The sequence below is a fragment of the Microcaecilia unicolor genome, chromosome 3, assembly GCF_901765095.1.
Source record: "Microcaecilia unicolor chromosome 3, aMicUni1.1, whole genome shotgun sequence".
Lineage (NCBI taxonomy): Eukaryota > Metazoa > Chordata > Amphibia > Gymnophiona > Siphonopidae > Microcaecilia > Microcaecilia unicolor.
In genome coordinates, this window is record NC_044033.1 from 200,992,958 (window position 1) to 201,065,046 (window position 72,089).

Genomic DNA, 72,089 nt, shown 5'->3' on the forward strand with positions numbered 1-72,089 from the left:
CTCTGATTATATACTCAAAAATTACAGGGGAAAGGGAAAGGGAAATGGGACTTGATATACCGTCTTTCTGTGGTATTTTGTAACTACATTCAAAGCGGTTTACATATATACAGGTACTTATTTTGTACTTGGGGCAACGGATAGTGCTCAGAAGTGGTGCCTGTCATTGAGCTGATGAATGGCTCTTTAAATAGCACAGTAGTCCACCATCATAGCACTATTGTGTTCCTACCTCCCTACCAGTTGTTATTGTGTTGATCAGAGTCCTATCCACTTTTCTATAACATTACAGTTCGTTATATGATATTATACTCTCTGAAAATTTGACTTATCTGTAGGAGCGTGTCTCCAAAGTTCTCCTTATGATGTCTAGCAGTGAGTTGTGGTTCTCAAATTGTCATTCTTTTTTTCTTTGCTATTAGGCGCTCCCCGGTTCCATCTGTGAATTATATGGTGCAAAAACCTGTGCTCTCTATCCCTTGATTCTCCCTTTCCCGTTCTCTACATGCTCGCATGTTTCGCCATGAGCGTCTTCAGGGGAACGATTTAACTAGAGTAAAAAATAAAACATAACATTCATAATTCACTTCTGTGGCTTATTTTCTAACCTCATATATTTACTTCCATATTCTAATAACATTTTCTAGTAGACCTGTGGTGTGGACTGCTTGTCAGCAGTCTCCAGCTTGGGTAGTCGCTGACACATGCACTCTACGAGATCTGTGGCCCCACCCTCTGTTTAAATAGCTTCAGAGGTGTGTTACAGAATTCCGGGGATCCGTGCCCATGATTTACACCAGGTTTCAGCTGGCTTAAAGTCATCCCTGCCCAAAGTCGGGAATCCCCGCTAGGCACTAGCTATTGGATTGTCTATAGCACGCCTAGAGGTCCGCGCTGAAATCTAGGCATATTCTATAACAAGGTGCTTAGCTTAATTGGCTTAACAAGCTCATCAGCATTGACAACAGCACTTAACAAGCAATAATGAGCATAATTGGCAATAATTAGAATTCACGTACACAACTTGCTAAGCGTATTCTGTAATGAACTGCACCTAAATTCTAATGCAATTCAAATGGGGTACGGCTATGAGTGGGGAAATGGGCATTCCAAAATTTATGCACGTAGTTATAGAATATGACCCAGTGCGTATAAATCGAACGCACAAGGATTTACGCCCCATTTTCATTGGTCTAAATGGATGCACATAGTTATAGGTGCTGGGATATCAACTAAGTGCATTCTATATTCTGCGCTTAAATCTAGGTGCGGCTTATAGAATACTCCTAGGCGGAAATGTTTACTGCGCAGATATTTTAGGCGAGGTGCTCATCCTTCATGGAATATTGTTTTTCAGCACCGTTTACTGACTCCGACCCTTTGTGTTTTTTAGTTCATGGATAATAGTGCGCACAGATGGGAGAGAGGGCGCATGATTTCAGAAGGAGTGTGAGTTTGGCCCCTAATAGTGGGCTCTTTGCAAATTCAGGTGCTCTCTTTCTACCTACTTTGCACTCCTTGCGAAAGACATCGTTCCCGTAATGACAACACGGGCAAAACTGTTATGATTGGGGTCTGAACCCCTCTCAAACTTACCTCTTTCCTGGGGGTCAGCTTCTTAGCTGGCTTCTGTTTCTTTTCTCTGTCCTTTCTGAGCTGGCTCTGTCTCTCTGTGCTGGCAGCTTCCAGCAGCATGGCTCTAATTGTTTCACTACACTGCACCTGTGGGTATGTTGCCTGAGTTGCTCTACCTCTCTTTGGGTGTACTGGCTTCAAGTGTTTCACAGTTTTGCATTGGTGTGGGTTGGGCCTCTCTGGGTCAGTGTGCTTTTGCCTAGGTCTAGGGAGTGTGACATCATCAGGGAGGGCCTTGATAAGGAAGTGGTCTTGTTTCCTTCAGGGCCTTTGCAACAGTTGTGTTTGCTTTAGGTAGGGTGGTGCAGTGGCAGTGTGCACTTCTGACATTGTGTCTAGGGTCCCTGCTTGCTTTTGCTAAGGTCCAGGTTAGTGTTAGTGCAGTGTGCACTGGTGTCTATGTGTTTAGCTTTCCTGCTTTTCCCTTTGGTTCCCCTGCTTTTCCCTCTTGGTTTTGGAAGCATTGCTATGTGTAGGGCTTTGGAAGCTCTGTTGCTATTAGAAGTACTCCTGGGTTTGGTGTTGTTAGGAACACTGCAGAGTTTGCTGTTAGAAGTACTTCTGGTGTTTGTGCTATTGGGAGCTGTTGGTGTTTGGTGATTTAGAATCACTTTTGGCTTATGTGTTAGCTTCACTGCTTTTTCCTTGTGGCTCCCCTGTCTTCCCTTTTAGTGCTAGGAGCTCTTCTGGTTGCTTGCCAGAGTAGTGCTTAGGAAGCACCTTGTTAGTTGTATCTAGCTTGCTAGAGCAGTGCTTAGGTAGCTGGTTAGTTCTGTGTTTAGCTTATTTGTGTAAAGCTCTGCTTGTAGCTTGGTGCTTAGTAGCACCTGTGTTAGCTTTGTGTTTAGTTCCCTGCTCTGTTAGTTTAGGGCTTAGGAAGTCCCTTTCTTGAGCAGGGCTTAGGAGCTCCTGTTTAGTATAGGGCTTAGGAAGTCCTTTTGTCAGTTTTCTGTTAGGAACACTCCTGCTGGTTTAGGGCTTGGGAGCACGTAGATCAGTTTAGGGTTAGGAGCACTTCTGTTTCCAGTCCTGGTCCCTATGTCACCCGGTATCCAGTAAGTCCTGTCGGCTACTCGAACCCAGAAGCTCAACTCCTGGGGGGCTTAGTAGCTAAGCACAGGTGAAGCTGTGCGGACCAGTCCAGTGTGCTCCAGTCCAGTGTGTTCCGGTCCGGTGTGTGTTCCAGTCTGGTGTGCTCCAGTCCAGTGTGTTCCGGTCCGGTGTGTGTTCCAGTCCTGTGTCCTCCAGTCCGGGGGATTCCAGTCCATGTGTTCCGGTTCGCTGGGCAGTGCCTGCAGTCCCTGCTGGTGTGCTTACCCAGTGTTGGTTGGTGGGTTTTGCCTGCTGCTGTCGCTCCTCGGCAGCAGCCCAAGGGCTCACGTTTGCTCCAGAGCCCGGCCCCGCGGGCTCTGAACCTGAGAACCTGACAAAAACACCAACTAACCAACCCAAAAAAATGGATAAAACAAAAATCCCTGTAGAAGACCTGGGAAACGATACGAAACACAACTTTTCCGGCTGTCCACCCCTAACACATAGAAAGACACAGAGGAGGAGGAGCAGAGCAGATTCCCAAATGTCCTTTGAAGAAGTACCAAGGATCTCTCAGGGAGAAGAAGGGATTGTCCAGCTGAGTGGGAGACTGAATTGGTCTGCGATCTTTATTGGTCAGAATTTTCTCTGGTTTTTTTTAGGAGAAGGGTCTGCAGGAGCTTCTCCAGAGGAATTACTGCCCTTGGGGGTAAGGAGGAGAGCTCACAGAAGTGCAAAGAAATCACCCTTGTCTAGGGGAGCCAAACTGTCTCATGCAGAAGAAATCAGAAGAGAAGGTGTATCAACAGGTACCAACGTGGGAGTTTTGAAAAATGCAGTAACCCGCACTGTGTATTTTGGAATTGCCTATGTGTGAACTGTTTCAGTGACTAAGCTTTCATTTATGGATTTCACCAGACGGCAATGTGTTTTCTGACAACTCAGCAATATTCAGCCACTTTCCCAGTAAACGCCTTTATTTTTGGAACCACAAAATCTGAAGTGTAGGTGTCTTTGTTCAACTCCAGCAGATTATCCCCAGGCCTGGAAGCAGGAGCTCCCCCTGCTGGAGAGAATCCCCAGGAGCAGCAGTGGTGAGGTGAAGACCCAGCAGCGCCCCCCCCCCCCGACCCCCACCCAGCCCTGATTTGTAAAGGGAGGGGAGCACCCAGACAGTTTTTGTTTCATGTTTATTTTCGTGTTCGGAAATGAGCATCATTAAGAGTGTGAGCTATTTGCACGTACTGCTCATTCTTTCTCAGTGTTCTGCACATGCGCAAACTAGTGTGCAGGCATGAATCATCCAACGTGCACTCACAAGTGTGAACTATTGGAAAAGAGTGTTCACTACAGGCAAATAGTTCTGCTCTTGAAGAAAAGTGTACACCTTTACCAAATGACTGCCTGTCCCTAATGTGTACATCTGTGTCTGTGTGTGTATGTGCATCTGCATTCATGTATGTGCATGTGTGTTCGCTTATGTGTGTGCATGTGCGTGTATGGGTTCCTGTGTGTATGTATGCATGCAGGTAACACACAGTGAAGGTGACACAAAAGATGATGCAAAAAAATCCAATGGACTTGAAAAGTTCACATCAGAAATTTTATTCAAAATATCCAATGATACGAATTGTGTTTCGGCCACAAAGGCCTGCCTCAGGAGTCCTTTAGTGTAGATATATATTCAGCTCTTACGTACAAGAAAGCTCACTCAGATCAATACACCTAATAGCAGAAAACAAACCACTAGAGATCTCAGTCGCAAACACAAAAGCAGAACTTGGATTTTTGTTTTGCATCATTTTTTGTGTCACCTTGCCTGTGTGTTGCTTGCTTGCCTACTTGTGTGAGGGTTTGGTTCTTCTGTCCTCTTATGTGTGTTTGCTTATATGTTTGTGTGTGTATACACACTGCTGTGCTGTACCTGTCCTGTAGTGAGGAAGGATGTGATGTGACATTTTTCCCTCTGTCTTTCACTAGCCCTCAGCACTGCTTCCTGGCCCACTCTCCTATGTGCTTTTGAGAAACTGATTGCCACATTCAATTTAGTAAATCTGTCAAGGGAGGGCATCAAGGTCTCCTGTCTGCTCTGTGTTTACTTGGGCAGAGCCCCAGTATGGCACCCTCAGCCTAGCCTGGATCTCACCACTCCCTGCCAGTGTGCTCCACAGACCAGGATACTCCTCATCCCTCCTCCCTCTATGCCCCTACCCTTTTATTCCATGGGTGGGGGGGGGGGGGGGGGATCAGATCTCTCTTAGGTGAGAAACACTTGTAAGGTTAGAGAGCTGGCCATTGCTTGTGAGGGATAGCGTTCAAACAATGTACATATGTTCATTCAAAAATGATAACTAATCCGGGGCACTTGAGTTTTCCTCGATGAGTGTGGTGGGATTTGAACCAGAAGCTTCTTTGCGTGCTTAGGGAAGATCTGGTATGAGGGGAATTGTGGAGATTGATGACTCTGGGTGCTCTTTGGCCTCTCACTTTTCAGACTCTGGCATGGGAAGTCTGCCCGATTTACTGGCATCGGAAGTCTTTAAGCAGCCAGCTCACATAGGCTATGTGCATCATGGCACCCTCCCTCCCCCAGGGCTTCCATAGGCAGGTAATCCCTGGCTCTGCTTTGCTCAGCTTGAAGTAGGGCTCCTGAGATCTGGGATGAAATGGTGCTGGAATTGTGAGGGTTAGAGTGCAAATCCCCTCTGAGCTCACAGGGTTACCTCTCTGCATGACTGCTTTAGCGTCTACGAGCACAAGGATACCCAATGCATAGGAAAGACCTCAGAAGCACAGGGAAACCCATCTGTAGGATCCCAACCACATGTATGGGGGAGACTCTGATCCCAATGATGAACACAGAGAGACCCCCAGATCCATGCCCGGAGCCTAAGGGAACCCCAATCCCTCAGCTTCAGTCCCATTGAGACCCCCCCTCCCCTGACATACATCATACCATGGAAAAAACATTTAAAAGTGATATGACCTAGTAAAGAGCTGGCCAGGAGATAATTAAAACCCCAGGGAGTCCTAATACTGACTGGAAAATCATTCTTGGGGAGATAATGTGTCAGCATAATCCTTAGAACTTCCTGGCCCAGCAGAGAAATATGTCCCACAGCCAGCACTTAGAGTGCCTCTTCCCCCATGCAGGAATTCAAGTGTTTGGTTTACCCATCACTCTTGTTACATAGTAACATAGTAGATGATGGCAGATAAAGACCTGTATGATCCATCCAGTCTGCCTAATATGATAAACTCATTACATATGGTAATGAAGTGATACATCATATGTATATCTGATCTTGATTTATCCTTGCCATTTTTAAGGCACAGACTGTAGAAGTCTGCCCAGACCTGGCCTTGTTCTAAAACTTCTGAACTTGTTGTTATAGCCCCTGAATAGCTCCACTCTAGCCCATCCAAATCTACTCAGCCTGAATCAGGGCACAGACCGTTGAAGTCTGCCCAGCACCAGCTTTCCTACCTAATCTCCGCTAAGACTCTTTGGATCTGATCCTTCTAAAAAGGCTTCCTTTGTGTTTGTCCCACATATTTTTGAATTCTGTTACTATTTTCATCTCTACCACCTCCCGCAGAAGAACATTCCAGGTATCTACCACCCTCTCAGTGAAAAAAATACTTCCTGACATTATTCCTGAGTCGGCCCCCTTTCGATCTCAATTCATGCCCTCTGGTTCCACCACCTTCCCGTCTCTGGAAAAGGTTTGTTCTCTCTTTTCCTTACCTGGGTGTTATTATAGACTCTTGCCTTTGCTTTCAGCAACCCATCTCACAAGTCTTAAAGAAAGGATTGCATATTTTAGGCAGAGAGGATCCAGCAGGTGGCGCCAGTGCACCTGGGCTCTGGAGCTCTCAGGTCTAGCTGCACCTGGGGTGCTGCAGTGAGGGGGGTTAATATGAAAATCAACCCCCCAAAGGCTTTACAAAAAAACCCTTGGCTTCAAATTAACTCTTTCCTTACTCTCCTGTCAAAGCTGAGACAGGCACAGAGGGTCTCTAGATGCAAGGAAGTGAGGAAGAGCCAGCAGCAGGAGTGACATGGAGGGACTGCTATCTGCTGGTCTCCGGATTAGCAAAGCCTTGTGGTTCTCTGTCTAGGAAATATTCAGTCCTCTGTGGATGGTATTTGCCCTCCTCCACTGCTAACTCTCCGAAATCTCTGGTCCTCTCCCTCCTTCCACTTCCTGCACCTCTGTCCTAAACAATGGCATAGGATTTGGTTTTCATCACTTCTGCTGGTGGTGATTCCAGGCACCCCCTTCCCCCCCCCCCAGTAAAAAAAAAAATCACCTCTTTACCTTACAGTCAGACTCACCTTCCCTCCCTTCAGCTTCATCTTTTGACCCCTTGTCTTTAAGCTCAGACATTAATGAAACCTACTCCATATTTTGAATATTTGATCAGACCTCTCCACTCACCGTCTCTTCTTCTATCAAGTTTCTGAAGTCTCTCAAAGGAGCCAAAGCACCTTAAAAGAAGGATGGGGGAAGATATTCCTGAGCTTCGATGGGCAGCTTGGAGGCATTCTTTGAGTAGAAGGGATGTGCTTGGTTGGGAAGAGCATTGCCCATCATGGAGGTCTTGATGGAGGATGGGGGCCCTGGTAGGTGACAGACAGGGTGACAAGATTCTTGGTGCATTTTGGGCAAAGAAGGGCAGGAGAAAAGCGTGCTTGAGTAGAAAGAGTTGGGGAAAAACATTCTTGAGAAGGAATGAGGTGAACATACATAACATACAGTAGATGATGGCAGAAAAAGACCTGCACGGTCCATCTAGTCTGCCCAACAAGATAAACTCATATGTGCTACTTCTTGTGTATACCTTACCTTGATTTGTATCTGCCATTTTCAGGACACAGACCGTAGAAGTCTTGCCCAGAACTAGCCCCATTTTCAGGACACAGACCGTAGAAGTCTGTGAGAATGGGTAGGATGAATTCTGTTCTTAAGTAGGCTGGATTAGGATCAGGCAGAATGTCACGTCTGTGGCCGTGACCACCCTCATACTTACCCTGTTTCTGGGAGTCAGTGTCTGTGCTGGCTTCTGCTTGTCTCTGTGTCTGTCTCTGTCTTAGTTTCTCTCTGGCTCTGTGTGCTGATTGCCCTACTGAATCTCACCTGTGTGGGCTTTGCCTCTTCCAAGATGGCTGCCGCTTCCTCCTCCTTGCCAGTATCCAAGATGGCTCCCGCTGTTCCTTCCTATGGGTTGACTGCTTTGTGTGTCAAGCCTCTGTTTGGTGGCAAGGTAATTGCTGCACCTGTGGCTCTGGTGTTGAAGGGCTTTATTAGTGACTTGGAAACTACAGTGCTGGCCTTTGCATTGCCATTCCCTCCGCAGTGCCTTAGGTCCCGAGGTTAGTGTGCTGTTAGCACCGTTTTGCTTTCCTTGTCTTTTGCTCTGTGGGCTTCTTACCCTTCTGTAGTTATTTGTTCTGTGGGTCTCCTACCCTTCTGTGGGTTTTCAGCCCTTCTGTGTTTATCGCTTTGTGGGTTTCCAGCCCTTCTGTATTTATTTGTTCTGTGGGTCTCCTACCCTTCTGTGGGTTTTCAGCCCTTCTGTGTTTATCGCTTTGTGGGTTTCCAGCCCTTCTGTATTTATTGCGCTGTGGGTTTTCTGCCCTTCTGTGTTCTTGCTCTGTGGGCTTCCAGCCCTTCTGTGACCATTGCTTTGAACTTACCTACTGCCAGAACCCGGACATTCCCTGCCTGTCTGCCTTGCCATCGCTTAGGTGCCAGGGGGCACCCCTGGATCTTCATTCCTGCTGCTCCTGTAAGTCCTACCGGCTGCCAGAACCTGAAGGCTCAACCCGAGGGGGAGGGCAGTCAAGTGTAGGTGAAGCCTGGGGCCAGTCCGGGTTCCAGTCCAGCGGGTTTCTCTCCTGTATGTTCCAGTCCGGTGGGGCCACTCCAGTGTGTCCAGTCCAGCGGGCCCCACTCCAGTGCGCACCCGTCCGGTGCATTCCAGTTCTGAGTATTCCTGTGTAGAACTCCAGTCCGGGGTTCCTATCCAGTCTTGTCTCATCTCTACCTTGTAGGTGATCTTGCCTGCCACTGCCGCTCCACGGTAGTGGCCCAAGGACTCACGAAACCAGTGCTCCCGGGGAAGAAGCCTGACAGTGTGCCAAGGTCCCCGTGCACGCGACAGAATGCAAAGGCCATGAGTCCGGCAAGATCATCCGCCCAGCGGGGACTACCGTCCATGTCCGAGTTCCTCACGAACCATCCGGAGGTAGTCCTTAATTTGTGGTCCGATCCCTATATCAACCCAATTTTTTCTGTGAATCGTTTTTTGACCCTCCGCGACTACCGGAAGAAACTTTTTTCTGATCCAACCCTGAGAGATACTTTGGAAGCGGCAGCTGAGCGAAAGCGTCTCCAGAGGTGTAGGGTCCGCCATAGCCCAGTTTCGGATATTGATCCTTTGACTCAGCTTTATGAATACCGCTACAGACTCCTCGAGGAGCCAGCCCTGCGGGATACTCCAGAAGCGGAGGCTGAACGAATACGCTGTGGAAGGCCCATGCTCGGGGCTTCCCAGCGGGTGGTACAGAACAATCGGGGTGCCCCTCGCAGTTCAGCTCCTGTTCGGGATGTCAAGTCCAGCCAAGCTCCTAAGCCGGTCCGAGGGGTACTTCCTACCAAGCCCCTGACCCCAGTTCAAGTAGCGCGGCCGCTTAAGAGCCTGAGTCCAGTCCAGGGGATGCTTCATACTGAACCTCCAATTCAAGTCCAAGTAACGATGCCACTTAAGGCTCCGAGTCCAGTCCGAGGGAGGCTTTCGATGGAGCCTCGGATTCCTGTTCGAGTGGTGCTCCAGGTCGAGCCTCCAGTCCTCGTTCAACTGGCACGCCCTCTGAAACCTCTGAGTCCAGTCCGTGGGGTGCTTCTGACGGAGCCTCAGATTCCTATGCAAGTGGCGCTCCAGGTCGAGCCTCCAGTCCTCGTTCAAGTGGCACGCCCTTTGAAGTCTCCAAGTCCAGTCCGAGGGAAGCCTTCGATGGAGCCTCAGATTCCTGTGCAAGTGGCGCTTCGGGTCAAGTCTCCGGTTCTTGTTCAAGTGACCCGTCCAGTCAAGCCACTGAGTCCAGTTCGAGGGGGGCTTCTAACCAAGCCTCCGATGCCAGTCCACAGGGTGGTTCAGGTGGCACCTCCGCTTCCAGTCTGGAGGGCACCTCCTATCAAGCTCCTAAGGCCAGTTCGAGTGGTGCTTCAGACCGAGCCTCAGTTAAAGTCCAGTTCGCGGGGCGCTCCCAGCCAAGCTCCTGAGTCCAGTTTGAGGGGCCCTGCCAGTCAAGCTTCTGATTCCAGTCCGGGTTCCAGTCCCGGTTCAACTTCTGTTCCAAGTTCCAGTTCCAGCCAAGATGCTGACCCTGCTCCTAGCTCCAGTTCCAGCCGAGATGCTGAGTCTGTTCCAAGTTCCAGTTGCAGCCAAGATGCTGACCCTGCTCCGAGCTCCAGTTCCAGCCAAAATGCTGAGCCAGTTCCAAGTTCCAGTTCCAGCCAAGATGCTGACCCTGCTCCGAGCTCCAGTTCCAGCCAAGATGCTGAGTCCGTTCCAAGTTCCACTTCCAGCCAAGATGCTGACCCTGCTCCGAGCTCCAGTTCCAGCCAAGATGCTGAGTCTGCTCCAAGTTCCAGTTCCAGCCAAGATGCTGACCCTGCTCCGAGCTCCAGTTCCAGCCAAGATGCTGAGCCAGTTCCAAGTTCCAGTTCCGGCCAAGATGCTGACCCTGCTCCGAGCTCCAGTTCCAGCCAAGATGCTGAGTCCGTTCCAAGTTCCACTTCCAGCCAAGATGCTGACCCTGCTCCGAGCTCCAGTTCCAGCCAAGATGCTGACCCTGCTCCGAGCTCCAGTTCCAGCCAAGATGCTGAGTCCGTTCCTAGTTCCACTTCCAGCCAAGATGCTGAGCCTGCTCTGAGTTCCAGTTCCAGTCAAGCTTCTGACGCCCGCCTGGGTCCCAGGCCCGGTTTGCTTCTTGACTCTAGTCCGGGTCCCAGTCCCGGTTTGCTTCCTGAGTTCAGTCTGGGTTCCCTCAGAGAAGGGTTCCTTTTGAACATGGTTCCTCTTGATGCATCCAAGTTCCTGAGTTGGCCCAGCGGTGATTGGAAGGAGCCTCCTGTTGACAAGTTCCGCTCCTGTCTGCCAGTTTTGAACTTCTTTGTGACTTCCAGTCCAGTGATCCATGTCTGGGGGTTGACACCGATCAGAAGGTTTCACCACAGTTACCCCTGGACACCTGACCTCCTCAGGGAGACCGAGAGGGGGGTCTTGAGGAGGGGGTACTGTCACGTCTGTGGCCGTGACCACCCTCATACTTACCCTGTTTCTGGGAGTCAGTGTCTGTGCTGGCTTCTGCTTGTCTCTGTGTCTGTCTCTGTCTTAGTTTCTCTCTGGCTCTGTGTGCTGATTGCCCTACTGAATCTCACCTGTGTGGGCTTTGCCTCTTCCAAGATGGCTGCCGCTTCCTCCTCCTTGCCAGTATCCAAGATGGCTCCCGCTGTTCCTTCCTATGGGTTGACTGCTTTGTGTGTCAAGCCTCTGTTTGGTGGCAAGGTAATTGCTGCACCTGTGGCTCTGGTGTTGAAGGGCTTTATTAGTGACTTGGAAACTACAGTGCTGGCCTTTGCATTGCCATTCCCTCCGCAGTGCCTTAGGTCCCGAGGTTAGTGTGCTGTTAGCACCGTTTTGCTTTCCTTGTCTTTTGCTCTGTGGGCTTCTTACCCTTCTGTAGTTATTTGTTCTGTGGGTCTCCTACCCTTCTGTGGGTTTTCAGCCCTTCTGTGTTTATCGCTTTGTGGGTTTCCAGCCCTTCTGTATTTATTTGTTCTGTGGGTCTCCTACCCTTCTGTGGGTTTTCAGCCCTTCTGTGTTTATCGCTTTGTGGGTTTCCAGCCCTTCTGTATTTATTGCGCTGTGGGTTTTCTGCCCTTCTGTGTTCTTGCTCTGTGGGCTTCCAGCCCTTCTGTGACCATTGCTTTGAACTTACCTACTGCCAGAACCCGGACATTCCCTGCCTGTCTGCCTTGCCATCGCTTAGGTGCCAGGGGGCACCCCTGGATCTTCATTCCTGCTGCTCCTGTAAGTCCTACCGGCTGCCAGAACCTGAAGGCTCAACCCGAGGGGGAGGGCAGTCAAGTGTAGGTGAAGCCTGGGGCCAGTCCGGGTTCCAGTCCAGCGGGTTTCTCTCCTGTATGTTCCAGTCCGGTGGGGCCACTCCAGTGTGTCCAGTCCAGCGGGCCCCACTCCAGTGCGCACCCGTCCGGTGCATTCCAGTTCTGAGTATTCCTGTGTAGAACTCCAGTCCGGGGTTCCTATCCAGTCTTGTCTCATCTCTACCTTGTAGGTGATCTTGCCTGCCACTGCCGCTCCACGGTAGTGGCCCAAGGACTCACGAAACCAGTGCTCCCGGGGAAGAAGCCTGACAGTGTGCCAAGGTCCCCGTGCACGCGACACAGAATGAGGCCTTCTTGGACTGGAAAGGGTTGTTGAAGGTATTCTTAGGTTAAAAATGGTAGGGTGGAGACATTTTGGAGGTCCTGAGGGTTAGGCTAGGCAGGGATTACCAACCCAGTCCTTGGGACACAGTCACTTGGGTTTTCAGGATATCCACAATGAATCACATGAGATAAATTTGCATGCACTTCCTCCGTTATATGACAATGTATCTCTTGCATATTCATGGAGGTATCCTGAAACCCTAAGTCAGGATGGGGTTTGGGGTAGGATGAGGGCAATCCATGGGGATGGTACGTCGTAAGAGTGAGCGCAGTTCTCAAACCTGTCCTAGGGGACTACTATCTAGTTGGGGTTTTCAGGATATCCCTAATGAATATGCTTGAGAGCGATTTGCATATAATGGAGGAGACAGGCATGCATATTCATTAGGGACATCCTGAAAACCTGACTGGCTGGTGATCCCCCAGGACAGGTTTGAGAACAGTTAGTCTAAGGTACCTGATTTTCTGCTTTCCCTGCCCCTTTCCTCCTCACTTTCTTCCTAGATTCTGATTTCTAAACTCCCCCTCTCCCTATTTGAGTTTCATCACCAGTTAGGTCTTGCAGGTCACCCCTATTCCCCTTCCTTGCTCAGTCCATTTGCTACACAGAACAGATGTAAATAACTTTCCATTCCCGGCCACCCTCCCTACTTGCCATCTTTCAACTTTTCACCACTACACATGGCACCATCTCTTTATAATTAGAGTCAATAACAGCAAAGGCAAGTCTTCGGGGGATGGCTCCCTTCTGCTCCCAGCTGCGCTCTGTGGACTCTGCGCTGTTTAACAAGCTTGCAAATTGTGTGACGGCCTTTGGTTCCACAAGGCTCAAATTGCTGAATTCCCTTCCATTTGCACCACCAGAGAGTTTGCAGGAATTCTGTTGCGTGCTGGCCACCCTCAGAGGAGATTCAGGTTCTGGTATCCACCCAAAAAATGCCGCAATCTGCCCATCCACCTTTTCTTTCCTCTTTCCATTGCCTCCATCCCTAGTTTTCCTACCTCTCGCTTTATCTCATCTCCCCTCTTTCCCCTTTGCCCTTTCCCTCTCCCTCTCCCTCTCCTCCTCTCTCCCCTCATTCTTTCCCTTTCTTCATCACATCACTCTCTCCCCTCCCTTTCCTGTTTCCTTCCCTCTCTTCATTCTCCCTCCTTTCCCCATCCCTTCTCTCTCCCCCCTCTCTCCCTCCTCCTCATATCTGCTGTGGCTGGATAATTCAATAGCCCGAGCAGCTCCATTGTAACTGATTCTGCCGGCGTGAGCGACACGGGAAGTCTTTTCAGCCTTCAGGGATAATGAACACATAAAAGAACCTGCACCTCTCATTTATCAAATCATTTGGTAATGAAACGCTGCTCAGTGCCTAATTAACAAAGATCTGGTCAATACAAGTCCTCCATCCCTACTACGGAGCGCAAACCATGAGAGGGAGGAGGGGAGGAAGACTGTGGTATGGAAAAGTAGGAACTATTTATAGAGCAAACTGGATTGCTCATACGTTAAGCGCTGGGGAATTTGAATGATGCTATAGATCGCCTGCTGCTGGCAGAGGCTGGCACTGCAGGATCTGTGACCTAACCCCCAGTGCTCCTGCACCATTCCCTACAGCTCCTCCTGCTGGCAGAGGCTAGGACTGCGGGAGTTGTGAGTTGCCCCATGCCCAGTGCTTCTGCACTGTTCCTTGCAGCTCCTCCTGCTGGAAGAGACTGGGACTGCAGGGCTGTGATCTCATACAGTATAGACTTGATTATCCGACCTTTGCTAATCCAACCATCCAGCATATCCGACAGACCCCCTCCCCCCCTCAGTGATACTGGTTAGTTTTAATAAGCAATACTGCATTTTAAATACAGATACCCTATGATTGTTCTTTATGCCTGAAGTATGTTTTCTATGCATTTTTTAAAGGGTTACCATTGTTTTCTATATTATCAAACTTTTCATTTTATTTGACAATGGCCTGGTCCCGTTTACTGTCCTGTATATCAAAGATATGAGCCCGGAGTGGTCTCTAAGGCTCTTGTGCCATGTCATCTCAATAGAAATCTGCAGCCATTCCCAGATGGACAAATATTGCACCCGGGTCTGGTGAGAATCCAGTTTTCCCTAATACCCAGGCAGCTTCTCAAAGTCTTCCCTTTAGGACTGGATTATTCTGGCTCATTGTGATATTAACCCCTCCAAGCCCCCCCTCCCCCTCTGCCTCCGGGTTAAGGGCCTCTTTAACCTCCCCAAAATGCATCCTTCTACATTTTTAATGCTTGCTCAGAACAGCTGAGAAACCTTAACTCAACCTCTTCCAGAATTACCTTTTTCCACCATGACTTGCCCCTCCCTCCCAAACCCATCACATTTCAAAGCTTATTGTGAACAAATTGCAGGACAGCAGTGACTGAAGGAGAATCTGGGGCTGTGCTACTGGGGAGCGAGTGGAGTTGCTGCTGAGATAGGGGTGCGGAGGACAGATTCCATTTTTGCAATGGTGTGTGATGCATCTTTGCACAGAAACGGAGGAACTGCGAATACCCCGGGGAAACACGTTGCTGTTTCAATGAGCTGCAGAGTGGTAGAGGGTACCATGGCATGCCTAAGTAAAAACATGGCCCCTGGAAGTAGCAGGCGATTTTCAGTTCAGTTTACCTTTGCCTGCATTGATTCCAGGATATGCCCTGAGGTTGCCTCATACCCCCTCCCCGCCTTATGTGTGCTGTGTGGAGACATGTCAAGGACCTCATGCCTGTGGGCTTCTGTGTATACCAATAATATAAGGAAGATTTTGCTCCCCGTCTGTGTGTGCAGGGAAAGGGAATGGGACTTATATACTGCCTTTCAGTGGTTTTTCCAACTACATTCAAAGCGGTTTACATATTATATACAGGTACTTATTTGTACCTGGGACAATGGAGGGTTAAGTGACTTGCCCAGAGTCACAAGGAGCTGTAGTTGGAATTGAACCCAGTTCCCCAGGATCAGAGTCCACTGCACTAGGCTACTCCTCCACTCCATGGAGACATAAATACCCACTGTAGGGTTATGCGTGTGTTTCTATATATGATTCATCTCTTCCTCCTCTTCCCAAGTGGCGCTTGCATGGGATAGATCCAGCCACCACAGAGTTTGCCCATGAGAACATTTTTTCTTTACCCCACCAGACACATTCGTCACCAGAAAAATGTCATTAATTAATCAGAGGAATGCTGGAATGTGTTATAAGCAGTGAGTTGCTGCTTCCCTGCCGTCCCTCTGAGTTCCTACAGCCTTGGGTGCACAGATTCTTTCTGTCAAAGACAAAGAGGGGGTAGGAAGGGGAGATGGGGAGGAGAGGAAGGGAGAGCATGGCGCAGAGATAAGCAATGAGTAGAATCCCCTACCGCTGCCACAACTGACTGCATGACCTGGAGAGAGATTTGTAAGCTCCCTGGGATGAGGACAGGCTGAGGGTCTGACTGCGAGATCCTGAGGGGTTATATGGGGACATTTTTTTGCTGCAGTGGTCACAGTTTCACAGATATAGACTGATTCTTGTTCCTGGTTAACTGTTTCTTTATGTCCATATTTTTTCAAGGGGTTTACTCCTGTTTTCTCTTCCCCATCACCTCTCCCTTTTGGCTAAGGGGCGGGCACGGAAAGAGAAATTGTCCATCCTGGTGTTTCGCCTGCTCCTTCATACCAGATTCTCAATCCCAAGTCTCCCATACACAGAGTTACCAATAGCTGAAGGTGACTTAGGGACAGGCTAAGCCCCACCTATTTTAACCAGGCCTTCTCCAGTTGCATGCTGGGACCTTTAGTTCTCTAAGCCTGGAACTTAACAGGGGCATAGAGATGGCCAAATCTGGGGTGGGCCTGAGCCCAAGTTGGATGAGCATGGAATTTGTCTCCCTCCTCTCCCCTCCCCTCCCTGGCTCCACTCTCCACCCCTTCCCACCCATCCGCCTGTCAACCCAAAATATTAAATACCTGAGATGGTGGGGATCCCCAAACCCCACCAGCTGAAGATTTCCTCTTCGGGCACTTGTCTTGAGCTGCCACTGCCACCAGCAGGCCGTGCATGAACGAACACTGAGCATATGCAGCAGGGCCAATGTAAGCGTCAGCTCGAGGCAAGTTTCTGCCCAAGGAGGAGGAAATCTTCAGCTGGCAAGGTTTAGGGATCTCGGTTAGCCACAGTAACAGTGCCACAATTTTGGGTGGGCCCGAGTCAAAGATGGATGGGCTTCAGCGTACCCAGGCCCACTTGTAGCTTCGCCACTGGTCCCATAACTGGCAGCTGCCAGTGTATGTGTAGAGTGGGGTTTGTGTGTAGGGGTGTGTGTGTATGGTGGTGTGAGTGTGTAGAGGGTTCTGTGCATGTGTGTTTGTGTTTGTGAATGTCACAGCTTTATTGTTTACTGCAGGAAAGGGAAAAACAAACCGCCAGCTGTTGACAGCTGTGACCGATTTCCTTCCCATCGGCTGTGATATTTTGACAAATGGCCAACGAAGTGGAACTAGGAGGCAGAGGGGAGGAGATGGAGGAGGAAATCAGATCCGGGCCGGACTGGGGCTTCCAGCGCCACTAGCGGAGTTCTTAAGAGATGAAGGTGGTACTGTGGCGAGCAGACACTGAGCAGACCGGTACCAGTGTGACCAGCTGGCTCCCCCACTCTGTGACCTACACCCCTCTAACATCAGCTGTATCCGAGCCACCTGACCTCGCAGACCCTCACTCCAGTAACTCCTAGTTTGTGCACACGGCTTTCTCCAACCACCCTGATCTATGACTCATCCACTTCAATTTCCCCCCCCCCCCCTTGCCATCTCTCTGTTCCCCTCATTGGTGACCCCTGGTTTTCTGCAACTCCCTGGCAGATAACATGGGCCTTCTCTGACCCCGGCTCTCTGCATACGTCTGATGTCTGACCTCCAGTGCTCCCTGAGCCCTAATCCCACCCACCCTGACTATCCTCAGCAATCTCTTCTGCTTTGTGCAGACAGGAAATTGCAGGATATGTACAGAAGTGGACAGACAGCTGATGTGGCTGAATGGTGAATAAGATTCCAGCTTTTATGATAACCAGGTGATGACACACCAGCCCCTCACTGCAGCTACACTGCAAACAGCGCCTTGGGCAGGGGTGGGTAGGAGCTGCACTGGGCCTGTGGGTGCCATTACTGCCATGCCAGCGGCAGAAGGGAGCTCCCAAGCATTGCAAGAGATCTTTCTTTTCCAACCGACCAGCCCTCCTCCAGCGATGCAGTCATTACTGCATAGAAGACTGGGCCGGTTGTGTTTTTGGAAGGAAGGACCAGAGATACCAAGTTACCCAGTTCCAGGCTGGAAGTTTTGGGCCAATTCTGGTTTTGAATTTACATCCCAAAGCAGTGTGGGATCTGAAGTGCCTGATTCTGCCCATTGAAATCAGTGCTGCACGTCCCGTAATGCACCAGGATGGGGGTTGTCTGAAATCCAGGACTGCCAAACATCTCCTGCCTGGACCTGGGTAACTTGGCATCTCTGGAGCAAATGCATCCTGGCGCATTACAGGACAGGGGTTGCACCCCCGATTCCCCTCCCCTGTCACCTCTGCCTGTGGTGCCCTGTAGCCCTGGGACAGACCTGCAAGGAAACACACTGCAGAGGGAGAGGGCAGTTTCCTGAGTACATGAATGAAACCCTCCTCTCTTGTATCTGGCTAAAATCATGTGTGGGCCTGCAGCCTGCGCAGTCTCTGTTGGGTTGAAAAGAGACCCTGAGGGGTATGCGTGTGTTTACGCTGCAGGAGGAAAACTGTGTCCAGAGCTGTCAAGTTACCCATTCCAGGAGGGAGACATTTTGTCCGGTTCTGGTTTTAAGCTTACATCCCAAAGCAGTGTAGTATTTGTAGTCCATGATTCTATCCATTGAGGTCAGAGCTGCAGGTGCCATAATGCACCACGATGAGTTTGGCAGAAATCCAGGACTGGCCAAAAAGTCTCCCTCCTGGAATGGGCAACTTAGCAGCTCTGTGTGTCAGTGTGCCAGATGTTCAGATATGCATGCACTGTTTGAGAGCTTCCCCCCTCTCTTGGCTGCCCCCCCCCCCCCAAATGTGAGGGGGAAAGAGTGGGGACGCTTTGTACATCCCTATCTGTCCACTTGCTAGGTTTGAAGAGAAACTACCTATCCACAGCAGAGATGCCAAGTTATCCACTTCCAGGCTGGAGAGTTTGGACCAGTTTTGAAATTACACAGTGTGGGAAATCCAGGACTGCCAAAAATCTCCAGCCTTGAACTGGGTAACTTGGCATCTCTACCATCCTGGCCAGCTTGTTGTTGGACTAAGATTGAGAAAGGACAAGATTTATTATTTTGGTTGCATGGGATAATTTTGAATCGGAAAACAGTGATCCCATATGTGGTGGTGGGGGAGGGGTTCTGAAATCTGAGGTTCTGGACTATGTGGGTGGGGATGGTCTGAGACCCTCCCAGCCCCTCAAATGCATAGAAATTAAATCGTATCACAAATGATACCTCCTCTGGGATACGAAACATCATTATCCTAGTGGGATCACCAGAGCTGCAGAGTTACCCAGCCCTAGGAAGGAACTGTAGTCCGGTCCTGGATTTCTGACTTTTTTTTTCTATGTTTAGTTCAAGTGGTCTTTATTAAAGAGTTTTATAATAACAAACAGGAAACAAAACAGAGCAGACACATTACAATAATATTAATGATGGGGGTGGCTCTGCAGCTCTGCTTTCCATGGGTACAATCAGGGACTACAAATCCCACACTGCTTTGGGATGTCAGCTGAAAACTAGAACTCTGGAATTCATTGCCAGAGAATGTGGTAAAGGTGGTTAGCTTAGCAGAGTTTTAAAAAAGGGTTGGGTGGCTTCCTAAACGAAAAGTCCATAGACGATTATTAAATTGGACTTGGAGAAAATCCACTATTTCTGGGATAAGCAGTATAAAATGGTTTGTGCTTTTTTGGGATCTTGCCAGGTATTTGTGACCTGGATTGCCCACAAACAGGATACTGGGCTTGATGGACCTTTGGTCTCGCCCAGTATGGCAATACTTATGTACGTTTGTACGACCAGCCCAAAAGTCTCTCTCTCCTGGAACTAGTTAACATGCTAGTTCTGGGGTTGGTGGGAGCGACTGCTGAGCCTGGCTGGATGCCTGCGACTGCCGCAGACAGAATGAAATGATGCATCTAGAACCATAAAAGATGTTGCCCTTGTTACTGGTCATGGGGGGGGGGGGGGGGGGACTGCAGCTTTATGAGGCTGGTCTCCATCTTCTGGTAAACACTTTGCAAGCCATAAAACAGACACACGCATATATATATTGTTTTAAATCTAATAAAACCTGGCAGTACGACTTCTATTACAGGATTTTTATGGGCCCCTACCTGGACATTGCATCATTTGAGCAGTCCTCCAGCCTCCTAACCCTATGACATGCTCTTTGTCCCCCATCCCCAGCCTCCCCGGAGATTAGCTATAATAAGCAAGCACTGCACAGTCTGTTCTGTCCTGCTGTGCCTCTATATTAAGCTGTAGCCCAGGCTTGGAAAAAGTTCCAGACGTCTCGAAATGGCTCTTCAGGGTGGGCAGCGCTCCCTCGATCTCAGCTTTCTGCTGCCTGCGTTGTCACACACGCTCCCTTTGGAAAGTGGGCAATGAGTGGAAGTCCCACAGGGGTCTGCGCCACAGACATTCTTGTCCATAGCAATGATAGAGGTGGCCCTGTTTAACAGACAACCCCCCCAACAAGCGCCAGAGCTTCCAAGTTACTCATTCCAGGAGGGAGACTTTTTGGCCAGTCCTGGATGTCTGCCAACCTCATCAAGGTGCATTATGGGACCTGCAGCACTGTTTTCAGTGGAGACAAACCATGGACTACAAATCACAGACCGCTTTCGGATGTAAGTTTAAAACCAGGACTGGCCAAAGAGTCTCCCTCCTGGAATGGTAACTCAGAAGCACGGAGCGGGACTAACAGCAGAGACACCAACCAGCTCATTTTCGAGTGATCGCCGGCCATTTCCCGACATAAATCAGGAGATGGCCGGCGATCTCTCAAAAGCTGCCAAATTGGTATAATCAAAAGCGGCTTTTTTGACAGCATCGCTGCTTTCCCGTCGCCTCGCCAGCGAAAGTTCAAGGGGGCGTGTCGGCGGCATAGTGAAGGCGGGACATGGGCGGGCATGGGCGTGGCTACCAGATGGCTGGCTTTCGCGGATAATGGAAAAAAAAGTGGCGTTAAGCAGTATTTCGCCGGGTTTACTTGGTCCTTTTATTTTCACGACCAAGCCTCAAAAAGGTGCCCCAACTGACCAGATGACCACCAGAAGGAATCAGGGATGACCTCCCCGTACTCCCCCAGTGGTCACCAACCCCCTCCCACACTAAAACAATAAAACTAAAAACCTTTTTTGCCAGCCTGTATGCCAGCCTCAAATGCTCTACCCACCTCCATGACAGCAGAATGTGTTCTATCCTTTGACAGCCGTTCCCTGGTTGTGATGTGGCTCTCGGGTAAGTGTGACACCTTTTCTGTTAGGTGCACTGCAGAGTCACATCAGCAATGCATTGTGGTGGGTGTAGGGTAGTGGGCTCTACTCCTATGGTGCTTTTCCCCCTGCTAACTGGGTCAGAGTGTGTCCAGTTTTGTTTCCGGTAATCCATGAGGTAGTGGCCATTTTTGTAAGCCACTTTTAGATCCCTTTCATGTGTTACCCACGTTAGAGAACTTTGTTATTACCTTGAATGTTGCTGAAAGAGGGCATTGTACACCATTCTGCCAGCTCTGACATACTGCTCATCTCAGTACCAGGGAGACTCTTTGCCAGTGGGGCACAACCTCTGATCTGCAGTTAACTGTGAGTAAACGTGATCCTATAAAGGATTTTTTCAAAGAGATTAGTCTTCAGGTGTCAGCTGGTGTGCCAAGGTTATACAGCAGCAACAAGTCCTAGAGGCCTGTGTGTATGCAGGTCCCTGGAGCACTTTTAGTGGGTACCGCAGTGCACTTAAGGCAGGCGGACCCAGGCCCATCCCCCCCTACCTGTAACACTTGTGCTGGTAAATGGGAGCCCTGCAAAACCCACTGTACCCACATGTAGTTGCCCCCTTCACCCCTAAGAGCTATGGTAGTGTTCTACATTTGTGGGTAGTGGGTTTGGGGGGCTCAGCACCCAAAGTAAGGGAGCTATGCATGTGGGAGCTTTTTCTGAAGTCCACCACACTGATCCCTAGGGTGCCCAGTTGGTGTCCTGGCATGTGAGGGGGACCAGTGCACTACAAATGCTGGCTCCTCCCACGACCAAATGCCTTGGATGTCGCCGGGTTTGAGATCGCCGGCATTTTTTTCCATTATCGCTGAAAAACAAAACTGGCCATCTCAAACCCGGCGAACTCTGGCATTTGGCCAGGTTAAACCGTATTATCGAAAAAAGAGATGGCCGGCCATCTTTTTCGATAATACGGTTCCGGCCAGCTGTAGCACCGCCACCAAAATAGATCGCCGGCGATCTATTTCGCCAGCGACGTTCGATTATGCCCCTCCAAGTTACCCAGTTCCAGGCTTTGGGACAGTTCTGGATTTCTGACCCTCCCATCCTGTTGCATTATGGGACTTGCGGCACTGATTTCAATTTTGGCAGGATCAGGCACTACAAATCTCACACTGCTTTGGGATAGAAGTTCAAAACCAGGACTGACCAAACATCACCAGCCTAGAACTGGATAACTTGGCACTTCTGAAATTAGGCATTCACTCTGGGCTCTTCACACCTGCCTTGCTACACATTAGGCAATTACTATGTGTCCGGCCAGTTCTCACCTCTTCTCTGGGTGAGCAAAGAATGGATCCAAAGGAAAACTGCTCCTTGTTGGGACTGGAAGCAGTGGTAGAGGAGACCTGCCCATTCCACACATTGATATCCAGGGGTCGATCCTTAAAGGAGACCTGCTCACTCTAAATCTTGTAACTATTTCCTTCTTATCACCTGTCTCTGTGGTCATCTAAGAGAAGAAAGGAAAGTGAAGCTCTTCTGTATCCCTGTGTCCATCCCCTGAACCCTCAAGTCCTAGAGATGACAGGCTGTGTGTCCCTGTGTCCAGTGGCTTACCAAGGGGGGGGGGCGGTGGGGGCGGTCCGTCCCAGGTGCATACAGCATTACTTCCTGTTCTGGGGCAGAGGAGGGAGCATAGAAACGAACGAAGCTGACCGGTGCGCGGCACCCCCCCCCCCCAGCGGCGTGCACCCGAGGGGGGGTTCTTTTGCCAGGGTGGGGGATGTCCTTTCACCGGGGGTGGGGGGTGCTACACCTGGGGGGTGGGGCGCATCGGCGATCTGCCCCAGGTGTCAGCACCCCTAGGAATGCCATTGCCTGTGTCCATCCCCTGAACCCTCCAGTCCTAGAGGTGACAGGCTCTGTGTCCCCATGTCCATCCCTGGACCCTCCAGTTCTAGAGGTGACAGGCTCTGTGTCCCCGTGTCCATCCCCTGAACCCTCCAGTCCTAGAGGTGACAGGCTCTGTGTCCCCGTGTCCATCCCCTGAGTCCTCTCTTTGTAAGAGTGAGACAGTTATTTCAGAGAACCATCACAGGCTATGGCATGTCTGTGCCTGTGGCTATGTTAGTGACCGGGGGGGGGGGGGGGGGGGGGTTTACTCTGCCTCACTGAGATATTCACTGTCTAACTGGTGATGTATTTGTTCTGCCCCTGGTTCTGAAGAGCGTGTGTTGCGGATGTGGCTTGCTGCATTCCTTGTAAAAGGAGACCAGTCCTGTGGGTCCCATCCACTCAGAATTAAATGCTTGGGTCAGTTCTTGTTATGTGTCTGGATAATACCCCGTAAATCACCGGCCTTCCCAAGACACACATAAAACCTGCCTGGGTGGAAAGCATCAGAGGCTGAGAGAGAAGATGTGGAGCTGAGCCGAGGACTGGCAAAAGTTCTCACAGCTGTGACTCTCCCTCCTCTCTGCTGCCTTTTCCTCCATTATTGCCCTGATTATCCCCTCCTTCTGCAAGATTCTCCCTTCCCCCTCCAGGGATTTCTCCTTCCTCTCTGTCCTCCTTGCACCACCTTCTTTTCTACCCATGTCTCTTCCCCCAACCATCCCCATGTTCCCTCCACTCTTTCCCCTCCTGTTTTTCCTCGCCGTCCATCCATTACCTTTACTCTCCTCCCTCTGCTTCCCTCTCCTCACCCTTCTCCCCCTTTCTTCAAGTCTTTGCTCCTTTTTTACTCTCATAATTATCCCTCCGCTCCAACCTTTCCTGCCTCTGGAGTGGCATCTTTCTTTTCACCGTCAGAGCCACGTAGTGACATAATGCCACTTATGGAAGGTGCTGTCATTTCTAAAGGAAGGGGAAATGATGACACTTGAAATGACATGAACCACCAAACACAAAATGTTTCATTTCTTTTTCTCATCTGATGGAACAAAATAAAAATGAAAATATTTGGTGAGAAGACAATTACTAAGAACTTTTCTATGGATGGAACAAGTTGGAAAGCGTGGATAAATTCATATAGCTTGGATGTAATGTTACATATGAGTGGAAACCCGTTAACCAAATGTCGAACCAAAGAAACAAAAGAGAAATTCATTTCAAATGAGATGGAAATCCAGTGAAGCAAGGTTTTTCCCACACAAACCATGTGCGTCCAGACTCCTGTCGTTCCCAAACCAGATGCTATGGTTTACGCTCTGCTCAGTTGAAGTGTCTGAGAGAAATCCACTGGTGCTCACCACCCTGGAGAAAATGGTGGTTTGCAGGTCAAGACCTACATCTGGAACTGGCAATGCTGACCTTGGTAAAAGAAGAGCCCAGATATCCAGGACTGCAAACCAATAGGGTTGACTCTGTTCAACTTCCATGTTGCCTTTGAAAGATGGCTCCTTTGTCACGCCAATCCTTTCTTTGACTGTTGCAACCAAGCAAAGTTTGTCCATTCTGGCTTATGGTAGGGGTTCTCAACCCAGTTCTCAAGACACGCCCAGCCAGTCAGGTTTTCAGGATATCCACAATGAATATGGAGGAGGATAGTTTGCATACAAAGGAGGTAGTGCATGCAAAATTATATCATGCATATTCATTGTGGCTATCTCGAAATCCCGATTGGCTAGGTGTGGCTGAGGACCAGGCTGAGAGAAATTTATAAGGGAAAGGAAGAGTCAATGAGGGGTGAGAAGGAGGAATCCAAGGAAAGGATGGAGAAGGGAGAACGTTAGAAAACCAAGGAGAATGGGAGAAGAAGGACTGGGGCAGGGTGGAGGAGAAGACAGGAGATAGGACAGAAGGAAAAAGGCAAAGAGATTGGGAAAGGGAGTGAAAAATTCAAGGAAGGAGAACCCCCTGATATCAGGAGGGAGTGGACTCCTCTTCCAACCTGGATGGCTCTGTGTTGCACTATATCAACGTGAAGAACTGTAATTTGTTACAGGGGAATAACTACACTGGGGAAGGGATAAGAGGTGACCCCCCAGCAAAGAGGGGTGTGTACAGTGGTACAAGAGCCAGATAAGCTGGGGAGAGGGCGAACTTTGCTTAGCTTGACAGGAGAGTAGTTAAACCATAGTCACATGGAGAACGCAGTTAACAAACATGGAAATTGTAATTGGGCTGGGTGGTGTGGTGGGAAAGGCGGCTGTGGATCCATTCATGGTTTAATTATTGTTTTTGTGTCGTCTGATTACCGACCTCGCTGTGCTTTGGCAGAGAGATGCCTGCTCCAAGGGAAGTCTTGGTCTGCTTATTCCTCTCTCTTTCCCTCTCTGTCTCTTTCACAATGCCTTTTTTAAGCAACTCAGGATATGAGAAGAGACACTCAGCATCTTTTTCTCCTGCTTCTTAGGTTTATGCTCATTATAGAGCAGAGTTTTGCTGTTTGCATTCTGATTTTTCTTTGCAACTGGTGAGAACATTATTGGTTTAATAGCAAAACTTTCCCAGCTGCCTGTGTTCAATCTCATAGCCTCTGACCAATAGTAGAGCTCTCCTAGCTGCCTGCGCTCTCTCTCCCACAGCTTCTGACCAATAGCAGAGCTCTCCCAGTTGCCTGTACTCTCTCCCACAGCCTCTGACCAATTCCAGAGCTCTCTTTGCTGCCTATGCTCACCTCCATTTCTTGGGCATCTATAGCAGATGTCGGAGATAGTTCTCACCCTTCATTTGGTTTGGCATGCCTCTGCTCTTGGTTGCAGGCACTTGCAGAAGGCAGTGCTGGCTTTGAGAATAGGCAGTAGGATGTGGCGAGAAGACATCTGACAAGGACAAAGTGTGGTTGTTTATACCTGAGGCCTCAGAAACATCAATAATCTGGTTAGGTCTTGGTGGACGCTCCTGGTGTTTCTCTGTCTCCAACTCAAGCACAGTTGCATTTGCTGAGGAGCTGCTCAAAAGGCTGAGACGGGCCTTGTTACTCTGAGGAGTGGGTGGGCAACAGCGGCTGGAGGAATCAGTCATCCTCCTTATGACTGCTGGAGCAAAGCTAGGCCTGGTCGCCAAGCCCCTGGGTGGATGCAAGTCAACTATTCACAACGCCAACTGAGTATTCATCCTAGGCTCGTTGGCTGGGTTGACTCATAGCTCTGACTAGGTAGAGGGAAGAATGTTCCAGCTTATTTTTTGGCAGTGGTGGGACCCTCATGTCCTTACATATTAGCTGTTTCTTCATCTGTGGGACGGTGTCCTGTTCTCTGTCTACAGGTGAAATGCAGTTGTATTAAGGAGACTGGACTGACTTGGGGTTTTGATGGGGTGGGGGGAAGGACATACCAGGATGGGCAGAAGGTCTTCTTTTTGTTTCCACCACCGTCCTATTTTGTGAATATCCTCGACTGGCCATTCGATCTTCCCTCTAGAACTGGTTTCTGAGAGTGGTATGTTTTTGGTGAAGAAGAATGGAAATAGATTCTGGTGCTAAAATGAAAAGAGTCTAGATGCAGGCCTCCGGGGAGGAGGATAAACCCAAAGGCTGATTCCACGGGCCGTCCAAAATGTGCCTGGCCTTTGGGTCAGCACATGAAGCGAATTTATTGGCCTGTAAGAATATAGTTTGACTGACACCCTGCATGCCCCTGAATAATCAAAAAATGAGCCCCTCCCAACACCATGCTTCCTGCTTACAAATGTCAACTTGCCCCAGGCCAGTCCCGTCCTAACTGCCTTGTTGAATGAGTTTGTAGCTTCAGATTCTTAAGAAAATGGGAACAACCAGAGTCACAATTCCAGAACTATTAAATTCATCTGTAATGAGGTAGTAGCTCCCCCAGGAAAGAGGGGCATGAAGAACCACTATGAATATCCTGTTCCTGTGTTTCTACAACTTTGGCATAGCCGCCAACATTTCAAAATGATTTGGGCTGCCAAAACACAATACATATTACCCCTTCTTGAACACAGTGAAGGAGCTTGCTTAATTTGGGGGGTTCTCAGCACCCACGGAGCTGGCTCCTGTGAACTCTGGGTCAAGAGGGGAAGAGGTGGGAAAGAGAGAAGGGCAATCGTGAAGTGCATTCTTGCCACCTGGAATGGAAACTTTCACTGCATGTCCCCACATGTTGGACACCCTGAAATTGAAAGGGAATCAGAGGCCCTACCTACCCCCTATCTCCTACTCCCCACCTCAAGGGTAAGCAGAACAGAAGGGGGTCCCCTAGCAGAAAAAGGAAAATCGAGCTTCCAAAATTAGGCAGGAAACAATCTGAGTGTGTATAATTTCTTAACAATCTGCAAATCATGGCTTTTGTTAAAGGACCACGGGCAGGTGTTGAGGAAGAACAGATGTTCTCTGGTTGGATGTGAGACACAAGTCCCAAGCTTTGCCAACCAAAACTCTAAGAAAAGCTCTCTTGGCAGGCTTGACTCAAGCTGCTGTGGTTTGAGCTGGTCCTTGGTCTTTGTGCATCCCAGGCAGCAAGAAAGCAGGTGAAAGAAGACTTCACCTCACCAGACCCCCCTTTTCACTTCTCATTTCAGAGCTTCCTTTCAATCGAAAGAGACTCACCACCTGTGCATTTAGGCCATGGAGCAGAGCCGTAGCGAGGGGAGCTGACACCCGGGGCGGGTCGCCGCTGCGCACCCCCCCAGGTGCAGCACGGCGCACCCTCCTCCCGCTGGAGCGCACCCCCCCGGAGCGCATACCTGCGGCGAGGGATGGGCGTGAGGGCCGATCCGCCCCGACTGCACGTTGCTGGGGTGTGTCGGCTCCGCGCTGGTTCACTGCTCTCTCTGTCCCGGAACAGGAACCTGTTCCGGGGCAGAGAGGGCAGTGCACCAGCGCGGAGCTGACACCCCCCAGCGGCGTGCACCCGGGGTGGACCGCCCCCCCGCCCCCCTTCCTACGCCACTGCCATGGAGATATTTAAACTTCTCTGTTGTATCTCTCCTCTCCCGTCTTTCTTCCAGAGTATACATATTGAGATTTGTAAGTCTGTCCTCATACGCTTTATGATGAAGACCACTGACCATTTTAGTAGTCGCCCTCTGGACTGACTCCATCCTGTTTATATATTTTTGAAGGTTCGGTCTCCAGAATTGTACACAATACTCTAAATGAGGTCTCATCAGAGACTTATACAGAGGCATGATCACCTCCTTTTTCCTTCTGGCCGTACCTTGGATTTGTCATTCAGATATTTCTCACTGATTTCATCCTGAACTACAATTCCCAGCATTCAATAGGGGAGCGAAGCCAGGATGGTCAGTCTGTTTTTTTAATGATACGGATATGAAGCAGAGAGCATTCACTGGTCCCTTCCCCTGGAACTGTCTCACTCTCTCCCCCCCAACCCAGGGGCCTGGAGTTCAGGGCCAGTGGCTCAGTGTGTGAGCCATCTCTCTCCCTGGCCTGGAAGGGATCAGCATGCAGGGATATGCTGGAATCGGGCACCCCCATGCTGGGCAGTGATGGAGACAGACAGTCTGCTATTGATTGCTGTTCAGCCTGCTGGACTGGCAGGCTTTTAAGATCTGGGTATTTCCACTCAGAGCTGGAGAGATGCAGGTGTGGGGAGGAGGAGAGAGGGCACAGAGATGACTGAATGGGAAAGGGATGGAAAGGGGGAATGGAGATGACAAAAGAAAGGCAAGTGGAAGGAAAGGGAGGGACAGAAAAGCAGTGAGAAAGAAGTCTCAGGTGCAGCCTGAGAAGGAAGACAGAGGGTGTACAAAGACCTGTATGCCTATCCCTTAGTGTGGGTCCTCACCCCCTTCCCATCCTGTGCAGATACTTCTACTTCCCTTCCTTGGTGTGATCCCTCACCCCCTCCAGTCCTGAGCAAGGACCTGCACTCCTCACTCCCCTCCTGTGCAAGGACCTCTACTCCCCTCCCTTACTGTAATCTCTCACCCCTCCCCATCCAATGCAGGAACCTCCACTCCTCTACCTAGGTGTGATCCCTCAGCACCTTCACTCCTGTGCAAGAACCTACAATCCCCTCAATTACTGTGATCCCTCACCCCTCTCCTCCTGTGCAAGGACCTCCACTCCCCTCCCATAAGAAGATCTCTCACCCCTTCCCCTCCTGTGCAAGAACCTCCACTCCCCTCTTGTGCTTAAACCTCTCCTCTCCTCCCTGTGATCCCTTACCCCTTCCCCTCTCATCCCGTGCAAGACCTCCACTCCCCTCCCTTACTGTGATCCTTCACCCCATTCCCTCCTATGCAAGAACTTACAATCCCCTGCCGTAATATGATCTCTCACACCCTCCCCTCCTGTGCAAAACCTACAATCCCCTCCCTTACTGTGATCCCTCATCCCCTCCCCTCCTGTGCAAGAACCTCCACTCCCCTCGTGCATGGACCTCTACTCTCCTCCCTAATGTGATCCCTCATCCCCTCCCCTGCAAGGACCTCCCTTTCCTTACTGTGATCCTTTACCCCCTCCCTTCCTTGACAAGGACCTACAATTCCCTCCCTTAAAGTGATCCTTCACTTAGGAGGAGTAGCCTAGTGGTTAGTGCAGCGGACTTTGATCCTGGGGAACTGGGCTCAATTCTCACTGCAGCTCCCTGTGACCGTGGACAAGTCACTTAACCCTCCATTGCCCCAGGTACAAAATAAGTACCTGTATATATGTAAACCACTTTGAACGTAGCTGCAAAATACCACAGAAAGGCAGTATATCAAGTCCCATATTCCTTTCCCTTTGCCTCTCCATCCCAGGCAGGAATCTCCACTCCTTTCCCTAGGTGTGATCCCCTCCCCTCCCATTATATGATCTCCCACCCCCTCCACTTCAATGCAAGAACCTACAATCACCTCCCTTACTGTGATCTGTTACCCTTCCCCACTCCTGTTCAAGCATTTCAATCCAGTCCTTTACTTCACAGAAACAGACAGGAGAAGAGTGGGTGGGAACACTTTTCCTACGCAATCCTTCCCAAGTATTTTTTTAGCACTCATTTTTCTGTGTCGTTATTTTTATCCCTGGATAACCGACCCCAGCTGTTTTCGTAAGGAGCTCAAACAAAGCGGAAAACTGCTCTCCACCATCAGAATAAACAGCCCTTGTTCTGCATTAAATATTTTTCTTTTTAAAGGTTTTTTTTTCTGTGTGTGTAAAATCAGTTTTCATTGTCTTCCAGTTCGTAAACATGCCTATTTTAATTTAGGAAGTTTTTGGGAGAAGGAGGAGGAGGAGAAGGATAGCAGCACAGTGTCAGCTGCCTGAGGTGGGAGCAGGTGTCTCATTTTAGACACCTATAAAAGAGTAGAAAAAAAATCACACTAAGGGAAGAAGTGAAAATAGACCTCTTTCTTAAAAAGCAGCAAAGCAGAGGGTTGGATTTCTTCCTGCCCTAGGTACAAATTCCAGGGGTAGAGTGTTTCACATTAAATGTTCCTTCACCTTATCTGCCTTTCACAAAGCTGGGGAGGAGCTGTATTTTCAGCTTACTGCCCTTTCTGAATTTTCCTGGAGGCTCTGCATTTTGTCAAAGCCTCCTCTGATATTTTCAGCCCTTGCATGTCCGCTGGTATTTTCAGTCCATGTGCTCTCTGTACTTTTATTTTATTTTTTTGTTACATTTGTACCCTGCACTTTCCCACTCATGGCAGGCTCAATGTGGCAATGGAGAGTTAAGTGATTTGCCCAGAGTCACAAGGAGCTGCCTGTGCCTGAAGTGGGAATCAAACTCAGTTCCTCAGGACCAAAGTCCACCACCCTAACCACTAGGCCACTCCTCCACTCCAAAGGCTTCTGATTTAGTCCTACTCTGCTCCACATCAAACCTTTTGCTTTATACTTTCCCGGACAATCAACCACAGGATAAATCATGAGACCTCTCCCAACTGCTCTTTTAACCCCCCAAATTCTGTGATGTACCATGACCCCCAAATGGGAAGGAAAATGCAGGAGGCACAGAGTAACGAAGAAGGCCTTCCAGGACTTGGGGAAATTCACGGCTTATTTCTGGGGTAAGCAGCATAAAATATTGAACTTTTTCGGGATCTTGCCAGGTATTTGTGACCTGGATTGGCCACTGCTGGAAACAGGATGCTGGGCTTGATGGACCTTTGGTCTGTCCCAGTATGGCAATACTTATGTACTTGGGATTCTGAATGGAATCTTGCTGCTCTTTGAGGTTCCACATGGAATGTTGCTACACTTTGAAATTCTGCATGGAATCTTGTTATTCTTTAGAATTCTAGTATCTTTGACACTCTTCAGGATTCCAGAATATCGATATTCTTTGGTGTTCTACATGGAATGTTGCTACTCTTTGGGTTTCTGCCAGGTATTTGTGACCTGGATTGGCCACTGCTGGAAACAGGATGCTGGGCTTGATGGACCTTTGGTCTGTCCCAGTATGGCAATACTTATGTACTTGGGATTCTGAATGGAATCTTGCTGCTCTTTGAGGTTCCACATGGAATGTTGCTACACTTTGAAATTCTGCATGGAATCTTGTTATTCTTTAGAATTCTAGTATCTTTGACACTCTTCAGGATTCCAGAATATCGATATTCTTTGGTGTTCTACATGGAATGTTGCTACTCTTTGGGTTTCTGCCAGGTATTTGTGACCTGGATTGGCCACTGCTGGAAACAGGATGCTGGGCTTGATGGACCTTTGGTCTGTCCCAGTATGGCAATACTTATTTACTTGGGATTCTGAATGGAATCTTGCTGCTCTTTGAGGTTCCACATGGAATGTTGCTACACTTTGAAATTCTGCATGGAATCTTGTTATTCTTTAGAATTCTAGTATCTTTGACACTCTTCAGGATTCCAGAATATCGATATTCTTTGGTGTTCTACATGGAATGTTGCTACTCTTTGGGTTTCTGCCAGGTATTTGTGACCTGGATTGGCCACTGTTGGAAACAGGATGCTGGGCTTGATGGACCTGCGGTCTGTCCCAGTACGGCAATACTTATGTACTTACCTCCTGGTACCCATAATGTTAATAGAAGGTATCTGCTTGTCCTTGGAAAGTACAGCGTCCAATCTTCCGGACAGAGTCAGGTACATTTGTTTCCCTAACCTTCAAAGGAAAGAATTCATTCCTCAACCAGCGATAAAGATAAGGGGACAGTTTCAACAATGGAAGACAGCAGCGCTGAGAAAGTAACAGCATGCATTGAGGGGGAGGGGGGAGTGGGATTGATAGATTGGGTTACCACCTTGTTCCAGGTCAACCAGATAGATTCAGTCCTGATTCTTTTTTCCCCTCTGCATGCCAAAAGGTGTAGTTCTAAGAAAGTTTGAACTACAGGTCCATCTGTGTGAGGCGGAGGAGTAGCCTAATGGTTAGAGCGGTCAACTGAAAACCAGAAAAGCCAGGGTTCAAATCCCTCTGTGGCTCACTGTGATCTTGGGCAAATCACTTCATCCTTCATTGCCTCCAGTTCAAACTGAGGGGCTCTTTTACCCACAAGCAGTGAAAAGTGGCCGTAGTGCGTGGCCTTGCAGGTTGGGATGTAGCCAGACCTCATGGTGGGAGGGGGCACAGAGCCCGAGGTTGGGGGCACATTTTGAGTGCCGCCTCGCCTTGCCTCCTTATCCCCCCCACCGACTCGCCTTGTCTCGCTTCGCCTCACCCCCTCACAAACAAATACCTTTGCTGGCGGGGGTCCCCAATCTCTGCCAGCCAAAGCCTTTTTCAGCGCGGTCTCCGGCGCAGCCGTGTTCGCTGCCTGCCCCCTGCTCTTTTTTCTTCTTGCTCCTCCTGTGCACCTTGACGCTGAGCATCAGCGTGCACAGGAGGAGCAAGAAGAAAGAAGAGCAGGGGACAGGCAGCGAATGTGGCTGTGCTGGAGACCGCTGAGCGTCAGCGTGCATAGGAGGAGCAAGGTAAAAGATGAGCATGGGGCAGGCAGCGAACGTGGCTGCGCCAGAGACCGCGCTGAAGAAGGCTTTGGCTGGCAGGGGTTGGGGACTCCTGCCAGCCAAATCAGTGGCCCAGATGAAATTTGCAGGGGCCCAGGCCGCAGTGGCCCCCCGTAGCTACGCCCCTGCTTGCAGGGGTCATTCCTGCGCAAAAGGCCATTTTCATCACTGGGTTAAAATGGCGGACATTCCTATTTTTGGTATTAATGGCCTCTTACTAACTTTAAACCCTAAAGGAGTAGTGTGTAGTGAACAAGCACTTCCAAAAAGGACAGGATTAATGCTCTAGATTTTACTCCGTTATTGGAAGATTGATCTTTTTTGGAAGTCACGTCTTTGTAAAGATCCGATGTCACAAGCTGCAGCTCTAGTGCATCGGCCAAAAAGTCTCCCTTCTGGAACTGGGTGACAAGTGACTCCACCTTCTTGGTGCTGGTTTTATCCCATCCTCCAAACTTCTGGTACCTCAGTTCCATAGAGAAACTGGAATATGACGACCCACAGAGACATCAGTGGGGGCCAGGGATAGGGCGCGTTAAAACTGGCCCTGGTTCAATCTGTACTGATAATCCAGAGTCACACTGACAGTAGACACACTCTGGAACTGGTGATACTGGGATTTTCTATCTCAGTTCCTCAACCCCCCCCCCCCCTTCTGAATTCTCTCTCTCTTTTGCTGCTCTTCAGTTTCCCCGTGTAGTTGATAAATCTCTCTGATTATCTCTCCTGGCCATGTAATTAGCTGTAATGAAAGTTTAATGTAACTATTCGTCTGCGGAATAGTTTGCTGGGGGTGGGGTGGGGGGAACCAATGTTCAGCTTGCCCCTAAAGTTCTTTGGATGTTGCTGCAGGAGACTCCATATTTCAGCAAGCTTGAGGTGGCTTTGTTTTCATGGAAGGGTTTCTACCTCACCCCAGGTCCACCGAGCAGGTTGAGTCAGGTCTTATTTGCCCCACATTGCATGTAGGGAATTGTAGTTCCCATTGATTGTCTCTGAAACAAATCACAGCTATAATTCCCTGCATGCAATGAGACATAACCAGGGCTAAGGATCAGCATGTTTGATGGCCCTGGGAGTTTGTGAGGTGTCAATCCTACTTTATGGATGTCCTGATATACACTTGAGGATGGGGGCTCCTTTCCTACTTCTTGACCCCCCCCCCCCCCCCCCGCTCAAATTGTGGCTTGGGCATCCAAATAGTCAATAATGCCTTTTTGCCCCTTTATGCATCTCAAAGGGGGGGGGGGGGGGGGAGAAGGTAGCTGAAAGCAAGGAATAAATGCCAAAAGGGAAGGGTGCATATGATAACTTCCCTGATGAGATTCAGATAGGGAGCCGCAAGGAGAGCATTTATGTGCCAGGGTATGTATTGTGATCCTGTGAGGGTGATGAACACACACCTCCTGTACTTCACCTGCCAGTGCCACTCTGCAGTGTAACTGAAGGGATCATTCATGGATTTTAGATTTAATCAAGCACCTTTCCCAAGATGAGCTCAGAAGAAGCAGAGGAAACAGGGGATCTCTTTGCTTTACCCTTCCTACAGTGCCCCCCCCCCCCCCGAGGACCTGCAGGATGAGCACAGATTTGGCGCAATGCCCCCACACCACAAACAGCAGTAGTGGTGGCAGTAAGGGTAGCTATTCTCTATCTTCTGCATGGTGGCGCAGGGGTTCAGGCCTGTGATGGATCCCAAGGTGCCTGCTGCCTCCTCCGTCTCCCCCCAGCCTGTGCCACGTGGAAGTAAATTATGTGCTCTACATCTTTTGTTTTGCCAGCAAGGAGGCAGAATTTATCAAAGAGGAAATTTTCCTGCAGAAATGATAACCGGCAACGCATCTAATTAATACCTAATTACTGAATTCTGTTCAAGCTTTTTATCCCTCTTCCCCGTTTGCCATCCTAATGTTCCAAAGCATAATTTTGACAGAGGAGGAGAGGGAGGTTGGGGTGGAGGGAAGGCTGGAAGGGAAGAGAAAACTTCTAAAGGCAGCAGGAAAAAAGATAAACCTCTCTCTCTCCCCCCTCCCCATTTTCTGTATTTAGCACTTGTAAAGACATAGTTCACCGATAAATACCAACCTCCTAATTAGCGCTTTATCTGTTGCATTGAGATGACTGCAGATAGAGCATTCCGAGGTTGCTGATCCAGTTCTGGTTTTACCCATTTGCATGCTGGAACTTGTAGTTCTGATTTTCTCTAGACTAGAAGATGGTACAAGAGAATTGCAGTAGCTCAGAGATGAAGATAAGGAGTGAGGTGCACTGGTAGAGATCTGTGTGTGAGGGTCTCAGTACTGGAATAACAGGAGTGCTGCAGGGCAGGATTGAGGTGCTTTGGCAGAGCTGAGGGTTGGAGGATGATGTTTACACAGTACCCATTCTGACCCTCTTCCTTCTCCTGCGTAATATTATGCTTCTTCCCCTCTTCCATTCACACCATGAACAGTACACGGTAATTAATCCAATCTCCGGCACCACAGGAAATGTTCTACCAACATCTCCAGAAACTTGTTAAGCATTACAGAGAGGCTGTTGGTTTACTACTCCCTGACCCTGTCTGTGATGTATGGGCCAGCTGGTGGTTTCCAGCCAGCTCCCAATTCAGTCTTTGCTAATTCTGAAGATCCGGTAGCAGAGAAATGTGGAAGCAACATCCTACACTGGACCAGACCTTCTTTCTTTTTGCATTCAGTGCTCACGCTAGATCTCACCGACACACTCGGTACTTCATGAAGTCCAAGTCTTAGTGACATACTCAATACCACTTAAGGTCTAAATCTCACTGACACCCTCAGTGTTTCATAAGGTCCAAGTTTCATTGTCACACTCAATCTCCTTTATGAGGTCAGAGTCTCACTGGTGCGCCCAATGCTTCTGCCATAAATTCAAAGTCTCATATTTGCTGTACTGGATATGGGCCGCATACTGGCAAATCTGATCTATGCCCCTCCCCATCTGCCTGCTGGATCCTTACTGTGTGAGAACAGGGTTTATAACCCTTTATGCCAGGGCAAGCAAGTAAGGTCGATCTGACCTTTTCCCCCGTACTCTTCTTGTGCACTGGACATCATTGGGAGAAGCATCAGCCAGTCTCATGTCTTGATCTGTCTTACTGCGGGGCCCTTCCTTAGTTTTATTAGAGGTTATAGTATGGATTTACTGCTGGTGGGGAACAGAGAAGAGACCCCAACTTTCTCCCCTGGGTTGGTGGATAACCAACCCAATATACAGCCTGCAAAAGGGGAAAAGGACTCAACTGTTGTCTTTACACCCATCAAAGAAGCAAAATTCATTAAGGACAATCAGAGCAGGCCATTTAAAAAAATTACCACCTGCTCTCCCCCAATTCTCAGTGGGGCGCATCCCTAATGTTTATTTGCTGTAATATTACTGCAGCTAGACCATCAGTAATTAGTCATTTTCCCACTGAATAAGCTCTTTTTCCACCCTAGTGTGGGTGGAGTGAATGAGGTTTGTTAGGATGATTGATATGACTGTATCCCCCCCCCCCTCCCCTTCTCATTGTCCATTGCTATTAATGATTCTGGTTTAAGAAGCCCTGAACTCCAGGGCCAGTGCAAGGGTTTTGCACCCTCCTTACCTAGCTTTTATGCCTTATGTGCCTGTCTCCCCCCCCACCTCCCTCCCCATATCCAAGATTCTGTTTGTTAAACTCAGCAATTACTATAGTTTGGCTTTGACTGAAGCTGCTCTTTGCTGCCTCTAGAGGCCACTGCCTGAGGCGATTTCCTAGTTAGCCCAATGATTAAGCCTGCCCTTCTGAGCCCCAGCTCAAATCTAGCCCAGAGCAGTAAATATTTCTTAATTGCAGCTGGAGTTTCCCTTTCAGTGACTTCTCACACCTGCCCTGCCTAGGTACACATGAGCTGAACACTGGACCACTGTTTGTTTTTGTGTGCATAGTGACATGTGTTTTCTTAGCTCACCAGTGCAGAGATGCCAAGTTACCCAGTTCCAAGCTGGAGATTTTGGCCCAGTACTGGATTTCTAACCATCCCCATTCTGGTGCATTATGGAACTTGCAGCCCTGATTTCAATGGGCAGAATCAGGCACTATAAATCCCACACAAGTTCCAAACCAGGACTGGCCCAAAATCTCCAGCCTGGAACTGGGTAACTTGGCATCTCTGATGCTGTCCATCACACTAGTGTTTTCTAGTGCTTATTCTTCCTCCTCCTTGTGCACTCACACTTATGTGGGTGCTAGTAAACAAGTGCACTCATGGAGCGAGTCTCACATGTTAGCCTTCACATGGATTATACTAGTGATGCGTGTGTGCACACGGGTTTTCAAGCTAGTGCACCCACCCTGAGTTTTCCACTCACTCACTCACTCAACCTGTTCTCAACACACTATCCAGTATCGCATTCTCACATTCATGTGTTCGTGTAGTGGCAGTTTGTTAAAAAAAAGAACAAAATTCCACATAACAATAAAACTAATTTCATGTCCATAAGCATGTCCTGAGCAATTGGCCTGTGTCTCTGCTTCGTGCCAAGATGCAAGAGCTCAGGCATCGGGGACTCCATCTCTGGTACGTAAAGAGGTGAATGTGGGTAGAGAAAGGCCAGTTGTGCACGGGATGCTGAGGGTATTATGCATGTCAGTATAAAAAGAGTGGTGGTCACTCAACAATCTTCCCTCCTCTCCTCCCCTTTATCTTCTCCTCTTGCATCCCTGACTGAACCCCCTCCTTTTCCTCCCATCTCTCTTCTTTCCCCTTTCCTTTCCTGCCTCCCCCTCCCCAGTGGCCAAACCCTTGCCCTCTCCACTCCACAACCTCCCCCCCCTCTCATTGAAGTAGGCAAGGGAGAGATCCTGAGCCTCTCCACAGAGCTGCCAAGTTGCCCATTCCAGAAGGGAGATTTTTTGGCCAGTCCTGGATTTCTTCCAAACTCATCCTGGTGCATTATGGGACCTGCAGCACTGATTTGAATGGATAGAATCATGGAATAAAAATATTACACTGGTTTAAAATCAGGTCTGGCTGAAAAGTCTCCCTCCTGGCATGGATAACCATCTTCTTGGACCCTAAAAACCCTCTTCCTTCCCTTCCCTGAGGAGGGCTGAATATTACACAGGCTCCTGCTTGCATTATGAATGGATGAGAGGGAGAGAGGGAGGAGGCAGGTACAAGCCAGCATTTGAGGGAAGAGAGTTGAGTGCTGCAGCCAGAGGAACCTGGGGAATGGCACTGGGGCATGGATAAAGCACCGAGCAGCTGTGTAAGGTGATGTCCTGGATAACTGCAGCAGGGATCATTGCTTCCTTAAGAGACAAACACTACAAACACTTATATCAATATATAAGCGGCACAGGGGAGCTGTTACCTGAAAAGGAGATAATGTTGTAATCAACAGAGGGCTTTAAATTCTTTCTGGGTACAGGAGATGGGGTGAAAGGCTTGGGACTCCTGCAGGCAGAGAGCAGCCCTGGTGAAGGCTACCCTCCAGCCCTCAATGACTCTTGATTAACTGGCTTTTAGGAGGGGGAACAGTTGGGAATGGGCTTTGCCAGCAGGAGAAGTGTGCCCACGGGCGGTTGGTAGCCTCCCACGACAGAATGTGGTGTCCATGATGAGCTGATCCACACCAGCTACACTTCAGAGGAATTCTTCAAGGTATGTTCCAATCCCTGGCTCTTTCATTGACTCTGTGTTTGATTTAGCAATTCAATTCCTCTCTGTGAAGCTGAGTTCTAATCCCTGGTTCTGTCGCCAACTCTCCATATGCATCCTTAGTGGTGAGTCCCTTTATCAACCTGTGCCTCAGTTCTAATCCCCGCTCTGCCATTGATTCTCTGTGACTCTTAATCCCTTTTAGAGATGAAATGTATCTTGAGGGCGAAGCTCACCCCAATACAGCACCACACACCAGACAAGGATGAAAAGTTTTCCAATTAATAATGCTGTTCTCCTTAATGACAGGGTAACTCAGATCCTGTCCCTTTGCTGAGTCTGGGGGTTACACTCTCCCCCTAGCAAGTCCCAGGCTGTCTTAGAAGGAGACCAGAGTATGATAACTGGACAAAAGACTCTGAGACTGTGATGTTTTATTTACTCTTTCCTTCTGAAGGTGTACTGATTTCTTTAATGGTTGTATTATGATTGAAGGTTACTAGTTAAGATTTAATAAACAAACCAAAATAAAACAAATATTTTCGTTTTGTGTTGGGTGAAGGAGCCAATGAACTTAGCCAACCAGGCTGAGATACCCCTGTGAAAGTTTCAGAGGAGAGATCAAGATGCTGGGGGGGGGGGTGGGGGGGGGGGAGGGGGGAGGGGAAGAGACCAGAGCTTCAAATAAAACAAACAAACTCCCTCCTCCCCCCCCCAAAAAAAAACCTCCCTGATAATCTGACACCACTGTGTCATCAAATTCACTCTTTGCATAGTGAGAGCTGTTCTGAGCCACACGAGAAGCTTAACCTCTTTCCACCTCCACAGGCCTGCTCCATCTTCCCTCCATGCTGGGCCCAGTGGTAATGAGATATTTATGAGTTGCAGACTTCATTCGCCCCCCTCCTCCCAAAGTACTGTTTGCTTAATTCTGCATTGAATTCCACTACTGATTTATTGATGGGTGTCTTTGTAAGAATGTGCTGCTATGAGTTTCAAAGACGTGAGAGAAGAAGCAAAATGCATATATGCAGAGACAGAATGACAATGAAACGCAGACACCTGCCACTTCGATTTTTAGTGGGGAGTCCTGTAGCCCTATCGACATCACGTAAATGGAATCTGTGGTGGGCTGTAGGGATGGGCATCCATTGGTGCATATTTGGTTCGTGTAGGTGCCTTCAAAAGGTTAGCGGATAAAAACTGCGATGCCTGTACAATTGATTTGCATGTTTTAGGAGGTTCTAATGCACATACAGAATAGATGTTTGCAACAAACTGAAAAAAAAACCCCTGAAACTTTGCAAATATACAGAAAATGCGAAAGTGGGCCACATGATTTTAGTCATATGCAGCCCTGACATGAAAACTATTCTAGGATGCTTCATTGAGGCCAACACCAACTTTTCTTGCCACCTTTCCCCCCTCACCCCCCATCCCAAGTAGAGGCCTGAGTATCTGCTTGGATTGGGAAACACGGGTACAACAGATTCACTGGACAATTCGTAGACTGGCTGACCTGCTGGAGGATGCCTGGAATGCTCGGGAAATGAAAACAGTGACGGAATTTGAAAAGGCTTGGATTAAATATATAGAGGATCTCTAATGTGAAGAGAATGGGGGAAAATAAAGTATAGCCTACTTCCACTCAAAGTAAGACATAAATGGCACACACAAAAAATGAACAAAAAAGAAAGAGGGAACATTGGGGGGGGGGGGGGGGTAATGTGGACAGTGGAAGGTACAACCTTAGCCACCCTTCTGGGCAGAATGAATGGACCACGTTGGTCTTTATCTGCCAGATAGCGAAAATATAGAGGTAAGCAGGGATATAGCCAATAACACCATACAACATCTGCTAACTACCATTAGATAACAGGTAACCACAACACCAAATAAAATCAGAAAGCGGAAGGTAATGCCTCAGTGCTAAACACTCCAAACAGGACGAATGTCCAAACATAGGGGCTACACTGGCAAACTCACCACCAAAGCAAAATAATAGTGGAGAAAAAAGCACATGGCAGAAAACAACTCCACTGAACTCGAGGTATGCGGTAACTTTATCTAATGAAAAACTGCCAAAAATATACCCAGCACCAGACAATAAAGAAAGCAAAACCATGCAAAGTTATTTTCAAATATTCTTAAAACGTACCTTTGGAAGATTGATGATCAGGTTTGTTCAACTGGTTCTGTGCTCCAAATCCAAACCCAGCCAACAGGCCCCTTGTTTCATTAAGAGCTGCATCAGGGGTAACGGCAAACTGGCAAAAAAGATGACCCCCCCACAGGAAATCCTTTTAGAAATGGCCAAATGTCAATCCGCCAATCGGACAAAGAGGAGATATCCTGAGTTCAAAACAGATGTCTTGAGCATAAATCCTGTATTAATAGGGGCAAGATGGAGACGCCCATTGCACAATTATTTTTTTTAGCCTACGAATTTTTATTGAAATTCTAAACTTTAGATATAAACATTGTACATAAAAAATATAAAAATATAACACAACTATATATAGTTACAACAGAAGAACATTGCCTCAAGGCTTATATGAACAAAGATCAACTGATTGCTGCATATAATAAAGTTGATAAGATAAATGATTAGATAATAGCAATGTAATTTAAAAGACAGAAAAAAGAGGAACCCCTCCCCCCAATCTATAGTTAATATATGGTTCAGGATGGTTGATCTCCGAGATATTTGTCCAATGAGGACCACACTTTGACAGTATGACATGTCTTACCAAGTTGTGTAACATTGTTTAAAATTTCATCACAATTTTTCTGACCTCCGCTGTTATGTAGAACGAGAGGACATGAAATGAGATTGAAGGGGGGCAGACTCAAGAAAAATGTCAGGAAGTATTTTTTCACGGAGAGAGTAGTGGATGCTTGGAATGCCCTCCCGCGGGAGGTGGTGGAAATGAAAACGGTAATGGAATTCAAACATGCGTGGGATAAACATAAAGGAAACCTATGCCAAAGGAATGGATCCTCAGGAGCTTAGTCGAGATCGGGAGGCGGGGCTGGTGGTTGGGAGGCGGGGATAGTGCTGGACAGACTTGTACGGTCTGTGCCAGAGCCGGTGGTTGGGAGGCGGGGATAGTGCTGGGCAGACTTATACGGTCTGTGCCAGAGCCAGTGGTGGGAAGCGGGACTGGTGGTTGGGAGGCAGGGATAGTGCTGGACAGACTTGTACGGTCTGTGCCAGAGCCGGTGGTTGGGAGGCAGGGCTGGTGATTGGGAGGTGAGGATAGTGCTGGGCAGACTTATACGGTCTGTGCCAGAGCCGGTGGTTGGGAGGAGGGGCTGGTGGTTGGGAGGCGGGGATAGTGCTGGGCAGACTTATACGGTCTGTGCCAGAGCCGGTGGTTGGGAGGAGGGGCTGGTGGTTGGGAGGTGGGGATAGTGCTGGGCAGACTTATACGGTCTGTGCCCTGAAGAGCACAGGTACAAATCAAAGTAGGGTATACACAAAAAGCAGCAAATATGAGTTATCTTGTTGGGCAGACTGGATGGACCGTGCAGGTCTTTTTCTGCCGTCATCTACTATGTTATGCGATTCACAGGGTACCTGTGGCATTACATCATGTAGACATTTAAGAGGAAGTTGTGGCAGTGTGAAAGGGAAAGGGAAATGGGACTTGATATATTGCCTTTCTGAGGTTTTTGCAACTACATTCAAAGCAGTTTACATATATTCAGGTACTTATTTTGTACCAGGGGAAATGGAGGGTTAAGTGACTTGCCCAGAGTCACAAGGGGCTGCAGTGGGAATTGAACTCAGTTCCCCAGGATCAAAGTCCACTGCACTAACCACTAGGCTCCTCCACTCACAATTTTGGATATATAAATTATGGATGCTGGAACCGGATGGATTGAACTCTCAGGTGGAATGGACTGCTTTTTTTTATGGGGCTTTATTTACGTTTACATAATTGTATTATATGTTTGAGAAAAAATAGAAAAATACAATATAAACAATGCTTAACAGTATAAAACAAGAACTGTCGTTAACAATATAAACAATAACCATTACAATGAGATGATGGGAAATGTCATGCATGTATTGCTATGGAGAACAAATCAATATATAGAATCCAAAGCAAAAAAAAAAAAAGGTTTTATGAATACAAATAGTACTTCTGTAGAAATGAAAATTGTGAAATTAATATAAAACTGATAAAGAAATACCCTAATAGAGTTGCCCATGGAAAGAGATGCACATTGGAAAGAGGCAACTGGTGACCAGATTTTTTCAATTGATTTATACCTATTGGTACAGGCAGTGGCTTTGCATTCCTATCCACGAATCATAGCAATAGTATGCCACCAAAAGGTAGTAAATAAGAACATAAGAATAGCCATACTGGGTCAGACCAACGGTCCATTTAGCCCAGTATCCTGCTTCCAGCAGTGGCCAATCCAGGTCACAAGTATCTGGCATAACAAGATTCCGGAATCCCCAAGAATAGCAAGATTCCATGTAGAACCCCAAAGAGTAACAAGATTCCGGAATCCCCAAGAATAGTAAGATTCCATGTAGAACCCCAAAGAGTAGCAACATTCCATACTACCAGTCCCAGGACAAGCAGTAGCTTCCCCATATCTGTCTCAATAACAGACTATGGACTTGTCCTCCAGGAACTTGTCCAAACCTTTTTAATACCCAGATAATTAACCGCCATTACCACATCCTTCGGCAACGAGTTCCAGAGCTTAACTATTTCTTGAGTGAAAAAATATTTCCTCCTCTTTGTTTTAAAAGAATTTCCATGTAATTTTATTGAGTGTCCCCTAGTCTTTGTACTTTTCGAAAGAAATTAGTATTAAGCAAAGATGCAGCTCTCCAATTTGAGAAGGTCATCTGTATTGTAATAGCTAAGGCAAAATCTAGTAATCGAGATTCCCATTTATCTAATGGTTTGGAGAGAGCTAATGATCTAAATAAAATTATAGGGAAAGTCAAATTATAGGGAGAAAGTTTTTAATTTCCACCCATAGAGATGTCCAGAAAGAACAATCAAGGGGCAATAATACATCATATGATTTAGATCCCTTTGCGATGAGGTGCAATGCCAACATTTGTCTTCTTGAGAAAGACCAGCCTTAAACATCTTGAGCAACTTTCACAAAGCCACACTAGTGATTCTGGTGTGGCCAACATGACAAAGTCTGTTCAATTCCTATGAGCTTTGTCGCATTTGCTGAGCGGGATTTGCTATTGCGACTTTGTAAAAGGAGCTCTTTATGTGGGGTCCAAGGTGCTCTATGGATTAAAACATAAAGGGGCACTTTTACTAAGGTGCGCCGAAAAATGGCCTGCGCTGTTGTAGGCATGTGTATTGGACACACACAGGTCCATTTTTCAGCGCGCCTGCAAAAAAGGACTTTTTAAATTTTGGCCGAAAATGGACTTGCGACAAAATAAAAATTGGCACACGCCCATTTTGGGCCTGAGACCTTACCGCCACACATTGACTTAGCAGTAAGGTCTCACGCATTAACCAGGCAGTAATCATCAGCGTGCATACACTGCTGATTACCTCCCGGTTAGTGCCATGCGGTAGAAAATGTAAAAACTTTTTTGCCGCATGTATTGGATGCACATAACAAATGGAATTAATGCCCAGGGCATGCAGTAGCCACAAGGAAGTTCCAAATTGACACACGTTGGACCCACAGAGGCACCTACGCGCTTTAGTACAAGGACCCCACAGTGTTCGAGTGAGGCTGGTGGAAAGAGCGGGTCTGTTAACACATCAAAAATGATGTTGCTATTCTGTGTCAGTACCAATCCAATTGGAATCCATTTCCCATTTTGCTTTTAAAGATGAACTAAGAGGAAACAATTTATTTCTCATCTCTCTATATAATAATTGGTCAATCTGGGTCCCTGGATGACTGACTGGCTGGGTTTGTAACCGTATGCTAATGAGCTTATGTCAGCTTGCCTCCAGCGTTCCCTTGCCTTCCCTCTCAGTGTCCCGCTCTCGCGGAAAGACAAATTGACATCAGAGGAGGGCGCGACACTGAGAGGGAAGGCTGGAGGCGACGCGAGCCGAGCCTGCCGCCGCTGAAACCTCAGGTATGGAGGGGAGGATCACTGGACATGGATGAGATGGGATGGGAGGGCAGGGGAGGGGAGAATCGCTGGACACGGAGGGGAAGGGAGGGCAGGGGAGAATCGCTGGACAGGGAGGGGAGGGGAGGGCAGGGGAGAGAGAGGAGAAAACGCTTAGACGACAGCCTTCCTAGGGCCCGTTTCATTTGTTCCGAAACGGGCATTTTTGTTTGTTTTCATATAAAAGAATGAGGTAGTATGACTAAATATAATGGCCAAATTACAATCTTTTTCTAGATTGGAAATCGGTTTAAAGTGTGATATATTAGGGAGACCTTTTTTAAATACCATATTGTAAATGTATCCAATTATAAAACTGTGTGGTGGGAAGGTTGTATTTCTCCATTAAAAACTGAAAAGATACAAATGAATTCTCAATAATAATTTGATTCAAGGACCATATTCCAAGTTGACATCAAGATTGCCAATATAGGGGAGCTTTTACTAAGGTGCGCTGAAAAACGGCCTGTAGTAGTGTAGGCGCGGGTATTCGGTGTTCGCAGGTCCATTTTTCAATGCACCTGTAAAAAAAAAAAAGGCATTTTTAAAATTTTTGCTGAAAATGGACGTGTGGCAAAATCAAAATTGGTGCGTGTCCATTTTGGGTCTGAGACCTTACTGCCAGCCACAGACCTAGTGGTAAAGTCTCACGCGGTAACCGTGTGGTAATGACCTACGCGCATCAAATGCCACTTGGCACACGTCTGAAAATAATTTTTCAGATGTGCATATCGGACGCACTCCAAAATTGAAATTACCACAAGAGCCACACAGTAAAATTCAGCTGTGTACCCATCTGGTCCAGGTGTCTTGTTGCTAGCCAGAGATTTAATGACCGAGGTTATTTCTTCAACTTTAATTGGTGCACCAAGAGAATCCTTTTGTACATGGGATAGGACTGGATGAAGCAGGCTTTCTATGAAGCTATTCATAGCATCTGTAGGATTTGCACACGATATGCTGAATAAACATTGATAATAGGTGACAAAAGTTCTAAAATATCTTTGTCCATGGTAGCTATGTGATCATTATGTAAATTTATAGTTGATATTAAATGTCTTTGTTGTCTTATATTTCTATCTACCCAACCAGGTTTGGAAGTACTAAATATGTATAGGAATGTAACCCACCTTAAGACTCTAAAATCCACAATCGGGATTTAAACTTATTACCAACCGAGAACCTCAAACCACCTCATGGGAACCTTAATGCTACTTGTGCCTGGTTCACCACTCTACCGAGGAGTAGGTTACTATCATTGGTTCAAGTGCGGGGGAGTAGAGAAAAACAACCAACCGAAAAAACTCAATCTAATTTGAGAAAACCGGATGGTTTAAAAACTCTTGACCCCCGACACTGACATACCAAAAAAGAGCCAAAAAGTAGGTAAACCACCCCTATTCAAAAATACCAACCCCCCATGGTGCACCTTCATAACACCCTGGTCCTATAAACCCCTTATTTTGGATCTTAAGTAAAGGGTAATTTCAGTTGCTTAATAATGAACCCGTTCTCAAAAAGTCCAACGTCACTTATCTGGTCGTTGTGAATCCAGGGCTCAAAAGAAACGTCAAACCAGGCTGCAAATAGTCCACACTGGAGATGGTACTCAATTGTTCAGTTACCAATGACACCTCGCGTGTCTAACTTCGTGCCTTTCTTTGTGCTTTTCTTCCGACAAGTGCGCCTTGTTTCGCCGCTATCTGGCTGCTTCAGGAAAAAGAACTTTTTAACATTCTCGGGTCCTCCCCGAGACCTCAGCATATAACCGAACGTATTCTCAAATGTTCACAGCATACACTGTCAAGATGGCGCAAACAAGATTGTGTTTGCGCCATCTTGACAGTGTATGCTGTGAACATTTGAGAATACGTTCGGTTATATGCTGAGGTCTCGGGGAGGACCCGAGAATGTTAAAAAGTTCTTTTTCCTGAAGCAGCCAGATAGCGGCGAAACAAGGCGCACTTGTCGGAAGAAAAGCACAAAGAAAGGCACGAAGTTAGACACGCGAGGTGTCATTGGTAACTGAACAATTGAGTACCATCTCCAGTGTGGACTATTTGCAGCCTGGTTTGACGTTTCTTTTGAGCCCTGGATTCACAACGACCAGATAAGTGACGTTGGACTTTTTGAGAACGGGTTCATTATTAAGCAACTGAAATTACCCTTTACTTAAGATCCAAAATAAGGGGTTTATAGGACCAGGGTGTTATGAAGGTGCACCATGGGGGGTTGGTATTTTTGAATAGGGGTGGTTTACCTACTTTTTGGCTCTTTTTTGGTATGTCAGTGTCGGGGGTCAAGAGTTTTTAAACCATCCGGTTTTCTCAAATTAGATTGAGTTTTTTCGGTTGGTTGTTTTTCTCTACTCCCCCGCACTTGAACCAATGATAGTAACCTACTCCTCGGTAGAGTGGTGAACCAGGCACAAGTAGCATTAAGGTTCCCATGAGGTGGTTTGAGGTTCTCGGTTGGTAATAAGTTTAAATCCCGATTGTGGATTTTAGAGTCTTAAGGTGGGTTACATTCCTATACATATTTAGTACTTCCAAACCTGGTTGGGTAGATAGAAATATTTGTTTTTGGGTTTTGGAATTTCCCTTTAGTGAGATATAGAGTACTTTGTTGTCTTATAGCAATATATCTGGCAAATAATCTACCAGCTTTATTAGCTGAAATATAGTGACCAGTTTTATACACAGCCAGATTGTGATTAGCTTGATAGGTACATAATTTATTGTATTCATATTAAAGTTGAATCAGAGATATAAGTATATTGTAGCATTTAGTATTAATATGAAGTTTTTCCCATTCTTGAATTTTATTTTCTAGCTGAAGAAGTTGGATAGATTCCTATTTTTTCATCCAGGCAGTGAAGCTGATTATTTCACCTCTAAGACCAGCTTTGAAGGCTCCCCAGGTGGTAGGTGATGTTATAAAATTATCAATTTTTTGAATGAAATCTGAATCCTCAAGGAATTTATTATTAAATCTCCATATGAGGTTCGGTTTACTATAGTCAAGCTTTAACTTAACATGGATCATTGTGTGATCAGTAATTAAAATTGGATCAATTTTCATGTCAATGGTCTGAGCTATTAAGTATTTAGAGAGAAGAAAAAAGTCTATTCTCGAGTATGAGTGATATGGAGCAGAATAAATGAGTATTTGCGACCACCAGGGTATTCAAGGCGCCATATATCCACAAGACAAAATGCTTGGATGGTTGAAAGAAGCTCCTTTCCCATTTTGGTCTATCTTTGTATTATTAGGAAAGGTATGGAAAACAGGTGTGAGGATGTTATAATGCCGTTATATTGCTCCATGGTGCAACCGCACCTTGAGTATTGTGTTCAATTCTGGTCGCCGCATCTCAAGAAAGATATAGTGGAATTGGAAAAGGTGCAGCGAAGGGTGACTAAAATGATAGCGGGGATGGGACGACTTCCCTATGAAGGAAGACTAAGGAGGCTATGGCTTTTCAGCTTGGAGAACAGACGGCTGAGGGGAGGCATGATAGAGGTATATAAAATAATGAGTGGAGTGGAACAGGTGGATGTGAAGCGTCTGTTCATGCTTTCCAAAAATACTAGGACTAGGGGGCATGCGATGAAACTACAGTGTAGTAAATTTAAAACAAATCGTAGAAAATTTTTCTTCACCCAACGTGTAATTAAACTCTGGAATTCGTTGCCGGAGAACGTGGTGAAGGCAGTTAGCTTGGCAGAGTTTAAAAAGGGGTTAGACGGTTTCCTAAAGGACAAGTCCATAAACCGCTACTAAATGGACTTGGGAAAAATCCACAATTCCGGGAATAACATGTATAGAATGTTTGTACGTTTGGGAAGCTTGCCAGGTGCCCTTGGCCTGGATTGGCTGCTGTCATGGACAGGATGCTGGGCTCGATGGACCCTTGGTCTTTTCCCAGTGTGGCATTACTTATGTACTTATGAATGCAGTTGGACTGACGATCCAGGATGTTATCCAAAAGTAACATTAAAATCTCCAGCCAACAAGATTGGTCCAGTACTATATTCTAATGAAACCTCTCTGATTTGATGAATGAAGTCAGGTATGTCAATATTGGATGCATAAACATTCATGATAGACAATTTGATAGGACCGAGCTGCGCTTACTAAAGTCTCCAATGACCTATTACTGGCTAAATCCAGAGGTCAATATTCCATCCTCATTCTTCTTGATCTTTCCGCTGCTTTTGACACTGTCGATCACAGCATACTTCTCGATACCCTGTCCTCACTTGGATTCCAGGGCTCTGTCCTTTCCTGGTTCTCTTCCTACCTCTCCCTCTGCACCTTTAGTGTTCACTCTGGTGGATCCTCTTCTACTTCTATCCCTCTGCCTGTCGGCATACCTCAGGGTTCTGTTCTTGGTCCCCTCCTCTTTTCTATCTACACTTCTTCCCTTGGTTCATTAATTTCATCCCATGGCTTTTCCTACCATCTCTATGCTGATGACTCCCAAATCTACCTTTCTACCCCTGATATCTCACCTTGCATCCAAACCAAAGTTTCAGCGTGCTTGTCTGACATTGCTGTCTGGATGTCTCAACGCCACCTGAAATTAAATATGACCAAAACCGAGCTTCTCATTTTCTCCCCCAAACCCACCTCCCCGCTCCCCCCATTTTCTATTTCTGTTGATGGCTCTCTCATTCTCCCTGTCTCCTCAGCTCGAAACCTTGGGGTCATCTTTGACTCTTCTCTCTCCTTCTCTGCTCATATCCAACAGATTGCCAAGACCTGTCGTTTCTTTCTTTACAACATCCGTAAAATCCGCCCCTTTCTTTCCGAGCACTCTACCAAAACCCTCATCCACACCCTTGTCACCTCTCGTTTAGACTACTGCAATCTGCTTCTTGCTGGCCTCCCACTTAGTCACCTCTCCCCTCTCCAGTCGGTTCAAAACTCTGCTGCCCGTCTCATCTTCCGCCAGGGTCGCTTTACTCATACTACCCCTCTCCTCAAGACCCTTCACTGGCTCCCTATCCGTTTTCGCATCCTGTTCAAACTTCTTCTACTAACCTATAAATGTACTCACTCTGCTGCTCCCCAGTATCTCTCCACACTCGTCCTTCCCTACACCCCTTCCCGTGCACTCCGCTCCATGGATAAATCCTTCTTATCTGTTCCCTTCTCCACTACTGCCAACTCCAGACTTCGCGCCTTCTGTCTCGCTGCACCCTACGCCTGTTATAAACTTCCTGAGCCCCTATGTCTTGCCCTATCCTTGGCCACCTTTAAATCTGGACTGAAAGCCCACCTCTTTAACATTGCTTTTGACTCGTAACCACTTGTAACCACTCGCCTCCACCTACCCTCCTCTCTTCCTTCCTGTTCACATTAATTGATTTGATTTGCTTACTTTATTTATTTTTTGTCTATTAGATTGTAAGCTCTTTGAGCAGGGACTGTCTTTCTTCTATGTTTGTGCAGCGCTGCGTACGCCTTGTAGCGCTATAGAAATGCTAAATAGTAGTAGTAGTAGTAGTACTGTAGCGTAGCAATTGCCCATTGACCATTAAGATCAAAAGATTGTTGGAGAATATGAATTGGAAGATTCTTTCTGAATGAAATAGATACTCCTCCTTTCTTAGAATAAGCAGGTGCATAAATTGAGCGACCAATCCATGGAGACTTAAACCTCATACAATTAGAGTCTGATTAGTGAGTCCCTCGCAATAGTAATATGCCAAGATTGCATTTTTTAGCATGATTAAAGATTTTTTGGGCGTTTAGTTGGATTATTCAGTCCATTGACATTCTAAGAGTAAAGGACTAGCCTAGTGGTTAGTGCAGCGGACTTTGATCCTGGGGAACTGGGTTCGATTCCCACTGCAGTTCCTTGTGACTGTGGGCAAGTCACCTAACCCTCCATTGCCCCAGGTACAAAATAAGTACCTGTATATGTGTAAACCGCTTTGAATGTAGTTGCAAAATACCACAGAAAGGCAGTATATCAAGTCCCATTTCCCTTTCCCTTCCCTTCTACTGCAGCGGGTTTTTATCAGGAAAAAGGAAATGACTATGTGATAGGTACAAACTTACCATGCAGCCACTTCCTGGGAGAGCCCCTTATCACTTCCTATTTTGGAGGCGGTAGGGGGTCCCGCGCGAACCTTGTGGTAACTGGGCAGCAAGTTTTTATATCGTACTTTTTCACATTGTCATCAGTAAGCTTATTTTCGTTACTATGTATAATTTTATGATTATCCATGTAATTATTTGCAATTTTCATAACATATCTGTAACTCTATTGTATTTTTATTAGTTTTTATATCTCTTTTGTCATCATTATGCTTGTTTTTATCATTATGCCATATTCACATAGGAGATCTTTTACTAAGCCACGGTAGCATTTTAAGCTCACAGTAGAAATCAGCTGGTGGTAAATGCCGAGATGCCCATAGGAATATATTGGGCATCTTGGCATTTACCACCAGCTGATTTCTTCTATGAGCTAAAAATGGAATTTGTTGCCAGAGAATGTGGTAAAAGAGTTAGCTTAGCGGGGTTTAAAAAAAAGTTTGGATAACTTCCTCAAAGAAAAGTCCATAGACCATTATTAAAATGAACTTGGGGAAAATCCACTGCTTATTTCTGGGATTAGCAGCATAAAATGTATTGTACTCTTTTGGGATCTTGCCAGGTATTTGTGACCTGGATTGGCCACTGTTGGAAAGAGGATTCTGTGCTTGATGGACCTTCGGTCTGTCCCAGTATGACAACTCTTATGTCCTTATGATTTGAAGGGTCTGTGGGTATCAGGAGTTTTGCCACCACATCTCTGGGGTGTGATGCATTAGCTAATTGGCGGGATGGTGACCTGTGGTCCCTTTCAATTTCAAGGGCCGGAGTGAAATCAATATTCAAGAATCCAGGTAAACAATCTGTCAAAGAGATACCATATTTTGATTTTCAACTCCTTCTGGAAGACTTAAATCTTTATAATATTTCTAAGGGGTCTGTTTGCTATATCTTCAAGACCCTCTCTTAGGCCTTTAATGATGTTGGTACTGGATTCAATTAGAGCTTCCACTTTCATCAAGCGTTTCTCGAAGGCCTCAACATACAAGCTGCAAGTTTAACATGTATTTCCTCAATCTCCTTTCTTTTGTCAATATCCTGCTTATTTTTGAACGAGAAGGTTGGCCATCTTACGACACAAATCATATTTCTAAGGGGTCTGTTTTCTAAATCTTCAAGACCCTCTCTTAGGCCTTTAATGACGTTGGTACTGGATTCAATTTGAGCTTCCACTTTCATCAAGCGTTTCTCGAAGGCCTCAGCATACAAGCTGCAAGTTTAACATGTATTTCCTCAATCTCCTTTCTTTTGTCAAGGGATAATTCAATATCCTGCTTATTTTTGACCAAATGCCTTGGATTTGGCTGGGTTTGAGATGGCCGCCATTAGTTTCCATTATCGGCGAAAACCAATGGCGGCCATCTCTAACGCCGGCGATCTCTAATGGCAGGCCAAATGTTGAGATTTGGCCGGCCCCGACCGTACTATCGAAACAAAAGATGGCCGGCCATCTTGTTTTGATAATACAGTCGGGTACGCCGCTTGATGGGGCCGGCGTTAGAGATGGCCGCCCTTATAGATGGCTGGCCCCGTTCGATTATGCCCCTCCACGTGAATAAAGAGTGTCTTTAATAGATTTAAGTTCATATACTACAGTGTCTTCAGTGTTCCTGAAAGTTCTTGATTTGCCAGGTTTGTCAGAAGAAAATAAGATGGATTTGCGGCGTTTAAGACCGGAGGCCAAAATAAATAGATTTCCAGCTTTCGTAGACTTCATTATAAAAAATAATATTGGAAAAAGAACACCAAATGGGATGACAAGGTGATTTGCTGTGACAATAATCTCGGTAGAAAAGAGAGAGCTCCACGCTTAAGCTGCCATTCTGTCCATGAGCGGAACCGGAAGCAGATTGCTTTTTTTTTTAATTGGGATATTTTTTTTTAAACTCCAGATACCTCCTCTTTGTCTGATTGGTGGATTTACAGTTGGGCGTTCATAAAAGGATTTCCAGTATGGATCTTTGTTTGCCATTACTCCTGATGCAGCTCTCAGCGAAACAAGGAGCCCATTTCCTGGATTTGGATTTGTAGCACAGAACCAGTTACATAAGAACATAAGAATAGCCATACTGGGTCAGACCAATGGTCCATCTAGCCCAGTATCCTGCTTCCAACAGTGGCCAATCCAGTTCTCAAGTACCTGACAGAAACCCAAATAGCAGCAACAGGGCAAGCAGTTGAACACAAGTGATCATCAATCTTCCAAAAGGTACGTTTTAAGAATATTTGAAGATAACTTTGCATGGTTTTGCTGTCTTTATTGTCTGGTGCTGGGCATCTTTGGTCAGTTGGACTTGTTTTACCACACACCTTGAGTTGAGTGGAGTTGTTTTTTGCCTTGTACTTTTTTCTCCACTATTATTTTGCTTAGATGCCAGTGATTGTAACTGCTGTAGCCCCTATGTGTGGACATACGTCCTGTTTGGAGTGTTTTGCACTGAGGCATTACCTTCCACTTTCTGATCTTATATGGTGTTGTGGTTACCTGTTACCTAATGGTAGGTAGCAGGTATTGTATTGTGTTGTTGTGCTCTTTATCTGCTGTCATTTACTCTGTTACTCTGTGACTCTGCAAAGGGTTCAGGCATCAGCAGAGTGACTGAAGGTGCCATCATTCGGAGGGTGCTCAGGGCACTCATTATCACTTCCTTATACAAGAAGAGACAAAGAATCTTCTTAGGTCACCAAGAAGAGGACCTGGGAGGAGGGAATGGCGCTAGTCCTTTGAGACATGAAGTCGTGTATATAAATATAATTAAATAAACATATCTGTATTTATTGAAAACATGTATAACCTGCATCAGCCACATTTCTGGGTGAAAAGCAAATGTACATGCAATGATCATTACAAAAACCTACTTAAACTGTTTATAACAATATTTATTTATTCATTCATGACATTTATACCCCACATTAGCCCGAAATAGACTCAAGTACAATGTGGCTTACAAACAATAAAATGAATTAAACATAATAATCTACAGAATAGAACACAAATTACAATAAGTTCAAGAAGCAAATTAATACATATGCAGTAAGTAACCAGGGATTCAGACTATCTCAAGGACAAATAATTAAGGGTGAATAGGTGAGAGCATAATTAGGCAGGACTAGAAGGGAAATGAGATTAAGAAAAGGGTGTGGATAAAATTCAAATACAGTTCTTTGTATTCAGAAAGGCTAGACTGAAGAAATGTGTTTTTAGAAGACTTCTAATAGATAATCATCTGTAAACTTGATTGATTTAGGAAGAGAATTCCACATTTTGGCCCTTGATTTGAGAAATTAGCAGAGTGAATGCTTTTATATATCACATTCTTACAGATAGGGAAATGTAAGATGAGATAAGACGGGAGACGGGAAGGTAGTAGAACTAGAGGACATGAATTGAGGTTGAAGGGGGGCAGACTCAGGAGTAACGTCAGGAAGTATTTTTTCACAGAGAAGGTGGTGGATATGCGGAATGTCCTCCCGTGGGAGGTGGTGGAGATGAAAACGGTAATGGAATTCAAACGTGCGCGGGATAAACACGAAGGAATGGATCTATAGAATCTTAGTGGAGATTAGGTGGCGAAGCCGGTAATTGGGAAGCGAAAATGGTGCTGGGCGGACTTCTACGGTCTGCGCCCTGATCATGACTGAATAGATAGGGATGAGCTGGAGTGTAAATTTTAAGGGATTTCGACGTTGGCTTCAGAACTTAGTACAAGAACAGTGTTGGGCAGACTTCTACGGTCTGTGCCCTGAGAATGGCAAGGACAAATCAAACTCGCGTATACATATAAAGTATCACATACCACGTAAAATGAGTTTATCTTGTTGGGCAGACTGGATGGACCGTAAGGTCTTTATCTGCTGTCATTTACTATGTTACTCTTTGGGGTTCTACATGGAATGTTGCTACTAATTGGGATTCCGGAATCTTGTAACTCTTTAGGATTCCAGAATCTTCAGAGCTTTTAATAAAAGAATAGTTCTGGGCAGACTTGTATGGTCTGTGCCCTGAGAATGGCAAGGACAAATCAAACTCGGGTATGAAGTATCACATACCATGTAAACTGAGTTTATCTTGTTGGGCAGACTGGATGGACTGTACAGGTCTTTATCTGCCGTCATTTACTATGTTACTATGTTTCTATGAGATATTCTCTAGATGATAAAACAGCATTATGAGGGGGTAATTGAATAAGATTATTCATATGTGATGGGGCTTGACCAAACGGAATTTGGTGAATGAAAATGCATCATTTGAAAGATATTATGTCTCTTGTTGGTAACCAATGGAGCTCATATAAAAAAGGAATGGCTTTGGCGACTCGAGGAGATCTACATAGAAGATGAGCAGCAGTATTTTCAGCTGTTTGTAAATGCAAATCATCTGATGGACAACATCAAACCCAACGTCCTTTTACTCATTTGCGCTAACGGATTTAGAGTCCCTTTTACCAAGCTGCGTTAAAAGTGGCCCCGTGCTAGCAGCAGGCCCATGTTCTGCCACGCACTGATGCCCCTTTTACCGCAGAGAGTAAAAAGGCCGGAAAAAGAAATGGCTGTGTGGCCATTTTTGGGGGAGGGGGAGGGAGCACATACCGCCACCTATTGAGGTGGCAGTAAGGGCTCCCCACGCTAACCTGGCAGTAACCGGGCAGCGTGTGGCTCTGCTCGATTACTGCCGAGGAACCCCGGAGGTAAAAATATGGAAATAACTGCAAATGGTTGGTGCTGCGGGCAAAATTACTGCTGGGCTGCTGCGGTAGCCAGGTGGTAATTCTGGACTGGTGCACGGTAAGTCTATTACCCTGTGCCAACCCTTTAGTAAAAGGGCCCCTTACCACGTACTAAATGATTTATTTATTTATTTGTTACATTTGTATCCCACATTTCCCCACCTATTTGTAGGCTCAATGTGGCTTACATAGTACTGGAGAGGCATTACAGACTCCGGTGTAAACAAATACATAGTGATGTTGTGGTAAGTGTTTGCGTCTGTTCTTGCGGCCGGCGGAGTCCAATCAGGCCAGCAATACTACGCAGACAAACCCTCTCCACCTCCACCAACATAAGATAAAGTTCATGTGGCCCAGCTACACTAGGGAATCGTACAACGGAAGAGTTGTGTTATGTCCATTACGTACTTTAGTTTTGTTGTGTTGCAGAGATCAGGCATTTATGTTGGATTGGTAGGGTATGCCTTTTTAAACAGGTTGTTGTACGTCGTTTTCAAGGCTTTTGGTAATGCATTCCACAGTTGTGTGCTTATGTAGGAAAAACTGGACACGTAGGTTGATTTGTATTTGAGTCCTTTGCAGCTTGGGTAGGGCAGATTTAGGTACGTTTGTGTTGATTCGGATGATAAGATGCCTATAGGAATATAATGGGCATTCTTATCATTTACTGTGTCCTAAGTCTGTTTGTAAAAGACTCCTTTTAGCTTAGTCAAAGGAACCCCACATAACTTAAAAACAACTATATTAAAAGCACCCGGAGCAACCCTCATGTAGGATACGTGTATATCGCAGTATTTTATAAGCACAGAAACTAAATGAGTTCCAGACCAGTCCAAACACAAAAGGGCCTTGACTTCTCCTAAGAGGACAAGTTCAGTCAAGCTGGGGAAAGAGGCCTCCCGAAATCTCCTTTAAAAAACAAACAAACAAACAAACGAATTTGATCAAATTCTATATTTTATACACTTTAAGGATGGGGATCCAGAACCTGAAATCTGATTTATTCGTTCTCCTTAAATGAAGGAAACCTCAAATCGAGGGGTATGGGGTGCACGGGTGTGTGTCTGTGTTCTATCTGTCCCATGATGAGGCAGTGTATGCGTGTGCATGAGTTTTTTCTACTGTATATATATACATATGTGTGTGTGTATGAATGAGAAACAGTGTGCATTGCCACGTCCATGCTGTGCTTGTTCTGTGGATAGATGGGTAAAACACTTCACACCTTTTACTAGCACCAAATAAAGAAAAAAAAAAGTCAGCTGGAAAAGGTTGCCAAAGAAGGAAAGCGAAGAAAAAGCAGTTTGAATTGGCTGCGAGGTGGCTGGAATCTGGCTGTAATTGATTTCTCTGCCTTTAGAATAATGGATTTATATCCATAAACCTCCTTGTGAGCTGCGTGCAGGAAATGTCATTACCACTGTCCCATTTTCTGCACATTACAAAAGCAATTTTTCCCCTTCCACCGAGAAAAAAAAAGAAAATCTGAAAGAAAACAGAACAGAAGGGAAAATTCTCCACCTGCAACCAGGCATCTCCAGTCTAATTAAATCTGCTGAGGAAGGTGACTACTGAGAGCCAAGACAACACAGGCTGAGAAATGAGAAAGATGGCCTTGAAAATTCCTGTTATCAGTGCAGTGTGTGCTGCTTTGGTAAATCGGCGCCTTTTCAATGTTATCAGTGCAGTGTGTGCTCCTCTGTTCATTCAGATCTTTTCAGTGTTTTCAGTGCAGTGTGTGCTCCTTTGGTAATTCAGCTGTTTTCAGTGTTATCAGTGCAGTGTGCGCTCATTTGGTAAATCAGTGCCTTTTCAGTGTTATTGGTGCAGTGTGCACATTTTTGGTAAATTGTCCCCTTTCCGGTATTATCAGTGGAGTGTGCACTCCTTTGTTAATCAGTCCCTTGTGTTATCAGTGTAGTGGATTTTTATTTGATAAATTGTCCCCTTTAGTGTTATCAGTGCAGTATGCAATCCTTTGGTAAAGTGCTGCCTTTTCAGTGTTATCAGTGCAGTGTGCAATCCTTTGGTAATTCAGCCCCCTTTTTTTTTTTTTGAAATCTTGTTTATTAACAACCAGAACATTTGTTACAGTGTCATTCTCAAATACTGATTACAATAAAGATCGTTCTTGGGATTTTATAATCTTACTACATAACCCCTATCCCCCTTTCCCTCCCCCTCCCCCCCTAACCTTCCCCCCCCCCCCCCCATCCTAACCCACTAACACCCCTATCCAACTATCCATTCAAAAGTTTACTTCTAGCTACGGGGGTGAGAGAATCCCAGAATGGAGACCAAGTTTTGCAAAATCTGTCACCTCTCGTGGAGGCCAAGTCCACAGTTCCCTTCCTCTCCAGTGCACAGCAATGAATCATGGCCAAGCGCCAATGGGCCACACTTGGGGGTTCTGAGTCCAGCCACAACTGCAATATTGTCCGCTTTGCCATTAAAATGGTTCGTTTTAGAAATCCCTTGTATCCTTCAGGCATCGGTCTTTGTGTGCGAAAGATGTCGAACAGCTGCCCCGGGGTCGGTTTACTGAACCTTTTCTAAAATTCGTAGGGTTTTTTTATTTTTTTTTTTGCATGCATGGACCTGAAATTTTGTTTTTTGGCACTGAGGTCTTTGTAAAATTACTCTCTTGCGGTGAGGAAACTGGTTAATGCAATGGGGTTGACTCTGAGTGACAGCAGACCTAGAGGTCTTTGAAGGAGGAAAGAGACAGGGGTGGTGAGCACCCAGGTTGCAGCTCCTTATAGAGCTCAAAGCCTGACCCTTCACCATGGCATTTCTGCTTCCCCCATCACTCACTACCTTACCCATGTCTATGAAAAACCATTTACACTCATTTGGGTCCCCCCTACCCATATACATTTGTCCTCTTTCCCCTTTTCTAATGATCAAGAAAAGGATCTGAGTCATGCTGGGCCCCCAGCATTCCTATCTCAAACTTCAACTGCCTACTAGGACTGGGGGGCATACGATGAAGCTACAAAGTAGAAAATTTAATACGGATCAGAGAAAAATGTTCTTCACGCAATGTGTAATTGAACTCTGGAATTTGTTGCCAGAGAATGTGGTAAAGGCAGTTAGCTTAGCAGGGTTTAAAAAGGGTCTGAACGGCTTCTTAAAGGAAAAGTCCATAGACCATTATTAAATTGACTTGGGAAAATGTATTGAGCTTTTCTGGGATCTTGCAAGGTATTTGTGGCCTGGATTGGCCACTGTTGGAAACAGGATACTGGACTTGATGGACCTTTGGTCTGTCCCAGTGTGGCAATACTTATGTACTTATGGATGTGCAGTTCTTTGCAGGGGTAGATGTCCTTTCAAAATGACTTTCACACCTTGAAGGTCTGCCCATGTTCAGGGCAGGATGACAGGTGGACAGGTACAAAGAAGGGGATCTGGAACATTTTTTATGTTTGGTGAAGTACCGAGACCTCCAATTCCACTCTTCCATAACACCTCTTGCTATTCCAGTACTGAGAATCCCCCCCTCCCACCCCATATAAACACACATAGGCACAACTCTGCCAATGCACCTCAGTTTTGCCATGCAGCACCCCCTGCTGTATCAGTACTGGGATCCTCAGACACACACACACAGCTCTATCAATGCACCTCACTCCTGCCCTGCAGTACTCCCTGCTATTCCAGTACTGAAACCGTCACACACAGACACCCACAGCTCCAGCACCAGACAGGTAAAGTACAGAGAGAGCACATATGCACAAACACAAACACGTCACACTATGTCATGAGAGAACATTCTTTGCATTCTTGGTGGTAAATAAAACCGGAGTGGAGCAGCCTCTCTGGATTCACCTGGGTGATAAGGTGACACTATTTGCTTGTTTTTGCCCTAGAAAACCCTCACCATTCGCACCTCATCCAGAGACTGTTTTTGAAGTCAAGAAAAAGGTCTTATTTGGGGATACTTGTAACCAAAAACTTTCACTTCCTTTACCTCCTTCCACCCCCACTCACACTTGGTTGTGATTTCTCAGTTCTTTTCACACATTCATTGTATTACTTTTTTTTTTTATAGTAACACAGTAAATATTGGCAGATAACTATACCTTAGTTTAGCGTTGTACCTGTCACTCTGAGCAAGTTACACCCCTCAATGCCTTAGCTTACAGTTGTACCTGTCACTCTGAGCGGGCTACACCCCTCTTTATTAAAGGTTGTACCTGCTACTCTGTGCAGGTTACACCCCTCTATGCCCCCTCTATGCCTTAGTTTAGAATTGTAACTGTCACTGAGCAGGTTAGACTCCTCTATGCCTAAGTTTAGACCTTGTTCCTGTCAAGTTGAGCAGGTTACACCCCTCTATGCCTTAGTTTGGAATTGTTCCTGTCACTCAGTGCAGGTTACACCTTTCAGTGTTCTAGTTTACAGTTGTACCGATCTCGTTGAGCAGGTTATACCCCTCTATGCATTATACCTGTCAATGAGCAGGTTACAACCCTCTATGCCTTATTTTACAGTTGTAAATGTAACTTGAAACAGGTTACACCCCTCTATGCCTTAGTTTGGAATTGTTCCTGTCACTCAGTGCAGGTTACACCTTTCAGTGTTCTAGTTTACAGTTGTACCTGTCACATTGAGCAGGTTATACCCCTCTATGCATCAGAGTTTTACCTGGTTAATGAGCAGGTTACAACCCTCTATGCCTTATTTTACAGTTGTAAATGTAACTTGAAACAGGTTACACCCCTCTATGCCTTAGTTTGGAATTGTTCCTGTCACTCAGTGCAGGTTACACCTTTCAGTGTTCTAGTTTACAGTTGTACCTGTCACATTGAGCAGGTTATACCCCTCTATGCATCAGAGTTTTACCTGGTTAATGAGCAGGTTACAACCCTCTATGCCTTATTTTACAGTTGTAAATGTAACTTGAAACAGGTTACACCCCTCTTTGCCTTAGTTTGGAATTGTTCCTGTCACTCAGTGCAGGTTACACCTTTCAGTGTTCTAGTTTACAGTTGTACCTGTCACATTGAGCAGGTTATACCCCTCTATGCATCAGAGTTTTACCTGGTTAATGAGCAGGTTACAACCCTCTATGCCTTATTTTACAGTTGTAAATGTAACTTGAAACAGGTTACACCCCTCTATGCCTTAGTTTGGAATTGTTCCTGTCACTCAGTGCAGGTTACACCTTTCAGTGTTCTAGTTTACAGTTGTACCTGTCACATTGAGCAGGTTATACCCCTCTATGCATCAGAGTTTTACCTGGTTAATGAGCAGGTTACAACCCTCTATGCCTTATTTTACAGTTGTAAATGTAACTTGAAACAGGTTACACCCCTCTTTGCCTTAGTTTAGAGTTGTACCACTCACTCTGAACAGTTAATACCCCTGTATGCATTTGTTTAGTTGCATCTCTTCACTCTGAGTTGGTTACACCCCTCTTTGGCTTAGTTTAGAGTTGTACCTGTCATTGTTTGCAGGTTAGACCCCTCTGTGCCTTAGTTTAGGGTTGTTTGTACTGTTTGCTTTTCATTATAATGATTAAATATTAAATTAAGGATAAAGAATGTTTAATTTGATGTATACATTTTTTAATGTAGATCATTCCAGGTTTAAGCGGCATTTAAGTGTTTAAATGAATGAATGAAGTGTTTTATCTAGCTTTTATGTAAAGCCTTTGTTTTATGAATAAATGATGTATGTATTTGCTTTCAGTTGTATAACTGATATTGTTTTGTCTTATAATTTGAATTTGGTTTTTTTTTTGTATGTTGGTTGTAAACCATCCAGAATTGTAGTAGGTCTATAATTGTTTTTTAAATAGATAAATAAATGAAATTTCCCCTCACTACTATGATGTTCTTCTGGTCTCTCATGGTAACTGAGTCTGTGAGGGGCTGCTTGTTACTTGCAAGGGAGGAGAAAAGCCTGTTTCATTTTACATAGAATATTTTTTTTTCATTGACGTGGATACTGGACTGTAATGACTGGAGGCTATTTAGGGGATGTTCGGTCTGTCCCCCTCAATGCTAAAAAAATAAGTTCAGCTGCTTCCTCCTGGTACCAGAGGTTCTGGGGCCGGCCTCTGACTCTACTTCTTCTGCAAACTACCTTTTCCAGGAAAGGACCTTGCTTACATACCACATCCCAAGCTATTCTACAGCCTTTCCTGTGAACTGTATCCCAGAGCCCTTTACGTCCAGCCTCTCAAGGCTTGTTCCTCCATCTCTGTTTACCTTTTCTCCTCTCCCCCCCCCCCCTCCTTTTGACATTTTCCCTCTCCATCTCTTACTTCCAGATTACTTGAGTGAAATTTACCAATCCTTAGCTGTGGCTTTAGCTTTTCAGATACTGCCTGGACCAGCTTGCCTGGCAGCTGGGAGAGGGGATGTGATTCAGGATTAAGGAAAGCTGCAAGATATTTGCAGGGTTCATTTTGGACAGGGTCTGCTGGCTTTCTCTCCTCCCCCCCCCCCCAAACTCCACTCTTGTGCCATGATTAAGGCTCAGGCAGTAAAGAGTTTGCACAGAGAACACCCTGATTCCTGCACCACCTACTCCTGCCTCTGGCAGCCTTCCTAGCCACTGTAGGTCCTATTCCTTGCCAGCCAAGAGGGGGGTGGTCGAGAGGGGGGAGATCTGATGTGGTCTGAAATATAACTCTTACTCTTTCCAGGCAGAATGTCTGATTCACCCCCTGCCAAAACTAGCAAAAGTCAAGAAACTGTGATGTCAGATATTGACTCTTCACCAAATTAAATAGGGGTCGGGAAGGATGTCTCTCTTTAAATATATATATATATATATATATATATATATATATATATATATATATATATATATATATATATATATTAGGATTTATTTACCACCTTTTTGAAGGACTCAAGGTGTTGTACAGTAGGAATACATCAAACATAAGCAATAGACAATTACAGCAGTAAAAATATTCAAATAACAATACAAAGTAAGGCGTATACAAAATCAACACAATACATAATAGAACATTTTAATTGACAGTGTGGGGTATAAGCAAAGAAGGAACATATAGATAGGTAAGAGAGTAAGAGGAGTCAGAAAACAAAGGGACTCTTTCCCTAGTGGGCTCAGTTTTTTGTACCTTGGGAAATGAAGGGGTTTTTTTTTGTTACATTTGTACCCCGTGCTTTCCCACTCATGGCAGGCTCAATGCGGCTTACATGGGGCAATGGAAGGTTAAGTGACTTGCCCAGAGTCACAAGGAGCTGCCTGTGTCTGAAGTGGGAATCAAACTCAGTTCCTCAGGACCAAAGTCCAGCACCCTAACCACTAGGCCACTCCTCCACTGTTGCTACTATTTGAGATTCTACACATGGAATGTTGCTATTCCAACATTCCATGTAGAAGTCGGCCCTTGCAGATCACCAATGTGGCTGCGCAGGCTTCTGCTTCTGTGAGTCTGACGTCCTGCACGCACAGAAACAGAAGCCTGCGCAGCCTTCTACATGGAATTTTGCTAGTGGAATAGCAACATTCCATCTAGAATCTCCAATAATATCTATTTTATTTTTGTTACATTTGTACCCCGCACTTTCCCACTCATGGCAGGCTCAATGTGGCTTATATATTATATACAGGTACTTATTTGTACCTGGGGCAATGGAGGGTTAAGTGACTTGCCCAGAGTCACAAGGAGCTGCCTGTGTCTGAAGTGGGAATCAAACTCAGTTCCTCAGGACCAGAGTCCACAACCCTAACCACTAGGCCACTCCTCCACTGCTAAGTCAGTGGTTCCCAAACCTGGCCCTGGAGGCATCCGAGCCTTACTGTGCATAATAGAAAACTTAATAGGGATGAGGATGTCTCTTATAGTGTATAATAGAAGTTAATAAGAGCTGGGAGGGATATCTCTTACCCTGTATAACAGAATAGGGGCTGGGAGAGGTGGAGGGGCATAATTGAACGAAAACGTCTATCTCCATGGGCGTTTATCTCCGAGAACGGGTCCGTGAAGGGGCGGACCGAACCGTATTTTTGAAAAAAATAGACGTCCATGTTTTATTCGACAATTTGTGAGCTGGGCGTTTTTGTTTTTCGGTGATAATGGAAAATGAAAGCGCCCAGCTCAAAAACTAATAAATGCAAGGCATTTGTTCGTGGGAGGGGCCAGGAGTCGTAGTGCACTGGTCCCCCTCACATGCCAGGACACCAACCGGGCACCCTAGGGGGCACTTTTACAAAAACAAAAAAAAAGGTAAAAGAGCTCCCACGTGCATAGCACCCTTCCCTTGTGTGTTGAGCCCCCCAAATCCCCCTCAAAACCCACTGCCCACAAGTCTACACCATTACTATAGCCCTAAGGGGTGAAGGGGGGCACCTACATGTGGGTACAGTGGGTTTGGGGGGGTTGGACGACTAAGCATTAAGCAGCACAATTGTAACAGGTAGGAGGGGGGGATGGGCCTGGGTCCACCTGCCTGAAGTCCACTGCACCCCCTAACAACTGCTCCAGGGACCTGCATACTGCTGCCAAGGAAGTGAGTATGACATTTGAGGGTGAAAATAAAAAGTTGTGAAACATCATTTTTTGTGGTGGAAGGGGGTTAGTGACCACTGGGGGAGTCAGGGGAGGTCATCCCCAATTCCCTCTGGTGGTAATCTGGTCATTTAGGGCACTTTTTGGGGCCTTATTCGTGAAAAAACAGGGTCCAGGAAAAGTGCCCTAAATTCTAGCTACAAACGCATACTTTTTTCCATTATCGGCGAAAGGCGCCCATCTCTGTTCGGGTGATAACCACGCCCCAGTCCCGCCTTCACCACGCCTCTGACACACCCCCGTCAACTTTGTACGCTTCCACGATGGAGTGCAGTTGAAAACGTCCAAGTTCGGCTTTCGATTATACCGCGTTATTCGTTTTTGGGAGATAAACACCTATCTCCCGATTTAGGTCGCAATATAGGCGTTTTTGTCTTTCGATTATAAGCTGGATAGTAACATAGTAGATGACGGCAGAAAAAGACCTGCACGGTCCATCCAGTCTGCCCAACAAGAATCCATAGAACCACGAGAATCCATAGCTTAACTATAACACATCACCACTCCACCCTTATTCCGAATGTCTTCTTCTATATCTGTTTGCCTAGTTCTTTTTGGTCATCCTTGATCTCTTTGTAACACCAATTGTTTCTTTTACCCTGGAATGGCGATGCCATAACAGATCTTTGTAAGCCACATTGAGCCTGCAAATAGGTGGGAAAATGTGGGATACAAGTGCAATAAATAAATAAATAAGATAAACTCATATGTGCTACTTTTTGTGCATACCTTACTTTGATATGTATCTGCCCTTTTCAGGGCATAGACCATAGAAGTCTGCCCAGCACTAGCCCCGCCTCCAAACCACTAGCCCCGCCTCCCCCCACCGGCTCTGCCACCCAATCTCGGCTAAGCTCCTGAGGATCCCTTCCTTCTGAACAGGATTCCTTTATGTTTATCCCATGCATGTTTGAATTCCGTTACCGTTTTCATCTCCACCACCTCCCGCGGCAGGGCATTCCAAGTATCCGCCACTCTCTCTGTGAAAAAATACTTCCTGACATTTTTGTTGAGTCTGCCCCCCTTCAATCTCATTTCATGTCCTCTAGTTCTACCGCATTCCCATCTCCAGAAAAGGTTCGTTTGTGGATTAATACCTTTCAAACATTTGAACGTCTGTATCATATCACCCCTGTTTCTCCTTTCCTCCAGAGTATACATGTTCAGGTCAGCAAGTCTCTCCTCATACATCTTGTAACACAAATCCCATACCATTCTTGTAGATTTTCTTTGCACCGTTTCAATTCTTTTTACATCCTTAGCAAGATATGGCCTCCAAAACTGAACACAATACTCCAGGTGGGCTGGTCATACCTCTCTCTATACAGCCTAGCAACCTTCTAGCTATGGCCACCGCCTTGTCACACTGTTTCGTCGCCTTCAGATCCTCAGATACTATCACCCCAAGATCCCTCTTCCCATCCGTACATATCAGACTCTCATCGCCTAACACATACGTCTCCCCTGGATTTCTACTTCCTAAGTGCATCACTTTGCATTTCTTCACATTGAATTTTAATTGCCAAACCTTAGACCATTCTTCTAGCTTCCATAGATCCTTTTTCATGTTTTCTACTCCCTCCCGGATGTCCACTCTGTTACAAATTTTAGTATCATCCGCAAAAAGGCAAACTTTACCTTCTAACCCTTCGGCAATGTCACTCACAAATATATTGAACAGAATCGGTTGGGAGGGATGTCTCAGTTATAGTGTATAATAGAAGTCAATAGAAGCTGGGATGGCTGTCTCTTAATCAGTATAATACAATTTAATTTGGCATTGGGAGGGATGACTCTTATTCAGTATTATAGAAGTTAATATGGGCTGTGAGGGATGTCTCATAGTATATAGTACAAGTTAGGGGCTAAGAGGGATGTCTCTTATGATATATAATAGGGGTTTTCTGATCTCTCCCCACCCTCACCCACTCTTCCTCCATCCTTTCCAACCTCCCTCTGTCTCTCTCTCTCTCTCCCCCCTTCCTCCTTTTTCCTCCTCCCTCCAAGAGCTTCTGGAAGATTCCTCATCCTGGATAAATAAAAAAACGGCTATGTTGCAGCTTTGGCCTTTACAGACCAGCAAATATGATCAAATGTAATCACGGTTCTAGCTGAGATCCTACAGAATAAGCAGACAATCCAAGACCCATGACCCAACTGCTATGCAGGTCGGGGCTTTCACCCCCTCCCTCCCATTCACTCTCACACCAGCCTGTTTCATGAACATAGCAGGCCTCTGTTCTGACAACACATGTAGACTCGCCAACCGATTTCTCTTGACCCAAAACACTTCGGACCAAATCAAGCAGGCTTAATGAGATCAAACAGGCCCGGGGGCAGCGACGGGCAGTTGCTATAGAGACAAAACCTATTTTCATTCCTAGAATTGGTCAAAAATGGAAGTCTGGGCCTAGAAGCATTCAAGACTCAGGGCCAGGGCAGATGGGAGGCCACATACCTTCATCTTGAGGCTTGTGCAGAATCTGTAACATGTGGTTCAGGACCCACAAGCATCATTAATGCTTTCTCCAGGAAGGTGTGGGGGCAGGTAGGTGGGTGGGGGAGGGGAAGGTGTGGGGGCAGGTAGGTGGGTGGGGGAGGGTAGGAGGGCCACAGTATCACTGTTTTATATGAAATGGGAAAGGTGTGTTAGTGACCTCGATGGTGTGGCTCAGGGCATGAGCTGTCTACCAGCAAGGCGGTCCCATGTTGAGGCCTGGGGTGAGGCGGGAGATACTGATAAGAAAAGACTTAATATTCTTTCTCCTTCAGGTCCCAGCCCTACTCTCTGCTCACTGTGAAGGGCCCCAGTCTCCTTTTAGTAACACTCTGGTTCTTGTGAGGGCCCTATTCATTGTTTCCCCCCTACGAGGGGCCCTGCTTTCTGTTTTCTAGTGTCTTGAAACTTTCTACACCCTGCCCCTCATGCCAGGCTCCATTTCCAGCATCTCCTCTATGGCGAATAAAAAATGAAAACACCTTTTTTTTGGCACAGAAAAAAAAATAAAACCAGACGTTGGCATCTTAGATGTAACACACAACCATTTCAAAAGGTATCTACCGTCACCAGAACTACTCTGGGCCCATTAGGAAACCACTGGCAGGCCCCAGGCAGGTCTCAGACATGGAGTGGTCCAGGGCAGAAACTGGAGAGGGAGCCCAGGCCCAAAGCCTACCCTCAGGCGGAGGCAGGCTTGGGGCCCCTGTGCGATAAGGGGGTCCATGCCCTAGCTGCCAGCCATTATTTGCATGTCCTCCCTCCCTCTCATTCACCTCTAGCCCCGTCTCCCCCCTTCTTCCATCCCTTTTCCTCCACTGTGTCTCTTTTTGCCATGATGGTTTGGGTCTCTCCCTGTCTCTGTTCCTCTCTCCTGTCTCTCTCTCTACGTCCCTCCTCCCTGGCCTGTTTTTCTGAAGAATTACCTTCCAATGGCTTCTAATTTCTGTCCCTTGTGAGTCCCCCCTCCCATTCTGCATCCTGGTGTAGCTCCCTTCAGCGCTTCCCCCCCCCCCTCCTCCTCCCCAAAGGCTGTGAGGGGACAGGGAAGCACACACACGTATAGGGAAAATATATTTAATAAGCGCCTGAAAGGCTGCGTTGGCACAGTGGGGAACACCATTAACCTGTGCTTGCCTCCTAATCAGAATCTCGGATCGTTAGTAATTCCTGCTAAGAAGCCATCAAACACGCTTCCTTTGATTTCACTTGGTTTCTAGAGAAAAAAAATTAAAAAAGTGATTTTCTTGATGGTAAATGACAGCCTAACACAGCTATGCACGTGGGGCCTGTCCTCCACAGAGAGGTTTTATCAGGGGCCGCGAGATTGAGAACTGGGGATTCCTCTCCCCAACATTTGGTAGCTCACACCAGAGATCATGCCTCAGCTATATCCCCTCCCTTCTCACCCCCCCAAATTTCCAGACCACAGCAGGCCGAGTCCCTCTCTTCGGTCAAAGCCCAGAACGGGTCCATACTGACCTACAGTTTCATCCTGTGTGACTCACCCACTGGACCTACTTTCCAATTTGCATTTTCATACTTGCGTCGTGTGCGGCCCCACTGCTCGCATGGCCCTGGCCTTGGCAAACCGCATCGCTGCCACCATAACAAGGGCACTTTGACCTTGGAAAGTCTCTCTCATCCCTCCCTTCTTTCTCTCCTTGGTGACATCGTTAAGCTCTTCGGGGTAGGGTGCTTATTGCTATTCTCATAGATGCACCTGTCAAAAATGATGGGGCGAGGTTCAACCAGTATCATGAGGGTGCCCTCGCCCCCAGAGAGTGGGGCACGAGCATTCTGCCCACATCATTAGCTCACATTACAAAACGCATGTAACTGGCGGAGGAGGGGAACCGCCATGAATATTTCCACGCACTGAGCAACCACATTCATGTGCTCCAGTAGCAGCAGCCTAGTGATAAATCTCATTTCAGTGGGATTTTCTTCATTAATTAACACTGTTAACGGCCAGGTTCGGGTGGGATACCGAGAGGAAGGCCCGAGGAGCCAAAATCCATTATCACATAACCCAAAAAGTGATGTGCAAATATGGTTTTTGGTCCCAAACGTCGCACACACAGTGACCATCTTATGCCTCCAGCATATGACATGAAGAGAGATGAATGTTCTCGCAGACAGTATAATTGTCACATTTCAACCCAGTCCCGGAGCCTCATCTGACAGTTGGGTTTTCAGGCTCTCGGCCATGAATATGCAAAGCACAGATCTGCATGCAGCCCACCCCTCCACATGCAAATGTTCTCATGCATATTCATGGATGACGGTCTCCCCCTGGTGCTAGATTTCCCGCCAACCTGATTCGCAGCATCCCAGAAAAGGCAGCGGGCGGTCTTAGCATCCCATAAATAGGAAATTTGAGGGGGGGGGGGGGGAGGAGAGGTTTCATCAGCACAGGGAGGAGATGAAAGTGCTTTAGACAAGGTGCAGTGAGAAAGATGCTCTGTTTCTGCAACAGAAACCCAAGAGGGGGAGGTGCGGGGCGATTGAATTCTTAAAATTCATTTTTCAAATGTTCGCCCTGCCTTTGCAAAGAATGCTCACAGCGCTGTTGGAATTCAGGCAGTCAAAATGTACCCCCTGGAGAAAATTAGGGGGGGGGGGGGGAATATGATAGAGATTTTTTGAATATTTTGCAGATAAAAGAAGCAGGCAGTGTCCATGGTGGAAATGATCTATAAAGTTGGAAGGAGGAGATATAAGCAGGGCTTTTATTGAGGGGGTACTTGGGGGTACTGGCACCTTTTCCATTGTCTGCTAAAATTAACCCATGGTCCCCAAGTTTTAATGAAAGAGCTCAGGCTGTACCAGTGCATTTTTTTCTAGCAAAAAAGGTGCTGGCATTCAAATGCTAGGTCACCCTTCAGGGGTGGGGTGATCACTGACGGACCCACCCCACAATAGCCAGGCCCCCTGCAACCAGTCACAGAATGTATGACAAGGCAGAATTGGTGTGTAGAGCCTGAGCTCTTTTATTAAAACTTGGGGGTCCATTGGTCAATTTTAGCAGACAATGGAAAAGGTGCCGGTACTCAGTACGCCCAAGTACCCTCTCAAAAAAAGCCCTGGGCTCTACACACCAATTCTGCCTTGTCATAGATTCTGTGACTGGTTGCAGGGGGCCTGGCTATTGTGGGGTGGGTCCCTCAGTTATCACCCCACCCCTGAAGGGTTGCTTGGCATTTGAGTACCGGCACCTTTTTCACTAGAAAAAAAAACGCACTGGATATAAGGGTATGGAGGGGAAATGAATGGGTGCCAGGAGTGTCAAAAACAGATGTGGTTGTGGGGGTGTCCCCAATCACGATAGGGGTTCAAACCTGCTTGAGGAGGGTGTGGACAATGTGGGGATGGGGGACAATGAAGAGAATGATCACCTAAACTTCCGGAAATCATTAAAAACTAACCTGTTCAAAAAGGCATACCCCACCGACCCAACTTAAATGCCTGTACCCTGCAACACAACGAAACCAAAGCTCGTAATGGACATATAATAACTCTTCCTCCCTCTCTACGATTCCCTAAGGTGTCTGTACACTTCATTCTACCACAACATCACTGTGTAACTGTTTATAGCGGAATTGGCGAACGCCTTTACGGTACTATGTAAGCCACATTGAGCCTGCAAATAGGTGGGAAAATGTGGGCTACAAATGTAACAAATAAATAAATAAAAATAAATATCGAACAGTAGGGAGACTGGGAGCCTGATTCATTGTTCACCACTGTGCTTGCTCCATACTGTGCTGGTCATTTGTCAAGGGAGGGGGCTTGAAACCCACCACAATGGACCATTCACACATTCCCCCCCCCCCCCCACAAGCATTTAGGCCCCAATGCTCAAAGCTCCAGTGACGTTCCGAATAGCACCATAAAAATACCGCTGGAACAGCGCAGAAAACAACGCCCTAATGCTCAAAACTCAGCATTAGGGAGTTCCGTGGCAGGATTGGGCGTGACGCATGCACAGAAGAGTTCCACGGTAAGCTCGGCTCCTGTGCCCATGCGCCTGGTAAAATCCGAACACAAAACGCACATTGGCGTCTGTTCTTTGCGGTCCACATATAAGTGTTTTTTTATTATTACTATTTTTTTTGAGCATTTAAATTTAGATGCAGGAAGCAGACGCCAATGCGTGTTTCCACTTTGGGCAGTTTAAATTTTTTTTTTTTTTTTTTTTAGCGGGAACACTTTAAATTCAGATGCAGGATGAGAATGTCAATGTGCACTTCACGTTCAGATCTGCTGTTTCTCACGACCAGCCCTTAAGGGCTTGCCCGGGCTTCCTTCTGCTTCCAAATGCAATCGGAACTGGCAGATTTTGTAGAAAGGATCATGAGAGAAGCATGACAATTATGGGGAATCCTCTCTTCCAACACCCTAATGCAGTGGCGTAGGAAGGGGGGGGCGGTGGGGCGGTGGGGCGGTCCGCCCCGGGTGCACGCCGCAGGGGGGTGTCGCCGCCTCGCTGGTTCCTTGCTCTCTCTGCCCCGGAGGGCAGAGCGAGCAAGGAACCAGCGAGGCGCCGACACCCCCCCAGTGGCGTGCACTCGGCGGATTGGCCCTCCCACCCGCCCCTCACCGCCTTCCAGGTATGTTCTCGTGGGCAGGGGTGGGGGTTATGCGCTACGGAGGGGAGAGGGTGCATCGCGCTGCACCCGGGGGGGGGGGGTGCGCAGCGGCGACCCGCCCCGGGTGTCAGCTGCCCTCGTGACGCCACTGCCCTAACGCCTGCTCCGACCTGGCGTTATTTTTTTTTTACAGTGGTAAGGCGCTGTTTCGGGTGCTCTTTTCTGAGCATTGGGGAGGAATACAAAATGAGCTCATTAACATGAACTTGACAACATTAGCATGCTACTTGCGTTGTTCGTCTGCACACCAGGGGCGTAGCCAGACCTCGCGGTAGGAGGGGGGCCAGAGCCCAAGGAGGGGGGGCACATTTTGGTCTGCCGCCCCGCCGCTGCCCACTCACTGCTGCAGGAAATAACTTAGATGGTGGGGGTCCCCAACCCCCTCCAGTTGAAGCCTTGTCTAGCGCCGGTCTCCGGCGCCGCCACATTGCCTGCCCTGCTCTCTCTCTTCCCCTCACATCTGGCGTGCCAGACATGAGGGGAAGACAGAGCAGGGCAGGCAACGCGGCAGCATCTGAGACCGGCGCTGGACAAGGCTTCAGCTGGCGGGGGTTGGGGACCCCCACTAGCAAAACCAGGGGCCCAGAGGAAATTTGGGGGGGGGCAGGCCCCCGTGGCCCCACGTAGCTATGCCACTGCTGTACGCTCATTTGTTCCCACGCTTTAGACCTTTGAACATTCTGCACAAGTAAATGTAGTCCATTTACTTTTCAGTGTCAGGACCTCAGAGAGAGTGGAGAGAGGGAGGAGTGCTCCACCGGTGAACAGACGAGCCAAGAACCGGGGAGAGCGGGGTTCAAGCCCCACTTCCCAATGTCAGGGCTTATGTTAAACGGGCAGGGGCCAAACCCCACCAGCAGGCAATCTGTTCTCATTCAGATTCAGACAGGTTTGGGGGCTCTGTTTTTTTACCCCAATACCGCCACCAACATTCCTTGTAACCTTGGGTGCTTCTCTTTATCTCCTGCTGCCCACGTAGACTGTAAACTCATCTGAGAAGGGACCTTATTATATCTGAATTATTAATAAAGTTTGGAGCCACCTTGAACTTCATTTGGAAAGATGTGCTAAAATGGCAAAATTATAATTAAAAACATCTAAAATCTATCAAAAGTAGAAGTCTATCTTCCTTTTGCTTAAGCTGAGGATAAAGGATTGGGCAGGGGATTTTTTTTTAAGGACATGAATTAGGACTTTGAACTCTCCATAAGGGAAATGAGTTTGCAAGATGAGGTGTTGGGGGTACCAGTAGGGAATAATAA